At 37.3% G+C, this 72,089-nt stretch overlaps 6 protein-coding genes across 7 annotated transcripts; 4 read left to right on the top strand and 2 right to left on the bottom strand.

The window, feature by feature from the left end:
• Positions 1-2,655: 2,655 nt before the first annotated feature.
• Positions 2,656-3,367, bottom strand: LOC120426933 (uncharacterized). 2 transcript variants are annotated; one of them, XM_039591743.2, is made up of 2 exons: positions 3,209-3,367; positions 2,656-3,129 (listed from the first exon to the last, which is right to left on the bottom strand). In XM_039591743.2, exon 2 carries the CDS (start codon positions 3,123-3,125, stop codon positions 2,694-2,696), a length of 432 nt encoding a protein of 143 aa, XP_039447677.1. In that variant the 5' UTR covers positions 3,126-3,129; positions 3,209-3,367; the 3' UTR covers positions 2,656-2,693. The 2 variants fall into 2 exon arrangements, with proteins under 2 accessions (XP_039447677.1, XP_039447678.1); XM_039591744.2 differs by having other exon boundaries at positions 3,205-3,363.
• A 1,964-nt stretch (positions 3,368-5,331) lies between these two features.
• LOC120426932 (uncharacterized) lies at positions 5,332-6,803 on the top strand. Its single transcript, XM_039591742.2, has 3 exons — positions 5,332-5,522; positions 5,584-6,016; positions 6,076-6,803. Exons 1-3 carry the CDS (start codon positions 5,520-5,522, stop codon positions 6,588-6,590), a joined length of 951 nt encoding a protein of 316 aa, XP_039447676.1. The 5' UTR covers positions 5,332-5,519; the 3' UTR covers positions 6,591-6,803.
• Positions 6,804-38,133: 31,330 nt separating this feature from the next.
• Positions 38,134-39,097, bottom strand: LOC120426928 (uncharacterized). Its single transcript, XM_039591736.2, has 2 exons — positions 38,969-39,097; positions 38,134-38,904 (listed from the first exon to the last, which is right to left on the bottom strand). The coding sequence occupies exon 2, from the start codon at positions 38,898-38,900 to the stop codon at positions 38,244-38,246; it is 657 nt and encodes a 218-aa protein (XP_039447670.1). The 5' UTR covers positions 38,901-38,904; positions 38,969-39,097; the 3' UTR covers positions 38,134-38,243.
• Positions 39,098-57,315: 18,218 nt separating this feature from the next.
• LOC120426926 (uncharacterized) lies at positions 57,316-58,262 on the top strand. Its single transcript, XM_039591734.2, has 2 exons — positions 57,316-57,448; positions 57,501-58,262. Exon 2 carries the CDS (start codon positions 57,510-57,512, stop codon positions 58,158-58,160), a length of 651 nt encoding a protein of 216 aa, XP_039447668.1. The 5' UTR covers positions 57,316-57,448; positions 57,501-57,509; the 3' UTR covers positions 58,161-58,262.
• Positions 58,263-58,852: 590 nt separating this feature from the next.
• On the top strand, positions 58,853-59,617 carry LOC120426927 (uncharacterized). The gene is made up of 2 exons (XM_039591735.2): positions 58,853-58,924; positions 59,057-59,617. Exon 2 carries the CDS (start codon positions 59,067-59,069, stop codon positions 59,511-59,513), a length of 447 nt encoding a protein of 148 aa, XP_039447669.1. The 5' UTR covers positions 58,853-58,924; positions 59,057-59,066; the 3' UTR covers positions 59,514-59,617.
• Positions 59,618-62,594: 2,977 nt separating this feature from the next.
• LOC120426930 (uncharacterized) lies at positions 62,595-63,951 on the top strand. The gene is made up of 2 exons (XM_039591740.2): positions 62,595-62,700; positions 63,100-63,951. Exon 2 carries the CDS (start codon positions 63,105-63,107, stop codon positions 63,855-63,857), a length of 753 nt encoding a protein of 250 aa, XP_039447674.1. The 5' UTR covers positions 62,595-62,700; positions 63,100-63,104; the 3' UTR covers positions 63,858-63,951.
• Positions 63,952-72,089: the final 8,138 nt, after the last annotated feature.

Here is a 72,089-nt window from a genome sequence, read left to right as displayed (position 1 = left end):
TTATACATTCTTTCTCAAATTTGTTGAAACAATATTGGAGGATATTCTGTTGAACTATTCTAAGCTGAAACTAAGAAGCACTTTGTTTATTTTTTTTTTGCTAAATCGTTCAATTAAGTGACATATATTCTTATATCGTTAGAAAAATGCTATAGATACATTGTTTCAAGTCAATTAATTTTGCCTTGAAGTGTATTAAATTATAAAAAAAATTCAATATTTTTTCAAATATTTGAAATTTTTCAACAACGCATGGTCTTGAAACGGTCAACTTACCTTACCAGCGAGAATCCAAACAGTCCTTCGGTGAAAGTATCGACCACTCGTTTCCCCGCCCGACTGTGCTTCGACAGATATATCTAAAGCGCTGTTCCTGTCTCGTTTTGGTCAGTTCAAGTCCTCCGTTCAACCTGAGCAGTATCCAATCAAACCGACATCCAACATGAAGCTGGCAACGACTCTGCTGGTCCTGATGGTGGCCACCGTTACCGTGACCTCGGCCCAAACCGTAAACCCTCTGCCGGAAAACTTTGTCGAACGGGTCGAGGCCATCCTGAAGTGGTTCGATCTGCGCATCTCGGTGTACCGGAAGGCCAACATGCTGCTCAAGCAGCTGATCCGGAAGGTCAACGCGTTGCAGCCGTACAACAGTGGCATGGACATCTACTACCGTAAGTGGATCGACTTCAACGGAAGTCCGATCCTGTTGCGCAGTGTGCCGGTCAACGGAACGGGAGCCACGCCGGTGTCCGAGCTGCTGCGAAAGAGTCTGGAGCAGAAGGATCTGCGAATTGTGCTGAGCATGATGCCTGAGGTTCAGGCTGCTTTTCAAAAGTTAGTTTGAATGTTATGATTTGAGATGGTTATGAAATAAACTGATTGAATGAAAACTATGGCATTTTAACTAATAGCAATATCACAGCGTCTATTAGGATTGAACTGTTTGCTTTTAACACCAAAACCATTTTTAAAAATTTCCTAAATTTAGATTCTTGTAAACCACATTATTCTCTGCGCAACTTTGTCGAAGGGTAAAGAACGTTAAGAGTTGACATTTAAAAAAAAAAAATGTTATTACATTGTTCATTGTTCATTGTTAAGCAGGATAAACTCGGATCATTTCTTTACAAAATCTCACTTTTGGAGCTAATTGAGAAGGAATTGAGCCTACGAAATATAGAATTGAATGTTTTTTTAAAAATAAAGAAACAAAAAACCTTACTTTATCTAGCTTTAGGTGGTTGGTGCCTTCCCCACATTGATATAGTGAACACAAATGCTTATAACTTTTGATAGGATTGTCAGATCTTCAATTTTAAAGAAGCGTTGGAAAAGTTTTTTGATTATCCACCATCCACTAATTATTATCAAAAGTTATGACAACCATATATAAATAAACCGAAAATAAAGAGAAACGCAAAAAGTAACTTTTTCAAAACTTTTTTTCGAAACATCGCGATAACTCGTGATGTTACAAGCAAACCCTTATGTTTATACATCAAAGTTTTTGTAATTGTCTGCTCTACAACTTTATAGAACATTATTACACACTAAAAAATAACCCTGCAGAGTTAGAAAAAACACGAAATTTTAAAATGAAAAAAAAAATTCTAAATGAAAAAATGACCCAATGGTCAATGTAGATTCGAAAAGTATATTAAATTTCCCTAAAAATGACATGTTTCAATTCAATTCGGTTTTATTGGTAAATAATCAAGATACAATAAGTTCTTTTGCAATTCATAACAGAGTTTTGGAGTTTCTTTCAGCTGTGTGTTGCTTCATAATCTATTTTGGAACAATTATTTCTACAACTAGGGCACTAACAAGAGCAAGAAAAATAAAAAAAACTTGCAAAAATTGCAAAAATTACATGTTTCAAAAAAAAATACGGTCGAGTAACGGAAAATGGGAGGGTTCTTAAAACTTTTTTCGTGTTTTTTTCGATGAAAAACACGTTTTTTCGGAATTCTGAGTACGCCATAAAATCGGGCGTCTAACTTTACATAAAATCTTTTTGACACCAAATTTCTATCTCATCACCATTTCAGGCTGCAAATAATTGAAAAAAAAACTCTTTTTTCGCATGTTTAAAAATGAAAGGGGTCGTACCGCCCCTTCGTCACGAGATATAAAAAAAAATGGACCTCGGATTCGTGATCAGAGACAAAAATTACCCCTTTGGACAAAGTTTCACGCAAATCGAAGAGGGGTCGAAGCAACTGCTGTGTGAGTTTGCGGAGAATAATCCATATTCAATTTCCCTTTTTATTATATATCACAATTTTTTTCTTCAATTAAGTAACTAAAAACATTATAGATTTTTAACCATATTGACCATCCAATTATACATGAAAGCTCTTTTAGTAATTCATATTTCTATCCCTTCAAGTTTTAGAGTTTAAATTATTGAAAAACGTGTCTTAGTGAAATTCCATAAAAATTTCAAGGTTTTCAACACACTTCCTTCAAGACCAAAATTACTGTTAAGAGCAGAGTTTTGCGAGAATTTGAGCTCAACTTTTTCTAATTTCGTCTGAGTTGGCGGAGGAAAATCCGTATCCTTTTTTAAAGTTTACAAAGATTTAATGGTTAATGCAGATGAATTTAAACAAAAAAGATATTTCTTTCAAGTGAAGAGTATAAACCGTATAATTGATCAACAATTACAAGTCCTTTATTCGACGGTATTTTCACTGTGCCACAATGACAAATTTATTGTTGGAGTTTTGAACCAGCTTGCTGAATGCGATCAACAGTTCCACCGCCGAGTATCCGGTCCGCTGGGCAATGTCCAAGAACTGATCGCTCCGGATCTGCAGCTTCAGCAGCAAACTGCGGATCTTCTCGGCCTCGGGATTGACATCAATGCTCGTTTGCCGATATCCGTACTTTTCCAAAGACGACGAGATGCTATTGGACTTGCCTTGGCCCTGGGACCGGGGTTTCAGCGATTGGAAAAAATCAAAGTCCTCGTCGGCGTCCGACAGGATAACGTCCCGTTGCTGCCGGGCGGATCCAGGCTGCAGCAGAGGAAGCACCGACTTGGTCATGTCGAAGGATGCCACGGCCAGGGCAAGGCCGGAAACGACCAGCAGTCCAAACAGGAAGATTCGCGATGTCATGATGCTGGAAGGTTGGAGGAAGAAAGTATCAGCTCAAGTGGGATCCTTGATGCTTTATAGAATGAGAGTGAGCACCGACCTACCTTTCACGATGAGGTCCAACAACTTTCTGACGAAGGAGTGGCTACAGACTTGGCGAATGGGCTGGAAAGGAATGAAACGTTTGATCAAGTCATACGGTTGCTTTATACATTCAAAGTGAATGAACAACAATCTTTTCTGGGGCTGCCACGGTTCTGTACTACCGAACTTTCAATTTGGAGATGCGTCACGAACGGTGTGTCCGATTGACGATTTTGGTTGTGGCTTCAGTTTTCACATCATAGTGTTTCATGCCTTAATTTGATTGAAAAAATGGATGGATTCAAATTAGCTAAATGAATCTTTTCAAGATTAGTGTCCCCCGTTTTGTCTTTAAGTTCCTATTTAATATGATTAAATTTGGTCAACTAGGGTGAATCGGAACTACAGTCTGAATAAAGACAGTGAGTTCTAGAGCAGTTGAATGCTTCAAATTTGGAAATGTATGAATCTAGTCTAACCGAGACCACGCAAAAATATCAAATTGTTAGAATGCAACAATTTTAAAACATCTTTCCCGGAAAAAATGGAATCGACGTAACACCTTATAATGTGGCCCTCTTAAACCTTGCGGTTTCGTCAACGGATCCACAGGCATGTATCGTTCTTTTTGCGACAAGACTCCGCCTCCCGGGTCTCCTAAGTGTGAAGGTATGGGCACGGGGAGAGGGCACCGAATACCTATATTTTACACTTAGAATTTTCTGCGTCCGCCTCGGGATTCGAACCGGCGACCTCTGTGAGTCCAGTGCGCGGTCCGATTGATCCACAAAGGCAGACGACATCTTTCCCTATCTTTCCCAATTCGCTCTCATTTTTTATTCTAGAGTTTCCTTTTTGAAAAGGTCCAATTGGACATTATCAAAAAAAACTTCAGTTTTGTGATTCATGGGCGTCAAGATAAAATGATAAAACGAATTAAAATTAAGGTGTAAAATATATATGGTACGTTTGAGTGTAATAAATTAATCAACGGCTTCGAAATTCAGTAATTTTTAAATTACAAAATACAAAAATATTTAAACAACTTACGCCCTTCTCAAATGTTATTTTCGAGTAAAATTGACTCCATATACACACAAATGGCTTATATAGGCCTAGGATAACATGTGTACAAAGTTTCATTGAAATCGGAGAGGGTCTGGTACAAAAATACCAGAAAAATTCCCGATTTGAGCTGGAATTGCTCTATTATAATTAATATTTGTCATTGTTAATCTAGCTTTGATTGATGATTTGACCAAAAGATAACCAAATAAATATTTAAAATATTCGACCAATCATTCCAAACGTGTCGTTTTGAAAGGAGAAAAAAAATTGTCCTGGAAATCTGAAAAAAAAAACATTTTTTTCGCAAAAACTTAACACGTAGCCTCATAAGTGGGACAAACATTTCTTGAATTTTTCTCAGTTTGCTGATTTTGCATATGGGACATTTTTTACGAACATGGACAGTGCTCTACTGTAAAAACGAATATGCTAAATGATTGAATGTATGAAAATATGTTTAATGAAATTCAAAATAAGCAACTTTTGAAGTCCTTTAAAGCTCATGTTCACATAAACGTCTTATGTGCAAATTCAGAAGTCAGTAATGTAGTCCGGTTCTAGATCATGCAAAAATTCACAAAATCGACAAATATTCATGAATTTGTTCTAGCAATCTTAATAAAACTACACTTTTTCACGTAAATATACCGTCAGAATCTGATCAGCACAAAAAATCAGCAAAAAAGTCCAATGAACAACATTTAATCACTTATTTGCTCACCATACAATCAGACATTTTAAAGATGGGGTTTTTGTATGAAGCGTGGAGAATCGCTGACACACCCTCCCCCCAGGTGTCCACGTGGTTTATGGATGGTCCCTTTGATTCGTTTTAGATAAAAACAAAATCTTTAGATAAGCGTTTTCAAATCTTTAAAACCAAACGTTTAATATTAAACATTTTATTATAATTTTGAGGCAAGTTTTTTTGAAAATACTCGGTGGGGTTGGGTTGCAAAAGGTTAATGCACTCTTGTTTGTTTAATAGCACTGTTTTACACAGAATTTATTGCATTTTCAGCACAACAACAAAAAATGTCAAAATGTACGCTCACAAAAGTCACGATTGGGACACATCGCGTTAACCCAAGGCATTCTCACCGATCGCCAAAATACTTGCCTTTCCTTCTCGCCATCGCCCATACTTTCACTCGTCTTGACTAACGTACTGTCAAATTGTCCAGACGCCTCGCGTACAGTTTCAGCGGATCTTTGGAGGGAGAAAAACGTGATAAATTTCCGGTCCTACGAGCATTTAGAACTATGGTTTGTGCTAGGCTAGAACCCCCCAAATTCTTTAGGAATGACAATGATTTATCACCTCCAGGGTACGGTGAGCAACTTCTTGGCCAGCTGGTCCCTGTTGGCGGTGGTCCTCCCACTCACCTTGGCGCACGACGTCCGACCGGTGGACCAGGACCAAACGCGGTTCGCGGCACTCGAGGAGCAGGATCCCCAGAAGGTCGAGGAAGCTCTGCTGAAGCTGCACTTCGCCCTGCTGGAGGATTCGCGCCAAAAGGAGACGGGCCGCCAGAACTACCCCGTCATGAACATGACCGCGGACATTAGCCGCAACGAGTTTGACTATCTGGTGGGACGGATTAACGAGGAGGTTGCCGTTCTGCGCCGACAGGCTCTTATCCTGTCCAAGGCGTACCAATCGCTGCTGGTCAAACACAAGGAAACGACGGCAAAGTTGGACTCAGTCAGCAGTGACCCGCTGGGTATTTGTGCCAACGCGACCTGCAAGGCACCCCAAGGTATAGATTGGACTTGATTTAGGTTGGATAAACTAGTCTGATATAATCTCTTTTTTCAGCATCCCCTCCAGACGCCGACAAATCAACGTCTCTGTTCGCCCAAAAAGCAGTAAAAACCACCCATGCCGCCCCCACCACGTGCAACTGTAACTGCCAATTCCCGACTATCCCCACCGCAAGCAAGCAACTTCCAACCAACTCCGAGTCCAGCGTGGTAGGCAACAAGTACTACTACTTCAACTACGTCCAGTACCCCAAGTACACCGCAAGCCAGCAACCCGCGGTGGAGTCCAACACGTACCTCGGACAATCGGGCGACCCCACCGGGCGTCCCTCCTGGTACGATCAGACTCCCCAGAGGCCCAAGGGAGTCCGGCCTCTGGTTACGGCATCCACGCTGGATAAGCGAATCGGCTCGCTGCACGATTTGGAGCAGCGGTTAGACTATAAGATTAACAAGGTTAAGCAGTCGTACTATGACAAGTACGCGCGTAGGAACGCGGAAAAACTTTACACCTCAGGTGAAGTGGAGGCGATGCTTGATCATTGGCTGAAGGATCATCGACGAGATTGAAAGGGTGTAGGAGGTTAGGGTTAAATTAAATTATTTATTATAGGTTTAGGCGTTACAACAAATTTCTTCAGACTCTTCCTACCTCAGTCGATGTGCGTTCTCTCGCAAGTTTTATAGCTTTAATTCTACTACACTTCAATCTACCTGCAGCTGTCACATACCATGAAACTTTTTTCAATCTGGTATTTTTTTAAATAAATAGTTTGAATTGTTTACCTGGTTTTTTATTCTTCTAGTTCATTACAGATAACAAATCAATTAAATTAATTCCATCAATTCTATGAATTGAAAAACACTTTTGAGATTCAAATTCATGGTTTAATATTATTGTTCTTATAATGTATTTTATTCTAGGTTTTGAGCCTATGATCGGTCGCGCTGAAAGGATTTTGGATTCCGGAGTTCCGAGTAAGAATTAAATATACAGACAGTAGTCAGGCATTCACGTGTAACAAAACACCCTTGACTCAAATTCCCTTGAGCAAGTTGCCGCACCTGCAGGGTGTGACAAAATAGCACGTTCAGACCGAAACTACTTCCACATAAAGAGTGCCAACATTGCACTGAGTTTTTACAGTTTTTGTTGGAAATCTCAGGATAGAAATCGAATTTTGGGGGTCTTTGGAGGTCAAAAGTTGAGGCAACTCTATTTGGCACATTTTTGAAGTGTAACAACCCGCATAAAAAAGTACCATATAAAAACTTTTTTTCATATGGTAATTGAACTTTAAACTATATTGTTACTACCATTTCCAAAAATGTTTGACTACTATTTTAAAAATGGTATTTATATGGTTGGCATGAATTTTTACTATCTCACAAATGGTTTAACCATCTGGCATAAGGGTGGTTAGCAATGGTAACCTTAAAAAACTCAGTACTATTTTCGTCAAAAAACTGTTTGTTGTATGGTAAATAAATGGTTTAAGTACTATTTGGCAAAAAGTAACCTTAAATCAAACAGTTCACAAATAGTTTAATATAGTTAAATTTTAATTTTGGGAAATTGAAAAAACGATTTCACAAATAGTTACCATTTCTCAAAGTGTCATTGTATGATCCAATATGGTAATCAAATGGTAATTTTTTATCCGGGAAGATAGCATGATCACTAGGGTGGTCCAAATCCGGGCTTACTCTGGGCTACCCCTGACATCAAAGACCGCCCCATCACTAGACTAAATTTCAAATTTTGAGCTCATTCTGACCACGGGAACCCTTCCCTCTAATCGCTTGAAGTTTGTATGGGAAAAATCGACAACATATCGTCAGCTGTGTGCTATCTTGTGACATAGACCATTTTGGTCGAAAATGAGTTAATGATGACGTTTTGCTATACTTAACAAACACTACAAGATGCTTTAACCCGATTTTGGAAACTCGCTTCCGTTTCCCGGATATCGCGATACACACTTGTGACATAGACCAATTTATCATCAAAATGATCGTGCACACTTGTGACACGTCATACATGTTGTTGGAAAATGTGGAAAAATTTTCTTGTTTTTCACAAATTTATGTTGATACACATTTTCTGAAGGCAATGCAATCTTTTGTTTTTGAAAATATACTGATTAAGTCGGTTAAACTATTGATTTAAGTCTATTTTAGTTTGTATGGAAATTTTGTGTACACTTGTGACACGTAGTACAATTTTACTTTCGAAACACACTTGTGACACGTGCTTTTCAGATTTTTGATTACATAATTTACTGTATCTTTTAACTGGTGTAACCAAATTAGTTGAAACATGGAGCATTTGTTAAGCGATAGTATACGAACCGATTGCTTCAAAAAGTTTGGCTCTACCATTCATAGTTTTGCAAATATTTATCATCAAACTTTAAAAATCGATTTTCTCGAAAAGTACTAAATGGTCGTTGTCACAAGATAGCACACAACTGACGATATATGGAGAATAGCAACTGTTTCAGTTGTTTACTTGTGGAAGGCGCAATAACTATCCAATTTTTCCCAATTCTTAGAATTAAGGTTTTCATTAAATTTGGTAAAACTTTCCCGAAGAAAACTTATTTTTAGGATTTTTTGCAAAAAAGTTATTAGCCTCCAAAAATGAACTTTTCCATTCGGACGGCTCTAAGGGCTTACAAAGAAACAATTATTTTAAGCACACGTGTGTGCTAGCTATGCCTGCTTGCCTGCCTGGCATTGCACCTTTTATGTTGTCCCTTTGAACCGACCGGTGTCTTCGGGAAAGTTTTTTCCAAATTTAATGAAGGTCTTAGTTCTAACAATTGATAAGAATTGGACAGTTATTGCGCCTTCCTCAGGTTTGGGTTTCTCCATACATTTTGGCGATTTTTCCCATACAAACTTCAAGCGATTAGAGGGAAGGGTTCCCGTGGTCAGAATGAGCTCAAATTTGGAATTTAGCCTAGTGATGTGTAAATCTTTGATTTCAGGGGCAGCCCCAAGTAAGCCCGGATTTGGACGACCCTAATGATTACCAACGAAGTGCATTAATTTCACCTTGCATGACATGTTAAAGTTTTGAGGAATGATGGTTAAAATTCTGTAACATTCTTCTTCAGAGTGAACGAATTTATTAAATGTCTTCGACAAAATTGTTCCCTGGAATACACAGTAGAAAAAAGTATTTTGGACCTGATTGTTTACCCTCTACAACCCAACCCTGTCTTTAGACGGGCTTCGATCTAAAAAATTGCCAACAATCAAATTAAAATACTAAAAATAAAACAAGAAAACCATAAAACAAGAGAAGTAAAGTTTTTCGTAGAGCAACCTCGGGATCTAAACACAGGGGGGAAAAAAATTGGGCGGTAGAGGGTTAAGCTATTTCAATGAAAATTTTATCGGTTTAAGATTTGTAATCACACTTTTTTTTTGTAATACCGGTTTATGATTTGAAATTACACTTTTTTTGTTACAGAAATTCATGACAGATTTTGTGTAAAAAAATGTAATTGTACATTAGCAACTGGTGCTATAATTTTTTTTTCTATGTAATCAATCTTTTTAGACTTTAATTTAGGTATAAATGCAGGAAAATAAGAACGCCCCAGCAGCTGGACACCGAGTTGCGGCTGAGGACCAAACGCAAAGGCCAGCAGAGCCAACCAAGACCCCTACACAATCCCCCTTCCCTTCCCACGCCTTGTCTTTAACATCAATCCCTTCCCTACTAACCCCGAGTAGGCCGCGGGTAATCGGCTCCCCTTCCACTAACATTTACACACAAGATCCTCTGTAATTATTAAGTCAAATGTAATTACAAAAGCCGACTCGGTCCTAACCAGGTCCCAGTACCGAAAAGGACCTAATAAAAATAATTTTTTGAAAAAAAAAAAAAATAAATGCAGGAAAAATTAAAAAAATTAAATAAAACATTATCAAATTTATATTTAGCAAATTGATTTAAAAATAACAAAAAAACATATTAAAAGCATCGCACTTGAATAATTTTAATCCTTGATAACGAAAATGTTCTATCCTTTATTTATAGTTCACATATGGCGGTACGACCTCTTCTTTTTGGTTATGTCTGCCAAGATTTTTTTTATAAAAAAAAAGAATTTAAAATGGAATGTTAAAAAGCTTTGTCTAAAAACCGAAAAAAGCCTGTTTAATAAAACTTCTGCCATTTTCCGTTTAATAACTTTAATCAATCTATAGACAGTTTTACAAATCGTTGCATCAACTACTATTTTCAAATTTATTTTATATGTAAACCAAATTTTGCAATCAACGGAAAATCATCAGTATGAAATTATGAAACTATCCAAAAACGAATACCTAATTAAAACAATTCAACAGTTTAAGAATGTTTTAATTTTTATTTGCTTTTTCGAGCTTGGATCCTGTTTATAAGTTGTAAATTTTTTTTTCTTTCATGGTTTCAATAAGATTTATATCAAATCAATTAAACAGCAATTCCTCACGGAAACAGCACGATTCGAAAAAAAGTTCGATTTTTGTTTGACCGTTAGGGTGACCTAGGCCGTGTTCCTGTGGTCCGAAAAATTGCGATTTTCGATGATTTTCTGAAGCCATTTTTTTCAAAAAACCATAACTTCGCGTCATTTCAACCGATTATAGCTGTCTACGACGCAAATAATAGGAGATTGTTGCATGTTTCAATTACGATAATTTTAGTCCCATTTTTGAAGTGTCACAAGAAATAAGTAAACGCATAGATTTCGGTAAATTTTGCCGAATTTTTAACTGCAGAACAATTAGGTAAACTGAAAGTAGTTTTGGTCTCGATAAATAAAATTACATTCAATTGGATATAGTACAATTTACGGGCTGGTTTGGTTTGTTCTTGTGATTCGAATGGAAAACAAGTGGATTTTGCATGTGTGGATTTTCGAAGGCGGCTGAGTTTGTTTGAAGAAAAGTGAAATTCAACGCCTCCCCATAGGGGGAGGGCGGTTTTCTACTTTTAAAGCACCGACACAGGGTTGAAGTGCACCACGAAAGTCGACGTCGCTGTCATCTTCATCGCTGCAATTTGGTGAGTTCGTTTCATGCTTTTGTCTTTTTGTAATTTTTCGTTTCATTTTCGTTGTATCGCTGTTTATATTCGATTGTAAGAAGTGGGACCTCGCGGTTACTCTTCATCGTGTTTTTCGGGGCCTTTTAAATATGCTGATTAATCACATTACACTAAAAAATGTTAACTAAGTATGCTTTTTGAATCGATCGTTTTAATGAAACATCTAAATCCTACGTTCAAAATAAAACAAATGAGTGAATAATGAATGTTTCCTCCTTATCGCTGTAAGAGTTTAAAATCAATATAACAATTATGCGTTAAATCATTTACAACCTCGAATTTCGCTTAAACATATAATAATTTAAAGGAAGATATAAACATCTCTCTACTCTTACAGTTGATAGAATGAGTTTAACAACAGACATGTTAAAACTGTGATTAATCAGCATTGCTTTTACCTGAGAAAATGGTTGGTTTAGTAATACGACAGTCAATTTAATCATGAACGGCTTCGTCGCGTTGTTTCTGCCGTGGTTTAAAATATAAAAAATATAAATAATGCATCTTTAACACTATACAATCCCAAGTATAAGCTTAATAATAAAAAACTAACTCTACTTGATTCGCCCGCAATACCTTTCGGGGTATATCCTAGGGTTCTACCTCTCCTACTAACATTGAGTCCAAAACCTCCCTACAAACATCTATACCACTAAGGTGACGAAGGGGTCCCTGCGCACTTTAGATAGGTGTTTACTAACATTCCTTCATTTCCCCGAGGATAGCTTGGACCCGGCGTGGACCCCCTTATGCCCTGGGCTGTATTACACACTCATCAAAAGATGAAGACATGGTATCTCCCGTGTTGGATTATTGTTCCGGATGAGGGTCTAACACAACCAGACCAAACAGTGGGATAAGCGTTGTGGAGCCTTCCGGTGGTGGGGCGTCCTCCAAATGCTAATGCTAATGCTAATGCTAACAATTAGGTAAATTGAAAATTTCCGAATTCGGTAAAAAATTTCCGAATTCGGTAAAAAAAATACCGAAATTTGGTAATAAAATTCATTATTGTTCATCGTACAACCAAAATTCGGTTGTACTCGGTTTTACCAACGGACCACCGTGCAGCAGTGCATAATTTACCGCTACATTGCAAAAACATTTTCTCGCACCCAGAATGGTCCCTTCAAAAATGACATGTTCTTAATTGGAAGTTGATAAACGCATAATTGATCAAATAATCAAGACGCCGCACCTTTCTCTCGTGGTCACTCCATACACAAACACTGGTTAGTGGGCACTAATGAGCCTAATTATGGCCATCCTTATCATCAACGTTAATTTCGACCTGATGCTGCAGGTGAACGTGCATAATTAGCACCCAAAAAAAAACGGGTAATTTTCGTGTTCTCACGGGTGTAGTATGGGCCACGTGATAAAAGAACGCGGTAAAAGTGCGACCCCGCGATATCGAATGTTGTACATCAACCTGCGCAGACTTTTATTTTATTTTTGGCACTTGCCCAGAATTCCAGCCCCAAATTAAGGTTTTGTTTTACGCCTCAATTTGGAAAGGGAAAGAACCGAAATTTAACCTTTCCCTTGGGTGGTTTCAACGGGCGTTTGATTTATTGGGTTCGTAAAAAAAAGATTGCGCCGTAATAAATGGAAATTTTATACATTTTTGACAAGTAAAAGGACGGCGTATCAATTTCCCATTCGAGAAAGGGGTGAATGCCCTGCAATTTAGAATGTACCAAAGTCCTTAAAAATAAAACAATTGCGAACCAAAAACACAAAGGTGATTGCAAGAATCTTTCCACGGGAGAGGCTTCCTTTCACTTTGAACTTGACACTGCACAGTACACTGTGGGGCGATATCGAATAAAAATGTGTAACGAAATAACTTTATTCGATATAACGGGTTTGCAATTGAAAGGTTGAAAAACTTGTATTTTTTTGGCCTCTCTAGATAATTGTAATGATCATAAGAAATTGGAGATAAATGCAGCTAATGTGCGAGGTGAATAAAACACGCAATATTTCCTTTCTTTTTTAAAAGGTTATGGACAACTTTCAACAGGTTTCAACAACTTTAATATCACAAACGATAATGGAATCAATTTCACTGACTGGAATGACTGGAAAAAGCTTACGTTTAAAAAGGAATTCCGCAGCTCGACTTCATTTTAACGGAACTTTTTCTTCACTGTTTTTATCATCCAAAATTGAAATTATGTTTGGTCGATAAACGTTTTCATTCAATTTGGCAAAATGAATGCGTGAAATGGGCAATTTTGACTTAAGTCCGGATGATTGTAAAAAGAGTTTTTTTTTAGATTACCTGTAATGCTATTGTCGTTAAAAGACTTTTCTTATTAGCCCTAAGACTGCAGATCTGGCAAAATAGACGAATGTTATGTATTTTTAAATATTAATTATACAATATTCTTCTAAGATCTATCATCCAGAACTAGCAGTGAAGCAATAATATGGTCGGATTACTGAATGAACGCAGTCACAAAAAAGAAAATAAAGCCTAAATAAGGCTGGTTCAAATTTTATTTAAATTTTTGTAATCCCCCCCCCTCCCCCCATCAAAGTCAGCACGAAAAATCAAAGGGCAAAAAAATGTTTATTTAAAAAACACTATAAAATTTCAATGGAAATTTAAGTGCAATTAGCTGAAATAAATTTGAAATGCATTCCCCTGCGTTTAGAATTATTTTAAGCATGTTTTGGTTAATTAAACAATCTTTTTAATTTATGAAAGTTTTCGATGTTTAGTAAGGCAAAAAAAATATTTTTCATAAAAATTGTGAGGATTTGGCTATTTTTTTGATTTTTTTTTATATTTTTTTATTACAAATCGGAGGTTCGTTTGTCAATTTCTCTTGACAGAGGGGCGATACGAACCCTTCCATTTTTGAACATGCGAAGAAAAAGGTTTATTTTTTTCAATAATTTGCAACCTGAAATGGTGACGATCTGGAAATTTGATCTCAGAAGGACTTTTATGTAAAATAGGACGCTCGGCATAATCAAAATTCTTTAAAAAAAACGTTTTTTTCATCAAACAATAAAAAAAGAAAAATAGTTTTAATAACTCTGTTTTTTTTCGTTACTTCACTGTAAAAATATTTAGAACAGGTAGTTTCAAAAAAAAAAATGATGCACTCTTTGAACCTCCATTAACCCAGAAGGGTAATTTTTTTTTTTCATTTAGAACAAAATTTTTCTTAATGGAATTTCGTGTTTTTTTGTAACTTTACATGATTATTTTTTAAAGTGTTACAATGTTCGACAAAGTTGTAGACCAGACAATCACAAAAATTTTGATACATAGACATAAGGAGTTTGCTTGGAACCATCACGAGTAATCGCGATTTTTGGAAAAATAGTTTTGAAAAAGTTGGTCGTCGTTGATCATAGCCGTTCATGGTCACCCACGACTTACACGAACGGCAAAACGAAGAAAATCCAAAAAGTAACGTAAAATCGTGATAATTCGTGATGGTTACAAGCAAACCCTTTATGTTTAAACTTCTTTTTTTGTGATTGTTCGCTCTACAACTCACTTAAACATTATTACACTCTTAAAAAATAACCTTGCAAAATTAGAAAAACACGAAATTTTAAAATGAAAAATAATATTAAAAATTAAAAGTACCCTTCTGAGTTTATGCAAATTCGAAAGGTACATTATAGTTGCATTCAAATGATATTTAAAAAAATAATACAGATAAACTTTTTTTTGTATTTTTTAACTCCATCAAATCGGGGGTCCAATTTTACATAATAGTCCCTCTGACACCAAATTTCCAACTCATCAACATTTCAGGCTGCAAACTATTGAAAAATAAGTATTTTTTTCACATGTTCAAAAATGAAAGGAGTTGTACTGCTCCTCCGTCAAGAGATAACGAATAACTAACTTAATCCACCTATGTGCCTGGGGCCTTCCTCACTTTTTTCAAATAGATACAGTTAAACCTCTTTTTACGCGGTGGCATTACGCTTTTTATTTCGTCGATTTCTCTTAAACCGTATAGTATTTTTGCAAGCTTCAAAAAGCGTTTAGCAGATCTGAACAAAACCTACAAAATTCATTCAAAATATTGCAAAAATGTTGCGTCATTCCAGGGAAATCGACAAATTAGTAAAACGTAACGCATCGCGTAAAAAGAGGTTTCTCTGTATTCGCAAATATGCAATCTCTTATAATGGCTGAAAAGTTTCAAAGATTACCTAAGTAACGATGGGTCGGATGATGGATCCGGACATAGTTTACAAACGAGTAAGTGAGATCCAGCTTCTGAAAAGTACATAAGTATCATAACTTGAGACAGGGTTGCCAGATCTTCAATGTTTTGGACTCGATTGAAAGGTCTTTCAATCACCTAACTAACGATGTAACAGGTTCCAACCGGAAACGATGAACTGAGCTGATGTCAATTGTTGGCCAATTGGAACCGGCTTCGTTGCCCCGTAGAAGTTAACCATGACAATTATTTTTTCAGGATGATGATGATGATGCCTTGTAGTTTTGTATAATGTCCGGCATTGTTCTGTGGAAAAGTTTTTGTTATATTGACCAAAAACCCACAAAGGAGGGCTGAGGTGCCCCGCCGCAATTCGGAACATATCCGGTAAAAATGGACATTTTTTTTCCCCCAGCTGAATGTTGAAAATATAGACAAATCTGGATCTTTTACAACCAGAAGCATCGAACTTTGTCAAGTCTACCAAATGTTATAAGATTATTAAGAAAAAATAGGGGTCAAATGACTACCCGAGCGTTTGAATGTTAAAAATCAAAAACATATTTTGATAATGTGAAGCTTGAATATTGTTCAAGTGAATAATCTGAATCCATGAAAAAGTAAATTTATTTTATTCGACTTAACTTGGCTTTTTAGCTAATTGAATTAATGCAGTAAAAAGTATTTATCCCCAATTTATTTTATTTTTCAAGCGTAAATAAATTAAAAGCTGCAGCACTTGAGATAATTATCTCACAAAAAAAATCGCACAATCCACCGCCCAGCAGCACGCGCCTCTTACTTAATGAAACCAGTTGGACTCGAAATAACGGATTCCGCACTTCAAGTTCAAGACGATCGTTACTTTCCATGCAAGAAGCCACAGGCCAGCTGTGCCGCAAAGCAATGAAAAAGATTCCGCAAATAATGTGATAATCGTTCCGACGAAAATAAGAGACATCAGTGAAATGCTAAACGATAAATGATACCAATCTCTGATCTCGTTTCGCGAGACGGACTTTTGATTGAAGAAAAGGAATCGTTTCGATGCACTTGAAAGTGGGTTTTCTGAATCGCCAAATCCAATTTCCTTTCATATTTTATTCCCGTTAGTGGGGATACATTTTGACGATTCCTTTTCAAGGGACCCCTTGCGGGAAAGTTGTCCTGGCCGGAATTGTCCTGCCGGTTATGCTAATTGGGGCGCAACTGGCAACTTGATAGTTAATTATTATTTTCAAAGGGGCTCCCCTTAATGTTGAATGATCGAAAGAGTCATTTGTTTCACGATGTGATAAGTGCAGGCCGGGCATCGGGTTCACACGAGGGCACATTTTCGGGGGCTAAGAATTTCGGTGAAAGGCGGCCTTTCACCTTGGGCAGAACAACAGGAGAGTGGCATCTTCTGCTTGGTGCGCTCCTGTGGAAAGTCTGGGAAAGTAACCGGGAACGTGGTTTCAACGGGATATTCGATAACCCCTCCGGGCGTGACCCGAAATGTGTTTTATTTCGACACGGATGAATTTGCGGGATTGTTACTTTTGAAAAATTATCTGCAGAGGAAAAGTTCTCAAGAGAAACAACTTTTACCGCGAATATTTTTTCTGTGGATGGTTTAACAGTAAATTTCAAAAAAAAAAATTATGAACGTGTAAGTGCTTGCTGACTTTTTAACATTAATTTGGATTAAAAAACAGAAAATATTGATACTAATTGACATAATTTCTAGAATACTTAACATTTCAATCTTATTGGAAATGACTTTTAAATAAGCGATGTATAATAAAATATGACTTTCTTTGAGCAATTGCTATCAATGCTCCAGTCCTAAAAGTGTTTTTTTGTTTTAATTCTAGTTAGGTTGCAAATATTTTTCAAAATTTATGGTTTCTTCAAATTTTATATTTTTTCAAATCTCAAACTGAGGTGGAATATTGAAAGTTTTAGAAAACATTAAAATCGAATTGCATTGTCGGATTTACTGATCAATTTGTTTAGCCTGAGTAAATTAAAAAAAAGATTTTAAATTACAGAAATACTTGAAGTGTATTCATATTTATGTATTTTTTTCTTTTAAAAAATGTTGAGTTCAGCTAACTTGGAATCAGCTCAACAAAAATAAACTAACAAATAACATTGAACAGAAAAAAATATTTGATGCATCTGGTTTTTGTTCTATTTTGAATACTTCATCTAACGAATAATATTACAGCACTGGAAACTTTCAAAAAACTTCCATCATTTATGGATTTACTGTTTATAACGGTACTTTGAAGAATTTCCAGTGAAATTTCTAAAATTATTAAATCAGCATTTGCACCCTAATATGTACCCAATTCAAAACATTGTACCCTAATTTTTTTAAAGCAATTCCAATTTATGCTTAATTCATAATGTTTACATTTAGGCTTCCCGCAAAAAAAAAATCAAAAATAACTAAAATACTGTTTTGTTAAAGTTTTTTTTCAGTCTTTGTTCGATTTGATTTATTTTTCTTAAAAAAATCCCAAAACCAAACCAAAAAAAATAATATTACAAAAATTCTTCAAAATTGTTTAAAATTTATTGTACAATTTTTTTTCACTGACATTTTTGATTTTTGGTATTTTTTTATGTCATAGGGAAAAAATCAATAAAATCAGTATCGACATGATAATGATATATTTACCCCTTTAACAATTTCACAAACTTCATTATCTACTGGAATGCCCAGTTGCCAGTGCCAATCACACATTTTTTTGAGAAAAGGATTTTCTTTTTATATTTGAAAAAGTTTAGTTTTAAAGTATGAGATATTGCTTTTTTACAACACAAATTGAAATTTTCAAACTCAATTTTTTTACATAATTTTCACGTTTCACCCCTTCTCATTTGTCATTTTTGCATTTCTGCTAGCAAGTCGGCAATTGGCGCGTTTTTTTTAAATTTTGACCTGGATTATGCTTTATTTACTGAAAAAAAAAATGCTTCTTTCATTTTATATAATTTATATTTTTTTATATTTGGTTTATTTCAAATTTAAAAAAAAAAAACTGAAATTCATCGCTTTGCACGTTTCTGGAGAACGGGTTTTTTGTTTTTTTCATAATGAGGAAATAATTAAATTGCCTGCAATCGCCTTCATGGTGGCAAGTAGTAATTTGACGTAATAACATTAATTTTTATTTAACCGCTTCCTCAGCTCCTCTACAGATTGGTGAATGTGCTCCACTTGCTCTCGAAAGTGATTTATTTTCTGTGCACTTTTGACCTTATCCCTTAATTCTGCTCCCAAATCGCCATACTTTTGTCGAATTTGTTCCGCCTGCCTGTCATATTTTTGTACCGTTTCTTCCTGAAAAAATGACGAGGCGCAAATTTCTTCCTTTTTAATGATATGGCTCGACACTTGATGCAACGTTTCACGATCAATGAAGGCAAATTTTTCATCACTCCCCATCACAATAACGATCAAACTGAAAACTATAATCAAATCTCTCAAAAACCACATCCTAATCGCTAATCCCACCCCTAATAACAGCCCGTTGCTCGTTCAGTAGCTCCCGGATCAGATCCACGTTGAAGCGCCCTGTTGCCCTGTCCACCAGGTGGCTCCGGATGTACTGCTGGACCACCCGGGACCGGTTGGAGATGATCAGCGGACGCAGGTTCAAGCGCTGCAACGTCGGAACATCTTTGGAGTTGCTGCGACCCAGCGGATTCTGGGGGGATGCTGTGCGTTCGCGAACTTTTATCTGGACCGACTCTTGAATTAATGCTCCGGAAGTGATTTGGATGCTGACGCTGATGATTACAGTCAGGATAAATAGTGCAAGTGGGCCTTTTGGAGCCATTTTGGGACAAAGGATGATAGGTAAATTTATTGGAACCAGCTTTTTATATCGATGAGACGTTAAGCATCGATCAATGACTTTCACTAATAAGATGTTTTCATAATTTCTCGAGAATACAAAAATGAAGCTGTAAATAATTCGAGTGTACTTTTAAAATGGTCATATTAAATGTTTTATCGATGATCTTTGAAAAAATCAATGCAACAATAAAGATGTTAAATTTCTTGCCGATTTATTGATAGGCCTGAGCCTTATTCTGAACAGTTTTAAACATATTTCTTAATCGGTAGTTTTGAAGCTGTAAAACATATAAATAACACAATCTTATTGTTGACTGTTATTCTGGAGTCAAATATAAATTATGAAAATAATTGCCTTGAATGTTCAATTATTTTCAACAGTTAAAACTGATTTTAAACTATACACACTTAAAAAAATCACATAACATAAAACGAATGATTTTTTTTAATGCCCAGGGTTTTTCTCTTTTATAGAAATGAAAACAAACTCGAAAATATTTATACTCTCCAGTTAGGACGATGCAAACATTCTTAAAGTTTATATCTAGGGTATCGGGACTCAGCGGAAGAATCGGGACAGCTAAGTTTGCAGATGAAAATTTTTAACACTGGACTTTTGGAAATATTTTGAGGGGAGCAAAACAATTAAAAATAATTGTTGCAGGGAAAAAAAGGACAATTTATGATTTTTTTTTTAAGCAAGGCAGGAATTAACGTACAGGTTTTGAAAAGAATAATCTTTAAACTGAAAAGTTTAGAGGAATAAGACTAGTGAAATGAAGAAAATAGAAAACTTTCCAGCTTTATAAAACAAATACTTTGAAAAATAAGAACAAAATTTGCATGTATTAAAATTCATTTTTTAATTAATTGAGGCCGTTAATATCATTTTTCAAAATTTAAGTCTCCTTCAAAATTGGTCCGAAAAATCAGATGGCAATTTTTTCGTAAATTTAGAAATTTTCGATGGCAATAGACCTGAAAACAATTTGAAATAAATTTTCTTGCGTATAAAATCTTATTTTACAAGTCTGGAATACAATGAATAGTCATTAAAAACCATCTTAGAATAAAATTAAATACCATTGGACCCATCGGAACCGGTTCCACTGATCTCCGGTGACCACATCCGGAACCACAATAGGAAACAGCGTAAAATAGTCATGCGACGTATCAAACTTCTTGATTTTGGATGGAGAGTATCTTTAAAATGTATTTTTGCCTCCTTGACCCAGGTTCTCCGGCGGCCACATCCAAAGACCATATTTGGCAAACATCTGCAACCACTCTTGCGACATATCAAACTTCATGTATTTAAAAGAAGAGTGTACATCTTATGTCCCCATGCAAAATCTGAAAGTTTGATACGTTGCCTGAATAGTAGCCTGTCCCATTTTGAGGTCATGTCGAGGAATTTCAGGTGCTCACTTCTTAAATGATAGATTATGATGTTAGGAACAATGTTTTCTTAGACAAGAAAAAATAATAAAATACTTTCTCGCACCCCCTAGTCGATTTACTAAAAAAAGTCACTTTTTTGAACAAATTTTCTAAAATCGCTTGGAATCAATACAAAAACTGCTTCGATCAGGTGTGTATTATCTTCAAACGATAGGTTTTTGTCCATAGATTAAGATGCACTATCAATATTGGACCAAAATTTAAGTTTTTGGACTCTCCCAGGCGGATTTGTGTCGAAAAAATCGCATTTTTTCGAAACTTTTTTCAGAAATGTTCATTTAATTTAGGGTAGCCTATTTTTCCCAGTGAAACCAATGCATGCAGCTTGTAGAAAATTTCATGGCGAACATTTTTCCTTCTGAGAAAATCCAATTTCGACACTCCAGAGCCGAGATATTTGTGTTTTAGTGAGGAAAAAAGAGGCAATTTTCAAAATTTCTCAAAATTCAGAAGCAAGGCCTACTAATTACACGATGTAGCAAGCATATGTCTCAAAGGTCAGGGTATGCTTTTTTATAGTAATTTTGGCCGCTGAATCCGAATCTGAAATCAAATTTCGTGTAAACAGTGATGTTTTGGAGCTACACCCTTTCGGAATGTTATTTGCGTGTTTGAGAGGCAGTTTTTGTAAATATTGCTCGGTTTGTTCTAGAGCTCGTATCGAGGTGCTCCGATTTGGATGAAACTTTCAGCGTTTGTTTGTCTATACATGAGATGAACTCATGCCAAATATGAGCCTCTACGACAAAGGGAAGTGGGGTAAAACGGCATTGAAGTTCGAGGTCCAAAAAACATAAAAAATCTTAAAATTGCTCGCATTTTAGTAAAACTTCATCAATTCCAACTCTCTTTGATGCATTCGAAAGGTCTTTTGAAGCACTTCAAAATGAATGAGCCATAGACATCCAGGATTGGTTTAACATTTTCTCATAGCTTTTGCAAATTACTGTTAGAAATGGTTTTTTTTAAACCTCAATATCTTTTTGCAACAGTCAGCAACACCCATACTCTTTTAGTTCAAAAGTTAGGGAATTTCATGGACTATAAGCCTACGGTAATAACTTTTTGGCCAATCGCAGTTTTCCTCATAGTTTTTCGATTTTTCTAGAACAAACATTTTACAACGTTAGTTATTGTCCCATAGCGGCTGTTTTTAGTCTAACTTTTGTCATATTCGAAATCCTCGGAAAATTCAAACTTCAATGCCCGTTTTTACCCCACTTCCCTTTGTCGTAGAGGCTCATATTTGGCATGAGTTCATCTCATGTATAGACAAACAAACGCTGAAAGTTTCATCCAAATCGGAGCACCTCGATACGACCTCTAGAACAAACCGAGCAATATTTACAAAAACTGCCTCTTAAACACGCAAATAACATTCCAAAAGGGTGTAGCTCCAAAACATCACTGTTTACACGAAATTTGATTTCAGATTCGGATTCAGCGGCCAAAATTACTATAAAAAAGCATACCCTGACCTTTGAGACATATGCTTGCTACATCGTGTAATTAGTAGGCCTTGCTTCTGAATTTTGAGAAATTTTGAAAATTGCCACTTTTTTCCTCACTAAAACTCAAATATCTCGGCTCTGGAGTGTCGAAATTGGATTTTCTCAGAGGGAAAAATGTTCGCCATGAAATTTCCTACAAGCTGCATGTATTGGTTTTACTGGGAAAAATAGGCTACCCTAAATTAAATGAACATTTCTGAAAAAAGTTTCGAAAAAATGCGATTTTTTCGACACAAATCCGCCTGGGAGAGTCCAAAAACTTAAATTTTGGTCCAATATTGATAGTGCATCTTAATCTATGGACAAAAACCTATCGTTTGAAGATAATACACACCTGATCGAAGCAGTTTTTGTATTGATTCCAAGCGATTTTAGAAAATTTGTTCAAAAAAGTGACTTTTTTTAGTAAATTGACTAGGGGGTGCGAGAAAGTATTTTATTATTTTTTCTTGTCTAAGAAAACATTTTTCCTAACATCATAATCTATCATTTAAGAAGTGAGCACCTGAAATTCCTCGACATGACCTCAAAATGGGACAGGCTACTGAATAGTTTACGCTGTTTCCTAACGTGGTTCTGGATGTGGCCACTTAAGATCAGTGGAACCGGTTCCGATGAGTCCAATGGCATTTAATATTATTCTAGGTTGTTTTGCATAACTTTCCATGGTAGAAGAAAGCGAATCAGTTTACTATTCTAGAGTTTTTTTTATTAGGTCCTATAAACATATGAAAGACAATAGATTATTGGTCCTTTTTTAAAAAAAACTCTGGAATTGGAAAAATGTGATACTAATTCCAAAATCCGGATCTTCCGGTGGTCTGTACTCCGGCCACCTGTCTGTGCAGTGCGATTTTTCATCAGATTATTGTTCCTCGTGCAAAAATGAAGCTTTTGATGCAAAAAGAATTGATGGTTTGCGCGAAACCATGTTGCGGTGAGTTTTTGGGCCATTTTTTGCATTGATTAATCACAATTTCCAAAACTTTACAAGTCACCAATAAATATCATGACTTGCTGGGAACTATTTTTAGCTAGGGGAAATATACCCATTTTAATCACTCTAAGCCGTTCGACCAATTCCCATCACTTTTGCCGTTTTCCGCTATTAAATCAACATTTTCAGAGGTATCAACTATGGAGAGTTGCTTGCTCACTTTTATTTGAGCTATTTATTGCTTTGAAACAGTCAAAAACACTTTATGAAAGCTGTAATTCATGATCAAAGTGCTGATAGGCCGATAACAGAAATAGGCTGAGAAAGGGTATAGTTCCCCTACATTCAGCCAAAATTAATAGCTTGGAGGGAAAAATCATGCCACTCTGAAATAAAAAAAAAGTACAAAACTGCTATAATCCAGGAATTTTGTCTCCATTCCTTAATAAGTAATTCGCAAAACCCAATTACTGAATAAGGAAAGGATGCAAAATTCCTAGACTAAAGAAATTTTGTACTTACAAAGATGCACGGCGTAGCTGGAGCAAAATATTATTTTGTTTCACCGGCATAAATCAGAAACTGTATAAATCAAAATAATCTATTGGTGACAACATCGTTTTTTTTTTATAGGGTTTTTGATTTTCGGTACGGAGTTATAACTGACTTGGCCTTATAAGTGGATTGATCTAAAACAAATATTTTTGTTAGTACATTTGTAGAGAAATCTTCTACCTTTAAAACTCTTTTTTTTAAATTTTGTTAATCTAGATGAAGAGCGAACCATCAAGGTGAAGTTTATTTATTCTTTTGAAAACTTTGTTGTGTGAAATTGTAATAATCGACCACATTTCTAGAGTTTTTAATTTTTATTGTTTTAAGATTTCTTTCGTAGTTGGGAAAATCGGAAAACACAGTGTTATGGTACAAAAACGCCAAAAATCTCAAAAAGGCTGTAACTTTGGCAAAATCAAATTAAATTTCAAAATGCATCTGAAGGGGCTTAAAAATGCAACAAAATGCCGGGTTAAGAATACCAATTAGTTAAATCTAAAGGCATTTATAGGCGTTTTAGTCAAAAAATACCACAATATTCAAACTCAATTAAAAAACTGAGATGGGTATTAGGATGTAACAAAAATGACTTTTTGGCGGGCATTCAAGGGTTTGTTCTGGTGGGCATACTAAGCCCAAATCCAAAATATGAGCTTGATTGGACGTAACAGGAGCTGGCGCTCCACCCTTCAATTTTAAATGGGATTTAACCCGTAAAAAAAGATTTTTTCAAAATTGTCACTTTTTGAGGCATTTTGGCCACTGAAGCGTTTATTTTCAACATCATTGGCGTGTAGGCCAGATCCTTACGCATCTTTTGATATATATAACATTGAAATTTGGAGCACCCTGGAGCTCGGTACAGACCTTCAAAGTTTGGCAATTTTTCCAAAAATCGGTCCCGGCAAAATCAAATGGCGTCTAGGGCGTCGCGAGGCGCGACGCATATCTTTTTTGCCGGGGACGATTTTTCGAAAAATGCCTAACTTTGAAGGCCTGTACCGAGCTCTAGATTGCTCCAAATTTCAATGTTATATACACCAAAAGATGCGCAAGGATCTGGCCTACACGCCAATGATGTTGAAAATAAACGCTTCAGTGGCCAAAATGCCTCAAAAAGTGACATTTTTGAAAAAATCTTTTTTTAACGGGTTAAATCCCATTTAAAATTGAAGGGCGGAGCGCCAGCTCCTGTTACGTCCAATCAAGCTCATATTTTGGATTTGGGCTTAGTATGCCCACCGGAACAAACCCTTGAATGCCCGCCAAAAAGTCATTTTTGTTCCATCCTAATGGGTATGCTTTGCTCGTGGACTCGCTCTTAAGATTAATTAGCAGGGATTTTCAAAAGTCCCAGGTCAAATTCTGCTGTAATTCCCTCTTCTAGGACTTCCTAAAAGAGACTCCAAGTATCAGCTACAATGAGTTGAGATTAATTTTTGTACAACCATCACAGTTCATTTTTAGATTGTTCTTCAAGAACATTGCACATGAAAAAAATCGATTTATAGAGAGTGTAATTGAAAGTCAATAAAATACAGATCGACGACTATAGTATTTCGGGGAAATGGAACCATGTAAAGTAAAAAAAAGTCATTTTTTGTCACTTTTGCTTAAATTTTGTAATAACTAAATGTTTTTGTTTTTGCTACAAGGCTCCGCCATCTAGACTTCTGTATTTAGATTTTTGTGTCCACCACGGGACTCGATCTAGTGACATCTGGATTGTTAGTCCATAAGCATAACTTCGGATAGTCTCAAATTACTAAAATCAATGATTACTTGGGATTTGTCAGATTTGTCAATTAAGGTTAATGATTAAACAAAACGCAATTAAAACACAGCTCCAACAAAAGTAAAATCCAAAACACAGTTTATTTGACCACATTTACAACGTAATCGAATCGATCATTCCAAAGAAGGTATTATTTTCGTATCAAGCCTTAATCAAATTTGAACTTCCTTACAGCTTCTTGAGACTCTGCAGCGCCTGGTACGCACCACTGTGGACCAACGGGCTCTCACTGCGCTGCTGATCCTTCTTCCGGTAGCTGCTGCTTCCCGAGGTCTGCTGCTGGGGTCGCACGTACTCATCGGTTTGCTTCAGCAGATCGGCGTACGACTTGGTGTTACCAACCTGGACTCCTGCCTGCAGGGCCTCGATGGCGGCCCGCTGCTCCGCCAGCAGCTTCTTGGCGTAGTACATGTTGTACTGCTCCTGGCCGCGCATATCCAGCTTTTTGACCTTCTCGTTCAGATCCTTCAGGCTCTGCTCGATGCCGTCGGCATTGTCGCTCAGCACCTTCAGGTAGTTCTCAATGTCTCGGACGACATTGCGGTACGAGTCACGTGGTGGTTCGGGGCCACTTTGACGGGCCTCCACGTCCTCATCATCCAGGCCGGCAATCGACGGCGACCGGATGCTGCGGTAGAACTCATCTTCGATGGAACCGGCCAGGCACAGCCCGGAAAGGGTGGCCACCAGCAGCACGGACAGGGCAAAACGAGAGCTCATGGTTGAAAGTTTGGACGCAACCGGTCAGATGTGTTCGATTACAGGTATGAAAAGGCTTTAAATGTGGTGACAAGCTGGTTCTTGAGTTTTATATCGTCTTTCACCGTGGGTCGTACTTTTTTCTCCTCTTTTGGTAGAGAATACATTCACTTCTGGAATTCTTCCTCAACCACGGAAGAATACATCGAATGATTTGATAGGCCATCCTTTAGGAGTGAGAGAAGAGAGGTGTGTGTGAGTTGATAACAGAGAAGAAAAGAAGGTAAATTATATTTTGAAAGACTCTCTTCGTCTTAGACGTGCTTTCTTGTCGCACGTGAATTTTTATCCTGAGATTTCCATCAAAACCTAAATATTTTGCACAATGTTGACACTCTACATATGAAATGTAGTGGTGATTAAATTGGGCTATTTTGTTACATTCTGCAATTGCAACAATTGAACAAGCTAATTTTAGTCAAGTCCGTCCACTGTTTGATTTTTTAATGGAACAGATTTCTGTGTAATTTAAAATTTTCCTCTATAATTATGGTAATTTAACATCCTAAACCTTTTAATTGTACTCCTTCCAAACTGGCACAATTTTTTTCCATGTATTTCAAGACAAATGTTTTTGTGTTTGTTTGCATTACGTGCTCTGTTTTTTTTATTTATTCCATATAAAACAATAAAACGCGTTTTTCTTGAAACGTCGTAAAGGACTTGCGACAAGATAGCTTGTTCACGTCAATTTGCAAAATGTGGTGAAGATTTGTAAACTACAGTCCAGACTCAATTATCCGAAGTCCTTGGATTTCACTTCGGATAATCAAATCACAAACAATAATTTGTTGTATTTTTGGTTGTCAACCTTAAGTATCACTCCTTAAGATGAAACGGGACGCCAGTTCTTAGACAACTTATTTTCAACTAAATAGAATTTCTGAACTTGACAAATTGCTTGCTATCGGTTAATTTATCGTCTGCAACACAAATACATTATTTGAGTTAAGGCATTTTCCAGATGCATATATTTTGACGTCTTCCCGTTTCACCTTAACGAGACTAATTGATTGAGAATTTTAAAATCCATGATGGTGGCCAGAAAACGGTGATGAAATTTTGAAAAATGCAATATGTATTTTAATTGGCAATCCAATTTCAATTTGACTAAAATTTTGTCGCTAAACTCAATTTGTAAAAAATACGAAAAAAGCGTGAATGATTTGATTATCTAAAGTCCCATACAAACCTTTCAGATAATCGATCTTCGGATTTTTTTTGGATTTTGATAGTGCATTGATGCATTGATTTATCTTTATAAATGAAATACGACATGTTCTAATAAAGGCAGTACCAACTTGTTAATACCGAGTTGTTTTCCTGACATTGTAATTCTTAAAAATTTTTTTTTATTGTATCCATTGGTATTGAAGCAGTAGCCATAGGATTAGACCCTTATCATTTTTTTTTTTTTTTGATAAACTACAGTAACAAAGCCTATGAAAATATTATACACACATAATTTTTTTTTTAGCGAACTCGGTAATTGAAAAGAGGTAAGCCATCTGTCAAAATGAACAAAATTTTACCGAAAATCGGTAGTAAGATGAACAATAATGAACTTCATTACCGAATTTCGGTAAGATTTTACCAAATTCGGTAGTTTTCAGTTTACGCAACTGTTCAGCAATTGAAAAATCGGTAATATTTACCGAATTCGTTTTTTTTATAAATAGGACCATTGATTGTAATCTGTATTGAATACACTAAATGACGTATATTTCCAGAGTTTTTTTAAGTCCTATAAGCATAAGGAGATGCCATAGCATATCGGACCTTTTTTAAATCCAAATAAATTCTAGATTTTTGCATTTTTGTTCAATCGGAACAGAAGAAGTTAGAATTTGTGGACTACCGATCTGCAAATTTTTTTTAAACAATGTAATGCACGGGTCCCCCACACCCGAGCAGGGGTAAATAACACGGGAATACCAAATTTTGGTATTACTTGGGCAAATAACAGCGACCAAAATGTGCCCTTGGTTGCCCAGTAATAGATGGTAAAATACCATGAAATCATACCAAAAGCTTGTATGTGGAAGGGCACAACAATACCAAACCATGTTATTCCAAAGGTAAAATAATACCACAAAATAAAATCATTTCAATACCAAGTTGAGGTCTTCTGGATTTTTGAACATTGCTTGAATACCAAAACTTGGTATTGTCATGGTTTTAATTTTAGGTATTCCCGCGCCCTAGGAAAATCATATTTTGGTATTCCTGTGGTCTTCCACAAACATGATATTGGTATGATTTCATGGTATTTTACCATCTATTACTGGGCAACCAAGAGCACATTTTGGTCGCTGGTATTTGCACAAGTAATACCAAAATTTGCTATTTTCATACCATTTTTAGTGCAGCAGTTGCAGTTAGTGAAAAAAACGTAAATGATCCTTATGCAACACCCAAATCTACTCACCTGATGATTCCATGTTGTTTTTAGTGATATTCTTCACCACACCGAATGCATTTGTCATTGATGAACGGCTGTACTTGAAGTTCTTGAAGCTTCTGAAAAATAACAAGATTGAAAAATAAGTATTATTAAAATGAAACTGGATTGAAATTCACCAAAATTCAATAATCTGTTGATTGACTCATTTTTCAAAGTATTTGGTTATCCCAACTTAGAGAAATTTCAACGTTTTTGAAAAAAATATTAGTGGGTATATCACAAAAAAAATTAAATCAGCTTTAACATTTTTGGGTTTCAAGTCATTTTAGCGCAAAATTAATTATCTCGTGAAAAATTTTAAAAAAAATCCATAGTTTCAGAGAAAACTGATGAAACCTTTCAATACCAAAATAATACCAAAATGTGGCATCCTGACTTAGAAATTTTTCCACAATGTCAAGTCATTTCTGTAGGGGGTATATCAAAAATGTTTAAAATCAAGTTTGAAATTTCCGGTTTTCAATGAAAGCATTCGCTTTGAGACATCATTTTAGCGCAAAATTAATTATTTTGTCAAAATTGGTCAAAATTTTTCCATAGTTTCAGAGGAAATTGATAAAACACCTTAATACCAAAATAATACCAAAATGTGCCATCCTGACTTAGAAAATTTTCCACAATTTCAAGTCATTTCTGTAGGGGGTATATCAAAAATGTTTAAAATCAAGTTTGAAATTTCCGGTTTTCAATGAAAGAATTCGCTTTGAGACATCATTTTAGCGCAAAATTAATTATTTTGTCAAAATTGGTCAAAATTTTCCCATAGTTTCAGAGGAATTCGATAAAACACTTTAATACCAAAATAATACCAAAATGTGCCATCCTGACTTAGAAAATTTTCCACAATTTCAAGTAATTTCTGTAGGGGGTATATCAAAAATGTTTAAAATCAAGTTTGAAATTTCCGGTTTTCAATAAAAGCATTCGCTTTGAGACATCATTTTAGCGCAAAATTAATTATTTTGTCAAAATTGGTCAAAATTTTTCCATAGTTTCAGAGGAAATTGATAAAACACCTTAATACCAAAATAATACCAAAATGTGCCATCCTGACTTAGAAAATTTTCCACAATTTCAAGTCATTTCTGTAGGGGGTATATCAAAAATGTTTAAAATCAAGTTTGAAATTTCCGGTTTTCAATGAAAGCATTCGCTTTGAGACATCATTTTAGCGCAAAATTAATTATTTTGTCAAAATTGGTCAAAATTTTCCCATAGTTTCAGAGGAATTTGGTAAAACACTTTAATACCAAAATAATACCAAAATGTGGTGTCGACCATTGACAAATTCTGCAATTTTGCAATATCAAAACAATACCTTAAATTGGTATAATACCACATTTTGCTCTTGCATAATCCTTAAGACAAATTTTTAAGGATCCAGGAATACCAAAATTTGGTATTGATACCAGAGAAAGGTATTATTACGCATTTCCCTTGTTATTTACCCATGCTCGGGCAGACCGTTATTATGACAAAAAAATTTCCACCCAAACCAATGATTGGACATGGTTCCTGGGACCATTCTGCACCTCTGGGCCGAGTTTCAAAATATTTGCCGGCAGAAATTTCGAATACGGTCAGTTTTAGTGTTTTGAGTAGAAATTAAGGAGAAATCACATGTAAAATGCGTAGGAAAAGATCAAAGTTTCAATGTTTTATCTCCAAAACATTACTGGTCATGGTTTTAAATTGTATTAACATGTAGCAGAATGATATAAAAACGATTTACAGCACTGACTTAGCCGGATTAAGCCTAAGTGAAGTGACTTAAGTATATTATTTACAAGTTTATACCTTGATATTTAAAAAAAGCTCCTACATCAAGGAATTTTAAGTCAAAGAAAACGAGATTGCACAAAAATAACTTAAAATGGGGTGACTTTGAGCCAAGGGGTGACATTGTACCAATAAACGCAAAAAGATTGCTTTGATATGCTTATTTATTTATTTGTAGACGGATTAATTTGGTCTATTTATGTTCCCACAAAGCAATTTGATGATATTGCTACGCAAATTGGCTGATTCTGTTTGAATAAAGCATGTTGATTTAAAATTAAATTATTTAAAATAAATTTAAAATCTCCTGGAATCCTCCAATTTTGAAAATGATGCTCACATTTTTCAGTTCTGAATCAATTCCTACTGAAATCAAATAAAACAATCAAAATATTAGGGAAACAAATTTTGTGACGTGGTAAGATTGAGACGTTGCAATTAGAATAAAATTGTTCTTTTTAGTTTTAAATCGTTTACAAATTTCAACCTTACGAATGAAATCCGGAGAGTACTCCAGCTATCATTTAGCTCAAATATATTTGTTGTCCTGTGTAACGATTATAATTAGCAAAAGTTTAATGACACAACTTTCCACAGGATTAATATTTCAAACCAACCAATTATTTTCCAACATTGCAGTTATCGTCATAAAATAAAATAACATTTCATAACTGAATAAAATAATGTTAATACTCTCATAGTTAGGATTCAATAAAACATATTATTGATCATCAAGAACGTTCACTAATAATGTATTAATCAAAACAAATCCTACTTCTGCCCAATGTGAAAACACAATCAAGCTTGGCATACCTTATGAAAACATGAAAATAGTACAGTTAAATATCAAATCAAATTGTTCGCTCTACAACATTACCAGCCAAACTGGGGTGAGAGGCAACCACCTTTAACACTCTACCACCGAACCCGGTTTAGTCAAGTATGTACAGGCGTTGTAAGTTTTCAATGTGACTTGTGTCCTAAAACTCTTGTCGGGGTCAAACGGTAAGGCTTATGAAACTAAAGCTTTATCTATTTTTTTAGTGTTTCGTACTTATTGAACTTTTTATGGCAGAGGACAACATAATCTAAGAACAATATTTGCAACGATTATACTTTGCAATTCAAGCTTATCGAGCTTGTTGTTAAGCTACCTGGCTATTATAAAATCGTAAAATTTGGTACAATGTCACCCCTTGGCTCAAAGTCACCCCATTTTAAGTTATTTTTGTGCAATCTAGTTTTCTTTGACTTAAAATTCCTTGATGCAGGAGCTTTTTTTAAATATTAAGGTATAAACTTGTAAATAATATACTTAAGTCACTTCACTTAGGCTTAATCCGGCTAAGTCAGTGCTGTAAATCGTTTTTATATCATTCTGTTACATGTTAAACCATGACCAGTAATGTTTTGGAGATAAAACATTGAAACTTTGATCTTTTCCTACGCATTTTACATGTGATTTCTCCTTAATTTCTACTCGAAACACTAAAACTGACCGTATTCGAAATTTCTGCCGGCAAATATTTTGAAACTCGGCCCAGAGGTGCAGAATGGTCCCAGGAACCATCTCCAATCATTGGTTTGGGTGGATTTTTTTTCATAATAACGGTCTGTGGGGGACCCGTGTAATGGCTATTTCAAAAGTTTACATCAATTTGTTTCATATTGATCGTAATAACACAGAGAACAGATGTACATCTTGGTTCTAACTTGTGTGTAAACCGTGTAAACTAAAAAAAATGCGTTGCATACAATCTTGCATCAAAGAAATTAGAGTGTGCAGGATACGCTTGGCGGCGCCACCGTCGCGGCTGAGAATACTTGACTTAACAATGAAAAAGGCTCAATAATTTCGAAAGCAAATAAATGTTAACCTCGTTTAAATATAAAATTCACTTCTGTATAATTTCAGTTGACTAAAAATAATGCAAAAATGCATTAACATTAACGAAAACATAACAGAAAATTCATTCAAAAATGGGTTTTCAAGCGTCAACTTAAAATAGTCCCTTTACACATGTTATGTCAGATTTCGTTTTGTTTACCTTCTTTGGCGCGTAAAATTGCAGTGATTAGATGGTCCAACGTTCTGCAACTGTAGGCCATCATGATTTTGGAAGTGGCGCTATCTAGGCGGTTGGTGCACACCCTAGCTCTTTTCAACGTATTTTGGTTTGAATTTTTACACACGTTTTTCAATGCTGTTTGTTCAATGATATACATCTGTTCTCTGTGGTAATAACAAACCGATACACTTTGATTACGAAAAAGTCATACGATTGTGCAATGCTGAAAGTGTTTATGAATTGATTAAGTTTTTATAACATAAATTTCGTTGCTCTTTTTGTTAGTGCGGCTTACTTAGCTAAAGAAGGCTTTAATCGTTCAAAACAGGGCATAAAATCAATGACCGATTCTTCCATTACCAGAAGCTTTAAGATAATTTGACTGCATAATTTGCCAATAAATATAATACTTTCCGTTTGCCAAACCAAACAGAAAAGCAATAATCTCAGCGCAGTTTGAACTTCCCATCAATTTGCGTTAAAAATGGTCGTAAAATGACACCAAATTGAATAAGGCGCATTTTTTGCGTTTATCGCTTCCAGGTAGAATCAGAACAACAAAAGATAATTGGGTGGTAAAAGGTGAATTTTCTGGGCCGGTGCCTCGAACCTGCCCGGAACGGATTGGAAAGTAGTTCGTGACTTTGCGGTTCAATGGCTGCTGCCGCCGCCACTGTCAAGGTTTCCTGATTATTTTCGGCGGATGTCCCAAAAGAGCAGCCTTTCTCTTATTTTTCGGGAGAAATGCTGTTTTTTTGGGGTGTTTGAACTTTTCCTGTGAAGGTGATTGTTATCTCGGCAGGATGAACTTGACAGCGAAACAAAGAAAAAGTTTGTGAGGGCTGCCAAAAAAGGCGATTCGGGACAAACAGTTCGAATATTTGAAAGTAGTTTTTAGCAATTTGGGGTAAAAAGAATGGTTCCTGGAAATCGGTGTTAAAGGGTCTTCGAACGGGAACGGAAAGTCAGATAACCGTTTCTGGCTTGTAACGGTCCAATTTCAAAATTGATTATATATTTTCAGAGCTTGAACTTGAGAGCCTTAAACTGTTCAACGTTTTATTAAATGACAAAATAGATTTTCATATTTAAAATGCAAAAAAAACTGAAATTTATTCGAAATAATTTCAGTTGGAAAATGGTTAACTTTGCATATACTACCAGATTTATTTTCCATAGCATATTTGTTTACACAATATAAATTATCCTGGATTACCATAACGGGATGGTTAACCATAATGGGGTACGGCCTCTCAATAACCATTCTAGAATCGGTAACCTACCTTTCTCCGGAGGTAGGCAACCGCTCTATGGATTCCTAGCTTGTTACTTTAAAAATCGACAGCTGACAAAAAAAATTATCCCTTCTTTAAAGTACGTAAAACTCTCCTTACTGACTCAAGTCGAATTTTACCTTCACTAAAGAAGATAAAACTATATTAACTTGTTATAATTGCTAACACAAGTTGAATTTTTTCCCGGGTATTTCGAAAAAAATGTGTAAGTAGTCACGAGATTTTTTCCCTTAAAAATGGATAATTAAAAAAAATAATCTATAAAAAGGGAAAACTCTTTTGACTTGTGATAACTATTGTTAGAATATCAATTTGATTGGTTTTTTTAACTTTTTAACTCATCTTCTAGAAAGCTTTCTTTAATTTCCTCGCCTTAGAGATGTCTTATAGGTTTTGATCCGGGGAACAACGTAAATTTTATGAGCAAGTTTGAAATTTCCCGAAAAAAGTAAACTTCAAAAAACTTCCTGTATCTTTTCAGGATCAATTCCTAACGCTTTGCAATGTTCAATGTTCCATGTAGTTTAGAGTAATTATAATTAGATCCCAATAAAGTGTCCGTTGAAGAAGATCGTTTCGTGTACGAGTAGAGCAAATAAAGTTCGTTTTGTTTCTACGCTCGCGTTTTCAATTTGTCCGGAACTCTCCAGAGCGATCCGGCCCCATCCGGTTCTGTACATCCGGTTCTGTACATTACGTTGTAGTTAGTACCAAATGCGATTCCTTGAAGCTGATACAGTTACAGGCCTATTAACTAGTAATCTACGAAAGTAAACTGTAATGACGGAGTTTATTGAAATGCTAATTTATATTTGCTTTAAAAATCAGGTCGTTTTTTTTGCAATACTGATTTAAATGTTCAAATATGTTCATAACGATAACTCGTCTAGCTCAAACCTTTGTAGGGGTAAGAGGTGGGACCATCATCATCATCAAAAAAGTTGTTCTTAGGATCAAAACCGATGAGAAACCTAAGTATCGGAAAACAATGATAGGTTTTTGGAAAATTTCATCAAAGAAGAAGTAGAAAGTTAGAATTCTCCATAATAATAAAAAAAAATAAAGTTCCATGCTAACTTCAGATCACAACTGAAGCAACTGAATCTTAGCCAAATGACCTCAGATTTTCAGGCTAGCTTCTCGGGTTAAAGTATTTAAAAATTCCTGTTGATGCGCTCGAAATTAAATACTATTTTCTTTTTCATATATCCGTGAACCACGCTAAGGTGCACCTTACATATACAGTACAGACTTGATTATCCAAAGTCCTTGCATAAAATCCGATTCGGATAATATGGGGTGAATTTGATGATGAAATAGAAAAAAAAGTGATTCGATTACTAATGTTCCTTAAAAAACTGTAGCTCTAACGTCCGGCCCACGGGCCATTTATCCGGCCCGTGACGGCTTTTTCAAAATAGTTAAATGACCGGCTTTTTGCAATAAAATGTTGCCAATTTAAGGGATTTAATGAGTTTTTTTTTGTAAATGTTTTTTTTTTTTTTTCAATTATTATTTATGCATAAATTTTGTCATTATCATTTTTATATTGATATTTTCAGAATCAATAATATAAACTGAAAAATGGCACAAGGAAACAAAAATATCGATTGGGACCATCCATAATCCATCCATAATCCATAATCCATGTTTCAAAATGAGTCACGAAATCAGGGAAATATTTTTTTGTAAACTTCATAGTTTAAAGAAATTTGAAGAATAACGAATTGAAAACTAATCAATATTTATTTTTCAATACTTTTAAAATGTTGTTTGTGTTAAAAATTATTTGGAAATATTTTGTTAAAATATTTGAATAAAGATGCACAACAACTCAAAAAGTGTATTTTCTGCAAAGATGATTCGAATCCAATTTTCGTTTCAATAAATTTTATCATGCCTCATTGATTTTGTTTTATATATTATTGCTTCGATGAAAACATTCAAAAAACTTACAACGACTAGTGAAATTTTAATGTGTTTTTTAAGTTAAAAATCTAGTGCTGCAAATTAGATTCATATATGATGAATTTAAGAATGAAAAACATTGATAACTTTCGAAAATGTGTTTATTTGGTAAATTTTTATTTTGCATTTTGTTTTGTTTAAAATTGTATTGTGATTGTTTTTGTCGATTGCATTTGAATACCCTTATATCGGGTGTGGGACATTTCGCCGAATGGACATTTCGCCTAATGGACATTTCGCAGAATTAAAACAACGGTTTGAGAATACTTCTGTGAGTTTTTGCATTCTTTCAAACATGAATCGTTCTTTGTTTTAGCTTTTGGTAATTTTGGTGTTTTTATACTTAATTTTAATCTTTTTTTTTTAATTCGGCGAAATGTCCATTCGGCGAAACGTACCAGATATCCGAATGTTTGTATCGGACTTAGGATAATCAAATCACGAACAAAAAAATATCTTTTTTTTCTTCTTTTTTATTTTCTTGTTTTTAACATCAAATTCGAGTTGTGAAATCCCATTTGAGTCAAAATTGAATAGTTGATTGCCAATTAAATTACAAAATTCTTTTCTTCAATATTTCATTGCCATTATTTTGACCACCATCTTGGGTTTACAATTTCTAATCACTTTAGCGTAAAATCAAACGTTTTTTCAGTAAAATCGCTGTTTCTCACCAATAATTCATTTTAGTTTGAGGTTTATATTGATAATTATGTAAAATTGCCCGGGGAACACGATGGTGATAACAAAGACAAATAAAAATATAAGAAACAAGCCTTACCCGACAAACTTCGTTCTGTCTTTTTTCGTTTGTTGACGATTTTAATTTTTTAGCTTTTTCAGCCTCCTGTGATCAAAATTTGATTTTCCGCAGTTTTTCCCATACAATCGGCAGATTTTCTTGAATCGGTTCCAGAGTGGCCAAAGTTGTCACTTTTTGGCGTAAGAACCTTCCTTGAGCTTATACGAACCCAACGCAACAAAGAGCACTTCGATCCGACGCTCCGTATTGAACTGATTCGCGTTCGAACAAAACCGTCGAAATTTTTTATATATATAGATTGGTCATAACTGAATTTTAATACTTAGAACGTTAAAATCTAATACAAGGGGGCATTTGAGGGTTAAAATTTATTTTTTATCGAATCTTGAACAATTTTCTATAAAATGCAACCTGTAGAAAGTCTTTTGCTCAAATAGTTGCAAAGTTATGAATAAAAGAAAAAAAGTTTTTTTTGCAATTCCGTCGTGAAACTACTTACTTTTCCTGTCATTCTTGAACGACGAAATAGCCTACTTTTCTGAACCAAACATAACAGAATCGAATAGCAACACTTTTCAAAATAAATGCTGAAAAGTTCTACTTTTCAGCACTGAAATGGGTGCTGATTTATTGACGAAATACATGAAAATTTGACTTAAAATTTCACTCAATGGGCGTTTTTCGGAATTGCAAAAAATGTTGTATGGAACTCGTTGCAAAACTTGATTTTTTCAGCACTCGTCGTATTTATCCAACTCGGTGAACCTTGTTGGATAAATGTACGACTCGTGCTGAAAAAATCCTCTTTTTGCAACTTGTGCATAAACTACTATTCGAAAATCGTCAAAAAATAAAGTGGTGCCAAAAATAGAGGGATGGTTCAATCAGCATCAAACTTAGGATTTCTGTTAACTATCGATAGATGAACGTTCCCTCGAAGTTTGGTCCAAATCGGTGAAGTTCGAGTCCAAAAGTCTACCCAGTTGACATGGAATGACCCAAAAATGTAATTTAGGAAAATGATAAGTCGTTTTGCCGATTTTTTTTTTAATTTTCGATGATCGTCTTTTTTTATGAACGATAAGTTGCTGAAAGATCGAGCAAAAAAAGAATGTTCAACACTCTGGTGATACCAGGCTCTAACAGAAGCTGGGGGAGGGGGGCAGTCGTATGAAAAAAAATATTTCGGCATTTTTGAATGACCCGCGGCCAAATCCAGAAAAAAAATCGTCAAAAAGGGGCCCGTGCCACTCTGGTACTGCTAGTGGATAAACATTTGATCGAGCATTTGCTTGCTACCTTTTTATTGATTACCTATTTATTACCCGATTTCATCAGAGAACGCTTATCAGAAGCTTCAACTGAACGTTGAAGTGCTCATACGTCAATATTAGGGGCTCGATGGAGATACAAGCCGTTCCCTTTGAATAATAATTTAAATTTGTAACCATCTGAAGAGAAACAGGGTGATTAAGTTTGAAGGCAATATTCTCACCTGAGCTCAATTGAAATCGTGAGACATGAGGATTGCAAACTTCTTTTTTTCTGCCAGAAACACCATACTTTTTTTTTCTACATTAAAACCAGGATGATCAAATATTTAAAATAATTTATTTTCAAAGCCCCAAATTTTCAAAACTTGCTCCGAACGTTCATTTACATCCAAGAAAATGCCTTCAATTAAAAAATAATCCCAGCCAGTTTATTCAGTTCCTTTAACGGGCAAAGTTTGCACCACCTCCTCTCCGTCAATGGTCTTGACCTCTTCCTCCTGCTGCTCCTCAACCACGGGTTCCTCCTCAACAGCCAACTGCCGGCCTCCTCGTCGCGATGGGCGCTTCCGGTAGTTGAACTTCTCCTCGGATTCTTCGCTGCTGTGGTGGTGGTGCGGCTTGGGCTTCTTGTAGTACAGGTTGTAGTTGACATTGCCCTGCTGCGAGTTGAGCTGTTCCTCGACCTTACCGTCGATCTTCTCGATGTAGTCGGCCATGTCCAGGAAGTTGGACGCAATGCCCTTGACGTACATCTCAACGCGGGCACGCGACTCGGCAATCTTCTTGCGTTTCATCTCCTGCCACTTGTGCTCCTCGTCGGATTCGTCACTTCCGTCTGCTTCCTCGCTTCCGTAAGACCCATCGCCGGGCAGCGGTTGTCCATTGACCGGAACCGAGTCCTTCAGCATTCGCTTGAGCGCCCGCTGGATCTGCTCCTGGGCCTGGATCAGCTTGTTGATGATCATTTCCTGGCGGGCCTTGTCCAGCCGGTTGATGTCCTCTACCGGGCCGTTGTTGGTTTGGGCAACGGCGGTGCCGATCACCAGCAGCATACCACCGAGTGCGAGAAATGTCCTGCCGTTCATTGTTCTACAAGAGAGGAGAGAGCGTGAGTGTCGAGTCAGAAGTCAAGTCATCGGGAGCCTATACTAACCCTTCGTTACAGAGTGATGTCCAGAGCAACAGTAAAACGACGCGATCAAGGTTATGTGCGTTTTATACGGCGTATTCGAGGAACAGGGAGAAAGAATGAAGAGATGTGCCTTTCACCCGAAAAAAAAAGATTTTGTTCTGTAGTGTATCACTCGATAGCAATGTTCTGCTACACGGTTTATACAAAGACATAACTTGAAATGTGAACCAGGACTAATTCAGAGTATTACTTTAAAAACGTTACTTAATCCACCTTTAGGTGGTTGGTGCCTTCCTCTCGAATATAGAGTGATTACAACCCCCTTAAAGTGTCCACATGGTTTATGGGTCGCCCCTAACGTGATCGCAGCACCAAAGAAGGTCCTAATAAAAATAAGAAGTTTTTTAGCGTGTTTTAAACCGTTGTACATAAAAATTGACATAGAGCTTTAGGACCCTATTGTTGATATTATTGTTCACAACGATAAAGTTTATTGCGCTCTGCACACAAATTTCTCATCACTAATTTTATTTAATGTATGATTATTTTTCTCTTTATTACTGAAAAACCGTCTAACGCTATTTTACTCATTTTATTACGTAATACGCGTAACTCAATAGTCACCCAATAATGGGTAAGAATAGGTATGAATCAAAGAAATGATGTTTACAGTGTAAAAAATGCGATCCACAATGTTCCCTCAGGAACGGGCGGAAAGGGAACACAATCCAAACTGTTTTGTTGTCAGGTGTCATTCAACATAATTGGGTACTAAAGCCCTATGTCAATATTTATGTACAACGGTAAAAAACACGATCAAAACCCGCATAATCAAATACCAAAGGTGAAACTGTCGAAATCATAAGAAAATTATTTCTGGTATGGTTACCATTTGTGATATTGTTGATATAATGTCACGACCATATAACAAAATTAAAATGGTACTATTTCCCGAATGGTTACACTTTTCTTGACATATTCGAATGGTTGATTTTTTTTCCTACAATTTAATGAACGGTATCTATTCGTCATACGATTCGGATGGTTCAAAACAGCTATTGTTAGAACATAATAGTACTGGTAGCTGGTATGATAAAAGTTATGATACTCGGTATGATTTAGTCAAAGAAACCTAAGCGGAAAATTTCCTAAATTTCCTAAGTCCTAATAATTGAAACAATTGCACAACAATTAATGGGTACGATATAATTATTCCTCATATGTTTGGTATTATTTGAAACAGTTTTTTTGAGGCAAAAATTAATTTTGGCGAAAATTTTCTTAAGTCCCAATGATTCAAACAATTGTTCAACAATTAATGGAGAAATATAACTTTTCGCCATATGGTAAGGATTTTTCGGAACAGCTATTATTAAAACATAAGGGTACCATAGCCGACGTAGTATTTCCAACTTGAAGTTCAGCGAAAAACTCTTAAGTCCCAATAATCCAAACAATTGAACAACAATTCATGGAACGATATAACTGTTCACCAAACGCTTAGGATTATTTGAAACAGGTATTGTATGATTGAGCCAAATGAACTACAGCAAAAAAATTCTTAAGTCCGAATAATTCAAATAATACTTTAACAATTCATGGAACGATATACCTGAATTATGGCGAAAATTTTCCTAAGTCCCAACAATTCAAACCATTGTTCAACAATTCATGGAACGATATACCTGAATTATGGCGAAAATTTTCCTAAGTCCCAACAATTCAAACCATTGTTCAACATTTCATGGAACGATAAACCTGTTTGCCGTATAGTTTGTATGTAAAGCTAATTGATTTTCGTGATAATTTTTATAAGTCCAAATAAACTAAACAATTGATTGACCATTATCAGAACGATAACTGTTCGCCATGTGATTGGTCTATAATTTATTTGTATAGTTCTACCATACATGTTGAGATATGTTTACGATAAATTTTGAGGCCACATTTCATAATAAAATGCATTTTAAACCGCCAAACGTAATGTAACTGAAATAGCTCAATTAGATAAGGCGGCAGCACCACGGAAGAATCAACAGGAGACATCATCATCAAGCAGTAACAAATCCCGGACATTACAAAAAAAAAACGCTAACCATTAATAATCATATACTTACCATTCCCGTTAAATCCACAGTTCCCAGAACATTTGTAAAGTTTATTTTTTGGCTCCTCCCTTTTCAAATGGTGTCGGTAAGTGTCGGTAAAGCAGTTCACCATTTAAAATCATATTTTATTAATTTGTGGTACGGTTCACATAAAATGAGAATTGAACAGTTTGGGGTAGGGTACGACTATGATCCACGAAAAAAATCCCTTGTAAAAATGTATTGTAACATAACCTAACGACCTATTTAATAAATTGTAGGATTGTTTGGGCAATGGAAAATGTACGGTTGCACCCTATTTGGTGTATTATCAAGATCATTTAGGAAAAATCATTCGACAAATGGTGACTGTATGGTTGTTGACTATGCGGGAAACCATTTCTGATCACTTTTTTTCATTTTAATGCAAAAAAATAATAATGACAAGACAACATTTTTTCGATGGATCAACTATGGTCCCCTTGGAACGAGCTGTCAAGTAGGAACTTTTCTGTCAAGAAGGACCGCGAGGTTAATTTTTCAAAATTGATTTAAAAATCCATTTTAAACTCTTTGTGGTTGTACAAAAAGTCATTGTACTCAGAAAAATAAGCTTTATCGCTGTAAACAATAAGCTTCATTTTAGGACCCAATTATGTTTGTGCGCATGAACGAGGAAAATTTAAGGCTGGCCATTCTAGAAGTCAACGGTGAGCAATACATAGTAAATATTATGAATGATAATTATTATTTAATGAATTTCAGCTCTACCAATATTCAGCGAACTAGTCAAGAACCACCGATGCTGGTCAATTCACCGCCAGGATATACAAAAAAGTGCCGTGAAGGGCGGATGAGTCCGCCAAGCCACAGGAGCGAATGTTTGACATTGCTGAGCCCAGAAGCTGCAGTGAAACGTCAGCGGCGTCTTGTACCCAAACCGGCAACGGCAGCCGGAAAATGGCATCGATCAGCAGAAGATGCTGCTTAAACTTCAGCCTGTCGCCATCCGGAACTACATCCATCGCCGGAACGACATCCGTATGGCTGGATTACCTAAAAGCGCTGCAGGAGGTGGCCTGCGAGGAACCGACGACGGCTATGTTGAAAATGGCCCAGTTGGTGCACTTTTTGTACGAGAATGATAGGAGAAACCGGAAGAGGACATTTGTAATTGTAGGAATGAATGAATAATAAGATGTTGAGAAAAAAATCTTCATTGAAATAAAGTTGAATAATGTAAATTGGAAAAAAAAAACTGTTTTACTGTGTCGCTTATTGGCGTATTACTATCGATAGGGTTATCAGATCTTCGATCTAGAAAGGTCTTTCAATTATCCAACTAACGCTTGTTCGGACGAATGATCCGGACATCATTTTCATCAAAATATCAGAGATCTGGCCTCCAAGAAGTGTATACACAACACTAAAGTGCTCATAACTTTTGATAGGGTTATCAGATCACTGACGTTTTAGGCTCATTTGAGAGGTCTTTCAGTTATCTAACTAATGATGGATCACATGTTGGACCCGGACACTATTTTCATCGTAATATCTGAGATCCGACCATAAAAGTGCATAAATAACACTTAAGTGCTAATAACTTTTGATAGGGTTATCAGATCTTTGATGTTTTAGGCTCATTTGAAAGGCCTTTCAGTTATCTAACTAATGATGGGTCACATGCCAGATCCGGACACCGTTATCATTGAAATATCTGAGATCCGGCCTCCAAAAAGTGCATAAATAACACTTAAGTGCTAATAACTTTTGATATGGTTATCAGATCTTCAATGTTTTAGGCTCATTTTAAAGGTCTTTCAAATACCTTTCTAAAAATATATAGCATGACCAGTTTTCTTACAAAAACCACCCTTTTTACAATCTTCAGAACTTTAACTAAAATCGTTTTTTTAGCATAACTTTTGAAGTACTTAACTAAACTTAATGATATTCAAAAAAGACTCAGGGGACCTGGAAACGGATCTAACGACACAGATCCGGACAAAATCGGTTAAGCCAGTTCCGAGAAAAGTGAGTGAGAAAAAAAATTCTACGTCCTTCCACACGCACAGACATTTGCTCAGAATTTGATTCTGAGTCGATATGTATACGTGAAGGTGGGTCTACGAGGCCTATTTAAGAAGTTCGTTTTTCGAGTGATTTTATAGCCTTTCCTCAGTAAGGTGAGGAAGGCAAAAAGTAAACAAAACTTGAATTGTTCAGGCTACATTAAATTTCGACTAGCTAAAACTAGCACGTTCATGACCACCAACTGATCATAGCCACATGGTTTAACTGATTTCGGTAGATCGGTGGTAGATTTTCTTGAAATAATTTGTTAGCATCGAACTTGTAAAAATCTACCATATCGTCGTTTTCGTGCTTTATTGTCGCAAGTGCATTTTGGGACAAATTGAGTCAAGAACGCCATTTTGTGCAGCTCACAATGCCTCAACTTTTGACCTTCACAGATTCCTAAAATTCGACTTCAATCCTGGGATATTCATTAAAAACCGGAGAAACTCCGTGCATTGTTGTCACTTTTTATATGAAAGAAGTTTCAATCTTGTCGTGCTATCTTGACACACTCTGAAAATTGTTGTATGTGCGACAACTTGCCAAAGGGTTTTCAGGTCAGAACACGTTTGCCACACGTACAAGCCCGACATCCGTATTTTTCTAAATTATAACTCGGGACTCCGGCCACCAAATTCAAGTAAACTTTAACAAAATGGTCAGTCAAACAAAACGTGTTTGTTATTGTATACATAGCGTGCTATGATTTTTGTTCATTTAAGGTCAAACATTAAAATGCGTTTTCTCGGAACATCAAAAAGTGACGTGAGGCAAGATAGCACGACAACGTCGATATCATACACATTTTATTGGTAGAAAAGCATTAACCGTGATTAACTTTTGACAGTTCGACGTTAATTAATTCTTTAAAAAATCTACATCAATTGATGAAAATCTGTTCAACAATTCCAACTTTAATGTTCTAATTGAATTTTGTCAAAAAGAAAGTTTTTTACATTAACAAATTGCAAAAATTGATTACTTATCGTCATCAGGGGCGAATCCGGACTACAGTCTGAATAGGGACAGCACGTTTTCAGCATTTAAAAGCTTCAAATTTGGAAACGAATTTACACATTTTGTTGCTCTGTATCTGGTCTACCCGAAACCATAAAAAAATATCCAAATATTAGGCTGCAACATTGTTCAAACAGCTGTCCATGCATCCTGATTCTCCCCAGATGACGGTATTTGTTTTACGTTGGTGCGTTATCTTAACCCGGGCATGGTCTTCGGGTCTATAGGACCCAGTAGCACTATAAAAGTAATTGTAACTTTTGACCAAAAACACCTAGAGATCTGAAATTTTGTGACTTTGTGTATCTTACTAAGACACACATTCTGGCCAAAAATGAACTTCCGGAGGCCACCGGAAGTGCCCACCAAAAAAAAACTGACACCAATGGTATTCCGGGTCTATAGGACCCAGAAATGTTTTCGGCTGCCAAAATTCGAGATTGTAACCGATTTTGGATGTCTTGGCCGCAAATGAAAGGCTAGGATATCTACTTTCTGAATCCGACCGGCAGAACCGGTTTTGGACACCGTGGCCACCGGGAACCTGCTATAACCGAAAAAAGTCCTTTTTGAGGCCCCTACTTTGAGGACCTGTATCTCCGAAACGATTGCACATAGCAGGTTGCTTCCGGTTGCATTCGACAGATAATAACCTGAATTTTAAGCCCCAGAAAAAATAATTGGTCCTTAGTGGCCACCGGTTCCGGTAACCCGGAACTTCCGGAAAACTTGATTTTTGCAGTTTTTGACATAAAACCGTCACACGGACCAGTCTTTTGAAACGGATTATTTTGCAAACCATTGCAGAAGGATACTACATACTACCCCTGACTGTTTGGTATCGGTTCTGGCCAACTGTGTCCAATCCGGAACCGGTTCCAGGGTACCACTAAAACGGTTCCAATAATTGTCACGCTAGAAACCCGTCATGTTGCATATCAAACTTCATGAAATTGCATGTTATGACCATCTGAGGTCATGCCGATGTCCTCTGACCCATCCTGGTCACTCCGGAACCGGTTACCGGTGGCCACTGGGGGACACTATCGGAATATGCAATGAACCCTATCATCCGACGTATCAAACTTCATGAAATTGAAAGTTATGACCATCTGAGGTCATGCCGATGTCCCCTGACCCAACCTGGTCACTCCGGAACCGGTTACCGGTGGCCACTGGGGGACACTATCGGAATATGCAATGAAACCTATCATACGACGTATCAAACTTCATGAAATTGAAAGTTATGACTATCTGAGGTCATGCCGATGTCTCCTGACCCAACCTGGTCACTCCGGAACCGGTTACCGGTGGCCACTGGGGGACACTATCGGAATATGCAATGAATCCTATCATCCGACGTATCAAACTTCATGAAATTGAAAGTTATGATCATCTGAGATCATGCCGATGTCCTCTGACCCATCCTGGTCACTCCGGAACCGGTTACCGGTGGCCACTGGGGGACACTATCGGAATATGCAATGAATCCTATCATCCGACGTATCAAACTTCATAAAATTGAAAGTTATGACCATCTGAGGTCATGCCGATGTCCTCTGACCCATCCTGGTCACTCCGGAACCGGTTACCGGTGGCCACTGGGGGACACTATCGGAATATGCAATGAATCCTATCATCCGACGTATCAAACTTCATAAAATTGAAAGTTATGACCATCTGAGGTCATGCCGATGTCCTCTGACCCATCCTGGTCACTCCGGAACCGGTTACTGGTGGCCACTGAGGGACACTATCGGAATATGCAATGAACCCTATCATCCGACGTATCAAACTTCATGAAATTGCAAGTTATGACCATCTGAGGTCATGCCGATGTCTTATAACCTAACCTGATCACTCCGGAACCGGTCACCGGTGGCCACTGGGGGACACTATCGGAATATGCAATGAACCCTATCATCCGACGTATCAAACTTCATGAAATTGAACATTCTTACCATCTGAGGTCATGCTAACGTCCTTTGAACTTATCTGGTCACTCCAGAATCGGTTACCGGTGGCCACTTGGTGACACTCTCTGAGTATGTAATAAACCCTATCATCCAACGTATCAAACTTCATGAAATTGAAAGTTATGACCATCTGAGGTCATGCTAACGTTCTTTGAACTTATCTGGTCACTTCGGAGTCGGTTTCCGATGGCCACTTGGGGACATTTGTGGAATATGTTAGGAACCCTATCATCAGAAATATCAAACTTCATAGAATTGAAAATTATTACTATCCATGGTTATGCCGTCTTCAACTAACCTTACCTGATCAATTTGGAACCGGTTACCTATGGCCACTGAGGGCCACTCCGGGACCGGTTACCAGTGGGTTTTTGGGGAACATTATCGTAATATGCAATGACGGCATATCGAACAACATGAAATTAAACAATATTACATCTAAGGTAATTACGCTAACATCCCCTAACTCTATCTGGCTTTTGGAATCGGTTACCGGTGGCCACTGGTGTACACTTGTGGAATATGCGGAATAGAAACTCTATCGTCCGACATATCAAACTTCATGCGGCCGTCTTTCTCTCAAACCGAGTGTTGCCGAGATTTGGGTGCAGAAACTCTTTCATCTAACCTTTGATTTTGATATTTTAGATATTATAGACACGCAAAAATCGGTTTTTTCTCGGATAGCTAAATTGCACTATTGGCGAAAATCCTCTAAATGCAAATCCAAACATGTTTGGAACTTGCTACTCGGCATAACAGAGTGATGTTGTTTTGGGTACCAGGGCACTGCGGCATTGAAGGCATTGAAATGGCTGATGAACTTGCCAGACAAGGCTTATCAAACATATTCGTGGATCCCGAGCCGTTCCTTGGAATCTCAAAAAGTGCCGTGAAGCAAGAAATAACTATTTCGTCGCTTGTGTGCTATCTATCTCCTATCTTTTTACAGCAGACGTATCACAAGATAGCACACAAGTGACGAATTGAGGACAATCGCAAATCGCTTAAATCTGGGGCGAGATGCGTGGATTGAGACAAGCGTGAACTTTTATCACTCCAAGTCCTTCAATTACCAAGAAACTTCTTGGCTTAAACCATAGGGAACTACGAATACTCGCAGGGCTTCTAACAGGACATTGTCCTGATAGATATCACCTGCACAAAATCGGCATGGGGCCTAACAACTTCTGTCGTTTTTGTTTAACTGAGCTAGAAAGCTCGGCACATTTACTCTGCCGGATAAATGGATAAACCATATCTGCAAAATAACCCCTCGTCTACCGATCCCATGGATACGAGTAATTTGTAGTATGGACAGAATCCAGGGTACATTACAAAAGATAGCCTTCTTAGGTGGTCGCAGTGAGCTTAACACAATTGCCCATTGTGAAAAAAAAAATTGATATTGATAGCCAGATTACAAACTATAGTAATCAGAAAATGGTGAAAGATTTTGTGTCAAAAATATGTGTAATATTACATGAGGAATTGGAGATTTTACATCAGTTTCTGGTGAATTTTCATTAGGTTCACATTTTTACACATTTTTTCGGTAAAATTACTCAAACAAGTGGTTATCCGAATTTTCAACATTCCAAAATTCACCTATTTTTTGCTGTGTATCAGAACCTACATGTAAACTGTCCTCAAGCATTTTATTGCGATATAGAAGAATACAGATGTTGGCATAGCCTGGGATAGCAATAGTTTTCAATTTTATGAAGTTTGATATATCGGATGATAGGGTTTCTAGTATATTCCACAAGTGTCCCCAAGTGGTCATCGGAAACCGATTCCGAAGTGACCAGATAAGTTCAAAGGACGTTAGCATGACCTCAGATGGTAAGAATGTTCAATTTCATGATGTTTGATACGTCGGATGAAAGGGTTTATTACATAATCAGAGAGTGTCACCAAGTGGCCACGGGTAACCGGTTCCGGAGTGACCAGGTTGGGTCAGAGGACATTGTCTTGATCCCAGATGATCATAACTTTCAATTTCATGAAGTTTGACACGTTGCACAGTGGGAAAAAAGGACCCAAAAAATTACCGCAACACGATTTCGCGCAAACCATCGATTGCTATACACCAAAAGCTTCGTTTTTGCACCAGGAACAATAATCCGATGAAAAATCGCACTGCACGGACCGGTGGCCGGAGTACAGGCCACCGGAAGATCCGGATTTTTGGAAAAAGTGTTAGATTTATCCAATTGTGAACTGATAAGCTTTCTTCTGCCATGAATAGTCATGCAGAACAATCCTAGAATAGTATTAAATACCATATGACCCATCGGAACCGGTTCCACCGATCTCCGGTGGCCACAACCGGAACCGCATTAGGAAACAGCGTAAACTAGCCATGCGACGTATCAAACTTCTTGAATTCGGATGGAGAGTATCCTTAAAATGTATTTTTGCCTCCGGTGACCGGTTCCCAGGTTCTCCGGTGGCCACATCCGAAGATCATATTTGGCAAATTCCTTAAACCACTCTTGCGACATATCAAACTTCATGTTTTTGAAAGAGGGGTGTATAACTCATGTCCCCATCCAAAATCAAGAAGTTTGATACGTCGCATGACTAGTTTACGCTGTTTCCTAATGCGGTTCCGGATGTGGCCACCGGAGATCGGTGGAACCGGTTCCGATGGGTCATATGGTATTTAACCCTTTAAGTACCACGTGGAAATTTAATATTCAAAAAATCATATCTTGGCTCAAACACAACCAATTTTCGATGTTTTGGGCTTGTTCGCTCAGGATTTTAATAAGGAACACGATGCAATCGGAAAAATCCGGATTCCGGTTCCCTGGCCGGAGATATTTCGGATTTCCCAGGGCCAGATTGGGGCTACGCAAGCCTGGTCATTTTTCTGATTACAAAAACCATCCAAAAAAGATGAAAACGAGTGAAATACTATGGAATTTTATCATCTGCAATCAAACGAAGGCCATTTTATTGAACTAGAACAATGTTGGACACGGGAAACCCGGTCAGTAACCTGGGACCGGTTCCAGGGTCCCGGTCATAATCCGAATATATGGCCAATACACTTTTCTTGTCCAAAGTGGGCATGCGACATGTCTATGTTCATGAAATTGTGTAACAAGTTCGGAAAAACTAATGCAACACCAATCGGACCGACTGTGGCCACCCGGAACCGGTTCCAGGTTCCCGGCCATAATCCGAATATATGGCCAATACACTTTTCTTGTCCAAAGTGGGCATGCGACATTTCTATGTTCATGAAATTGTATCACAAGTTCAAAAAGACTAACCCATTGCCAATCGAACCGACTGTGGCCACCCGGAACCGGTTCCAGGGTCCCAGCCATAATCCGAATATATGGCCAATACACTTTTCTTGTCCAAAGTGGGCATGCGACATGTCTATGTTCATGAAATTGTATCACAAGTTCAAAAAGACTAACCCATTGCCAATCGGACCGACTGTGGCCACCCGGAACCGGTTCCAGGTTCCCGGCCATAATCCGAATATATGGCCAATACACTTTTCTTGTCCAAAGTGGGCATGCGACATGCTATGTTCATGAAATTGTGTAACAAGTTCAAAAAGACTAACCCATTGCCAATCGGACCGACTGTGGCCACCCGGAACCGGTTCCATGGTTCCGGCCAAAATCCGAATATATGGCCAATACACTTTTCTTGTCTAAAGTGGGCATGCGACATGTCTATGTTCATGAAATTGTATCACAAGTTCAAAAAGACTAACCCATTGCCAATAGGACCGACTGTGGCCACCCGGAACCGGTTCCAGGTTCCCGGCCATAATCCGAATATATGGCCAATACACTTTTCTTGTCCAAAGTGGGCATGCGACATGTCTATGTTCATGAAATTGTATCACAAGTTCAAAAAGACTAACCCATTGCCAATCGAACCGACTGTGGCCACCCGGAACCGGTTCCAGGGTTCCGGCCAAAATCCGAATATATGGCCAATACACTTTTCTTGTCCAAAGTCTGCATGTGACATGTCTATGTTCATGAAATTGTGTAACAAGTTCAAAAAGACTAACCCATTGCCAATCGGACCGACTGTGGCCACCCGGAACCGGTTCCAGGGTCCCGGCCATAATCCGAATATATGGCCAATACACTCTTCTTGTCCAAAGTGGGCATGCGACATGTCTATGTTCATGAAATTGTATCACAAGTTCAAAAAGACTAACCCATTGCCAATCGGACCGACTGTGGCCACCCGGAACCGGTTCCAGGGTTTTATAGTTTTATAATTTTATAATTTTATAATTTTATAATTTTATAATTTTATAATTTTATAATTTTATAATTTTATAATTTTATAATTTTATAATTTTATAATTTTATTATTTTATAATTTTATAATTTTATAATTTTATAATTTTATAATTTTATAATTTTATAATTTTATAATTTTATAATTTTATAATTTTATAATTTTATAATTTTATAATTTTATAATTTTATAATTTTATAATTTTATAATTTTATAATTTTATAATTTTATAATTTTATAATTTCATAATTTTATAATTTTATAATTTTATAATTTTATAATTTTATAATTTTATAATTTTATAATTTTATAATTTTATAATTTTATAATTTTATAATTTTATAATTTTATAACTTTATAATTTTATAATTTATTATTTTAAAATTTTATAATTTTATTTATTGCTGAAAGTTATAGCTAATTTGAACTTGTTTCAAAATTTCATGAACATTGACATGTCGCATATTTTATCTTGTGATGCAATGTCATGAACATTTTCAGAAAAAACGATTCCGGGTGGCCACAGTCGGTCCGATTGGCAATAGGTTAGTCTTTTTGAACTTGTTACACAATTTCATGAACATAGATGTCGCATGCCCACTTTGGACAAGAAAAGTGTATTGGCCATATATTCGGATTATGGCCGTGACCCTAGAACCGGTTCCGGGTGGTCACAGTCGGTCCGATTGGCAATGGGTTAGTTTTTTTGAACTTGTGATACAATTTCATGAACATAGAAATGTCGCATGCCCACTTTGGACAAGAAAAGTGTATTGGCCATATATTCGGATTATGGCCGGGAACCATGGAACCGGTTCCGGGTGGCTACAGTCGGTTCGATTGGCAATGGGTTAGTCTTTTTGAACTTGTGATACAATTTCATGAAAATAGACATGTCGCATGCCCACTTTGGACAAAAAAAGTGTATTGGCCATATATTCGGATTATGGCCGGGACCCTGGAACCGGTTCCGGGTGGCCACAGTCGGTCCGATTGGCAATGGGTTAGTTTTTTTGAACTTGTGATACAATTTCATGAACATAGAAATGTCGCATGCCCACTTTGGACAAGAAAAGTGTATTGGCCATATATTCGAATTATGGCCGGAACCCTGGAACCGGTTCCGGGTGGCCACAGTCGGTCCGATTGGCAATGGGTTAGTCTTTTTGAACTTGTGATACAATTTCATGAACATAAAAATGTCGCATGCCCACTTTGGACAAGAAAAGTGTATTGGCCATATATTCGGATTATGGCCGGAACCCTGGAACCGGTTCCGGGTGGCCACAGTCGGTCCGATTGGCAATGGGTTAGTTTTTTTGAACTTGTTACACAATTTTATGAACATAGCATGTCGCATGCCCACTTTGGACAAGAAAAGTGTATTGGCCATATATTCGGATTATGGCCGTGACCCTAGAACCGGTTCCGGGTGGTCACAGTCGGTCCGATTGGCAATGGGTTAGTTTTTTTGAACTTGTGATACAATTTCATGAACATAGACATGTCGCATGCCCACTTTGGACAAGAAAAGTGTATTGGCCATATATTCGGATTATGGCCGTGACCCTAGAACCGGTTCCGGGTGGTCACAGTCGGTCCGATTGGCAATGGGTTAGTTTTTTTGAACTTGTGATACAATTTCATGAACATAGAAATGTCGCATGCCCACTTTGGACAAGAAAAGTGTATTGGCCATATATTCGGATTATGGCCGGGAACCATGGAACCGGTTCCGGGTGGCTACAGTCGGTTCGATTGGCAATGGGTTAGTCTTTTTGAACTTGTGATACAATTTCATGAAAATAGACATGTCGCATGCCCACTTTGGACAAAAAAAGTGTATTGGCCATATATTCGAATTATGGCCGGAACCCTGGAACCGGTTCCGGGTGGCCACAGTCGGTCCGATTGGCAATGGGTTAGTTTTTTTGAACTTGTGATACAATTTCATGAACATAGAAATGTCGCATGCCCACTTTGGACAAGAAAAGTGTATTGGCCATATATTCGGATTATGGCCGGGACCCTGGAACCGGTTCCGGGTGGCCACAGTCGGTCCGATTGGCAATGGGTTAGTTTTTTTGAACTTGTGATACAATTTCATGAACATAGAAATGTCGCATGCCCACTTTGGACAAGAAAAGTGTATTGGCCATATATTCGAATTATGGCCGGAACCCTGGAACCGGTTCCGGGTGGCCACAGTCGGTCCGATTGGCAATGGGTTAGTCTTTTTGAACTTGTGATACAATTTCATGAACATAGAAATGTCGCATGCCCACTTTGGACAAGAAAAGTGTATTGGCCATATATTCGGATTATGGCCGGAACCCTGGAACCGGTTCCGGGTGGCCACAGTCGGTCCGATTGGCAATGGGTTAGTTTTTTTGAACTTGTTACACAATTTCATGAACATAGCATGTCGCATGCCCACTTTGGACAAGAAAAGTGTATTGGCCATATATTCGGATTATGGCCGTGACCCTAGAACCGGTTCCGGGTGGTCACAGTCGGTCCGATTGGCAATGGGTTAGTTTTTTTGAACTTGTGATACAATTTCATGAACATAGACATGTCGCATGCCCACTTTGGACAAGAAAAGTGTATTGGCCATATATTCGGATTATGGCCGGAACCCTGGAACCGGTTCCGGGTGGCCACAGTCGGTCCGATTGGCAATGGGTTAGTCTTTTTGAACTTGTTACACAATTTCATGAACATAGCATGTCGCATGCCCACTTCGGACAAGAAAAGTGTATTGGCCATATATTCGGATTATGGCCGGGACCCTGGAACCGGTTCCGGGTGGCCACAGTCGGTTCGATTGGCAATTGGTTAGTCTTTTTGAACTTGTGATACAATTTCATGAACATAGAAATGTCGCATGCCCACTTTGGACAAGAAAAGTGTATTGGCCATATATTCGGATTATGGCCGGGAACCTGGAACCGGTCCCAGGTTACTGACCGGGTTCCCCGTGTCCAACATGGTTCTAGTTCAATAAAATGGCCTTCGTTTGATTGCAGATGATAAAATTCCATAGTATTTCACTAGTTTTCATCTTTTTTGGATGGTTTTTGTAATCAGAAAAATGACCAGGCTAGCGTAGCCCCAATCTGGCCCTGGGAAATCCGAAATATCTCCGGCCAGGGAACCGGAATCCGGATTTTTCCGATTGCATCGTGTTCCTTATTAAAATCCTGAGCGAACAAGCCCAAAACATCGAAAATTGGTTGTGTTTGAGCCAAGATATGATTTTTTGAATATTAAATTTCCACGTGGTACTTAAAGGGTTAATATTATTCTAGGATTGTTCTGCATGACTATTCATGGCAGAAGAAAGCTTATCAGTTCACAATTGGATAAATCTGACACTTTTTCCAAAAATCCGGATCTTCCGGTGGCCTGTACTCCGGCCACCGGTTCGTGCAGTGCGATTTTTCATCGGATTATTGTTCCTGGTGCAAAAACGAAGCTTTTGGTGTATAGCAATCGATGGTTTGCGCGAAATCGTGTTGCGGTAATTTTTTGGGTCCTTTTTTCCCACTGTGCGTTGGATGATAGGGTTCATTGCATATTCCGATAGTGTCCCCAAGTGGCCACCGGTAACCGGTTCCATCGAAAACCGATTCCGGACCAGGTTAGGTCAGAAGACATCGGCATCACCTCAGATGGTCATAACTTTCAATTTCATGAAGTTTGATACGTCGGATGATAGGGTTCGTTGCATATTCCGATAGTGTCCCCCAGTGGCCACCGGTAACCGGTTCCGGAGTGATCAGGATGGGTCAGAGGACATCGGCATGGCCTCAGATGGTCATAACTTTCAATTTCATGAAGTTTGATACGTCGTATGATAGGTTTCATTGCATATTCCGATAGTGTCCCCCTGTGGCCACCGGTAACCGGTTCCGGAGTGACCAGGTTGGGTCAGAGGACATCGGTATGACCTCAGATGGTCATAACTTTCAATTTCATGAAGTTTGATACGTCGGATGATATGATTCATTGCATATTCCGATAGTGTCCCCCAGTGGCCACCGGTACCGGTTCCGGAGTGACCAGGTTGGGTCAGAGGACATCGGCATGACCTCAGATGGTCATAACTTTCAATTTCATGAACTTTGATACGTCGGATGATAGGATTCATTGCATATTCCGATAGTGTCCCCCAGTGGCCACCGGTAACCGGTTCCGGAGTGACCAGGTTGGGTCAGGGGACATCGGCATGAGCTCAGATGGTCATAACTTTCAATTTCATGAAATTTGATACGTCGGATGATAGGTTTCATTGCATATTCCGATAGTGTCCCCCAGTGGCCACCGGTACCGGTTCCGGAGTGACCAGGTTGGGTCAGAGGACATCGGCATGACCTCAGATGGTCATAACTTTCAATTTCATGAAGTTTGACACGTTGGATGATAGGGTTCATTGCATATCCCGATAGTGTCCCCAAGTGGCCACCGGTAACCGGTTCCATCGAAAACCGATTCCGGACCAGGTTAGGTCAGAAGACATCGGCATCACCTCAGATGGTCATAACTTTCAATTTCATGAAGTTTGATACGTCGGATGATAGGGTTCGTTGCATATTCCGATAGTGTCCCCCAGTGGCCACCGGTAACCGGTTCCGGAGTGACCAGGTTGGGTCAGGGGACATCGGCATGACCTCAGATGGTCATAACTTTCAATTTCATGCAGTTTGATACGTCGGATGATAGGGTTCGTTGCATATTCCGATAGTGTCCCCCAGTGGCCACCGGTAACCGGTTCCGGAGTGACCAGGTTGGGTCAGGGGACATCGGCATGACCTCAGATGGTCATAACTTTCAATTTCATGCAGTTTGATACGTCGGATGATAGGATTCATTGCATATTCCGATAGTGTCCCCCAGTGGCCACCGGTAACCGGTTCCGGAGTGACCAGGATGGGTCAGAGGACATCGGCATGACCTCAGATGGTCATAACATGCAATTTCATGAAGTTTGATTTGCAACGTGACGGGTTTCTAGCGTGACAATTATTGGAACCGTTTTAGTGGTACCCTGGAACCGGTTCCGGATTGGCCACAGTTGGCCAGAACCGATACCAAACAGTCAGGGGTAGTATGTAGTATCCTTCTGCAATGGTTTGCAAAATAATCCGTTTCAAAAGACTGGTCCGTGTGACGGTTTTATGTCAAAAACTGCAAAAATCAAGTTTTCCGGAAGTTCCGGGTTACCGGAACCGGTGGCCACTAAGGACCAATTATTTTTTCTGGGGCTTAAAATTCAGGTTATTATCTGTCGAATGCAACCGGAAGCAACCTGCTATGTGCAATCGTTTCGGAGATACAGGTCCTCAAAGTAGGGGCCTCAAAAAGGACTTTTTTCGGTTATAGCAGGTTCCCGGTGGCCACGGTGTCCAAAACCGGTTCTGCCGGTCGGATTCAGAAAGTAGATATCCTAGCCTTTCATTTGCGGCCAAGACATCCAAAATCGGTTACAATCTCGAATTTTGGCAGCCGAAAACATTTCTGGGTCCTATAGACCCGGAATACCATTCGTGTATGTAGAAAACGAAGACCATGGCCAGGTTAACGCATGTCTTTTTTTAACGTTTTGAAAAAAATACCTTTGTGGTCGAAATCTGGGGTTTTTTGGGGCTTTTTTAAAGGTCATAAAAACATATGAAAGACAAGAGCTTGTAGGACCTTTTTAAACAAAAACTCTAGAAATGTTCAACCTTGACTAGAGCACGCAATGTAACCAATGACAAACACGTTTTGTTTGGCAGACCGTTCCATGCATTGTCCTGAAACTTGGTTGAATTTGGTTGCCGGAGTCCCAATTATAATCAAAAATTTAAACAGCAGATTGCAATCGAGTCTTAGATACCTGTAAAGGTTTAAAGGTGAAGAATTGAAAGCTCAAAACAATGACGACTTGAACTCAATATGGACTAAAATTGACATGCGACAAGAAAGCACGATCACGACGAAATGCTGTCTCAAGTAGGCGAGCACCCATTTAACCATTCTATATACCAAACCACACAGTAAAAAATGTGTGTAATTTTGCATGGATGAATATTACCTCTTTAATGATGTAATTTTACCCCAATTCAGATTGAAAAAGTGACACTACCCCAGAAAAGTTGTAAAATTACACGTTTTCAGAGGTTAAATTACACATTTTTTCTTACATAAATGATGTACCCCTTCCCTGATGTAATATTACCATGATTTTTTTACTGTGCGTATAAAAAATGTAGATCGTTCAAAACGACAGTTTAATCAAAGAAATTTAAATTCTTTTTCATCAAGCTTATTTGCAAATGACGTAGCGTTTTTGATGCTGTTTGTATCCTTTCTTCTATAGCATTTTTTCTGTTAGAAATTTAATCTTTTATATGGATCGTAACCTTGACTCAAAATTCAATGTCAAAAGATTGATTTACAAATCTGGAACAAACCAAGAAAAGGAAGCATTTTGACAATCTGATCTATTTTGCTTGTTTTCAAGTGAACTATAACTTTTTCATGATATTCGAAGTGTTACAATAGCTGACCTCCCCAGTTATCTTTCAACACTACGGGTTTTGTTAAAAAGTTACATGTTGTCTGAAGATTTGCAAAATAGTTCCAGCTGTCAACATGCTTGTGCACCCTTCTCAAATGTTTATTCAGAAATAGAAAATTGCAGTTCCCAATCAGACTTTTGTTCCAATTCTCCATAGTTTCCGGTAGTCCAATTTAATCTGAAAAATTTAAATCAATACAATTTATGAAAAAAATATTAGCTTAAAGTTTATGATCTCATTTCCGTGATCGTGAAAAATTTCCACGTGGTATGTTGGAACCATTTCCAAACCCATACTTGGTGGTGACAACTTTTTCCCGGTTTTCAGACTACCTTCTCTTTTCATCCCAGGTTCTACTCCCAAACCATTGGCAAACTGGGCGTGCCATTTCCGGAGCAGAACCGGTGAAAGTTGATTTTAAATACATCAAGAACTTCTTGCCAATTCGTTAGTGTTGTTCTCGTTGCAGTCGAGCGAAGACGTCACCGGGTAAGTTTTGAGAACATTGATTTTAATTTTATTAATTTTGATTAATTTTCAGAATTAAACAATGATTGGTACAAAAGCATTGCTCCTGCTGTTTGGGGCACTTTTGCTCGTTAGCTACGCCACAGGTGAAGATGGGCAACTTGACCCGAAGGAACGGTACAAGATCATCAAAAGGATGCTCAAGTCTCAAAAGGACATTCACAGAGCCTTGTTGAGGATCCGTCAGCAGATTATCAACGACGGGCAGGTTCCCGAAGGCGAACAGGACAATGAAGACGAAAAATACGACGAATCCAGCGAGGAAAGTGAGGAAAGCTACCGCGAAAGGCAGAGGGAAATTCGCGAGGCTCGTGAAAGAATAAACGAACACGTCAGGGAAATCGCGGAGAATTTTGAAGAAATTCACGAGTTGATTGCGAAAATCGAACGCAAAGTTGATGAAGAAATCGTGAACATGGGTAAACGCGACGTGAGCTTCAACCTGCACTACCGACCAGGTCGTCGTCCAAAACCTAAGCCATCTTCCGAAGAAAGTACTGAAATGCCCACCGGAGGTCCGGATCCACCCATGTCTACTACGGAAGTGCCACCAACGGAGCCTCCAATGCCGGAACAAAACAATGGTCGCCGCAGGAAAAGGCCCTTCCGGAACAACTACCGTGCAAGTAGAGCCTGGGAAGCACTTGGTGCTGCAGAAGAAGTGGTTCAGTGAGGAGAATCATTTTGAAACTGCTCAATCATATGATAAAACTATGCTTTAAACATTAAGATTAAAAAAACTGATTTAAAACGATACACAAAGGGAGAATAAATTTACAAAAAAATTGAAAGTCACAAATTATACACCTACAAACTTTTCATCTTTTTGGTCTCTTTTATGATTGATGACAATACCCTTATGATTGTTTACGACCCGATATATTTTTAACACTTTTCGGTTATTTTTTTAATACCGTCTGTGGGGGTGGCATCGGGTCCAAGGGGTTGAAATTGGGTCAAATTTTTTTACATAAACTAAAATGGCTCAATCTCAACTCCCAGACCCGATGTCACCTCTACTGACGGTAGTTTAGAACTTTAGCAAGCAATCCTGACATTCTAACCTTTATTGTTTTTTTTCTTCTTTTCAATATTGACACAAAGCTTTCATACTATTATTGCTTTAAATTTTGGATCAAGTAAGGTAAAAAAATAATAATTTTTGATGTTTTTTTTTTACAGGAAAGTTTTGATAATTTTCCAACGCTGATTCTGACCATCAAACAGGCTACAACTAATTTTTTTTTATATCATTTTTCTAAACTCAGCAAAGATTCCCTCACCTGTTTTATTCTTGATTCATTTGGATTTTTTTTCTGGTGAAAGCCAAGTAATTACTTGCTATCAATGTGTGCAGATGAAAGGTATAAAATCCAAGAATTTTCACAGGCAAATAAGAGTTTGGGTTTTTAGCTCGAGGAAGAGAGGCACGCATAGGTAAGTTCTAAAGCTGATATTTATGATTGATTTTGGTTCAAATCATTGGATTTCCAGTGAATATTGCTATGAAATCATTATCAGTTAAGAATCCTTTCCCAGATTGTTCTCAAATTTCTTTCATTTTAACAGATTTTCAACAATGATCACTTCCAAACTGCTGCTCGTCTTCTTCGGTGTGGTACTGCTGGTCAACTTTTCAAATGGTGAAGAAAATCACCTGGATCCCGAGAAAAAGCATCAAATCATCAAGCATTTGCTTAAATCTCAAAAGGACATCCGAAAGGCCCTGCTGAGGATTCGTCAGCATATCGTCAACGATGGACGACCCCCCACAGACGGTGGTGGAGACGACTCCGAAGAGGAAAGCGCAGAATACCACCAGGAGGAGCAGTGGGAAATTCAGCATGTTAGGAGGAAAATGGCCAAACGCGTGAATGAAATCGCTGAAAGCTTTGTTGAAATCGCGGCGTTGATTGAACAAATCAATCGAAAAGTTGAGGAGGAAATTCAGAAGTCAGGAGGTAGTGGTCCATCGCCACCGGGAAATCCAGAACCGAGTGAAATAATTTTGCGTCCATGTTGTTAAAAAATACAAACGAATAATCGATGCAAGCATTTTAAAATTAGACAAATAAACTTAATTGGATTGAAAACAATACATAAAATAATCAAATTCCTATTCAAGAATTACGATTCAAAAGTGTCATGTTAATTTTCCTTAAAGACTTCAATTCCTCTCTGATGGTAATTGTACTATTCTTTCAAAATAAAAAAAAGAGATTCAACATCTTTTATAGCATTTAATCAAACACTCTAAAAATTCATTGAAATTTCTTTGAAGCGTTTGCATAACTTTTTATAGTAAATATTTGATGATGATGATGGAGATGTTGTGAAGAAGTTATGAGTTACGTATGCAAACAAAAAATATTTTCCAAAAAATGCAAAACGTTCATTTTTTTAAACTTAAACCAAACAAAGTAAAAAATTATGTTAATTTGGAAGATGTTTGGAAGGATTCATATTCTCTTTTTTTTTATTCAGATTCTTTTTTCCATATACATTAGTGTGTCCCAAAAAAGGCAATGTGGCGGAAACCTTCGGGCTTTCCCGGATTTCAACAGATTTTTTCATACTTTAACAAATTCTCAAAAATCGCGATTTGCGATTTTCTGAAACATGGTCTGTTTTCATAAAAAATATCATCTATATATATAAAAAATTTCAACGGTTTTGTTCGAACGCGAATCAATTCAACACGGAACGTCGGATCGAGGTGCTCTTTGTTGCGTTGGGTTCGTATAAGCCCAAGGAAGGTTCTTACGCTAAAGAGTTACAACTTTGGCCACTCTGGAACCGATTCCGGAAGATCTGCAGTTTGTATGTTAAAAGTTGCGTAAAATCAAATTTTGATCACAGGAGGCTGAATAAGCAAACAAGCTAAAAACGTCAAGAAGCGAAAAAATGACAAGACGAAATTTGTCGGGGTTAGCTTGTATCTTATATATATATAAAAAAAATCGACGTTTTCGTTCGAACGCGAATCAGTTCAATACGGAGCGTCGGATCGAGGTGCTCTTTGTTGCGTTGGGTTCGTATAAGCCCAAGGAAGGTTCTTACGCCAAAAAGTGACAACTTTGGCAACTCTGGAACCGATTCCGGAAAGTCTGCAGATTATATGGGAAAAGTTACGTAAAATCAAATTTTGATCACAGGAGGCTGAATTAGCAAACAAGCATTAAACGTCAGGAAAATTAAAAAGGGCAGGACGAAGTTTGCCGGGAGGAGCTTGTTTTGTTCTAAAACATTCGAAAAATGCGTTCAAATCGCCCCGTGTTCCAAAGATTAATCATAGTAAGGGGTCCAACCAATAATGTTCTGTATTCATATTGATCCAGGAAATCATAATTTTTCGTTCGTAAATTAAATATTTTGCTTGAAATTTTTACGAATTTCTCTCAACAAAACCAGCTCAGAAAAATTTGCCCAAAAAAACCTATATCATCATCTTGTACTGCCCATAATTGAAAATTCGACTATTATGCCAAATCAAGTATTCCGAGAAAAACGCGTTTTAGTGTTTGTCACAAAATCTCCGTCAAGGCAATTTCCCATAAGAGTGGCATATTAGCCGTTTGGTTTTTCGCATCGGCAGCCAAGTCTAAACACTATTTCAGTAAAATTCAAGTTCCAGAAGATGCGTTGGAACATCCTCTACCACCTAGTGCTAATATCTCGTTTTTGCCAAAATTGGATATTAGCCGTTTTTTCAATGGTGGGCAGTGTAGGCAACTTCTTTCTCTACAATGCTTTTGTTTTTGATTTATGAACAACTTGTTTTTGTCACTTCAGTGCCAAGATACAGTAATTTTAGTAAAATAAAAAAGGGCAAATTTTCAAAATCTCTGTGAAAACTCAATTTTTTCACTTACATGGCTGTTTTAGCTACCGCCAGAATTTTATATCTAGAGTTTTTTTAAAGGTCCTATAAACTATTGTCTTTCATATGTTTATAGGACCTATTCAAAAAAAAAAACTCTGGATATGTTTCCAAACCTTTTGCATAGTTTTGTAACAGCACAAGCAGAATCATAATTGTCATTGATTTGACTATGTGACGTAAGCGACATTACGAAGAAAACCATTTTGAACTAACTGGCTTCAGTATATCAAAATCACATCTTTAAAAAAAAATCACCCGTTTTTATTTTAAAACAATAAATTATTGCATTCTTTTCTGAATTCATGTATTATTGTAAATAAGTGAGTGATTTTTCAGCTCAAATCTTCATGCAATTCTGGCAGCATTTATTCAACTAAGTTTCGAAAGATTGTTTCATGAGAACGGATTTTCTGATAAAAATATTTTAAAAAATTTTAATCAGCGTTTACATTTGAAATGGTTCCAAACACTCATGTGACATTTTTTCAAATGTTAGAATTGACTTAAAATTTTTCTTTTAAAGATTGCAAATATACGACGAACAAATTATGCAAAATGGCCTCTTAAATCATTATAAAAGTACTCACAAATTTTCAGCCGAATCAAAGATGCTAAAGATAACTCTAAATTAATTTTCAGCATTTTTTTTATTATCATAGGAAACTTACGGAGGACAGGACAATTCGAAAAAAAAAATACTTTAACTATTGTTGATTTGAGAAATATTTAATTATTTTTAAATAACTTTGTTGTATTTTTAATAAGATCTTGATAAATAAATCGTTGGAATGTTATAATAAAACAGTCTCACACAGCCAAAGGGAATGTAATCCAGCTGCGTTTAAAAAACCTTGATTGTAAAAAAAATGTGCATTTTTTATGAAATTTTATCACAAATTTGTAGCCAACCTTCTTGACCGAGATATTGCATATTTTTGTGTAGAAAAACTGTACGCACAATGGTGCCGCGAGGTTTGTTTGTTTCTAATTCACCGATATCAACCGAAATTTTATTACTATACAAATTCAGTCATTATCGAATATACAATGCTTGGAAGACTATTTAGTTTAGTTTTCTTCTCTACATCTTTTCGAAAGATTTCCTCTTTCGAAGAGATGGACAAACGAAAACCATTTCGCAAAAAAAAAATTCAGCCCAACCCAACCACGCTTTCGGTGAAAGGCACTGCTGACTTCCTTTCCCAAAAGCTGCGCCGGGTCCCACCGATTTTGAAATGTAATGTATAAAACAGAACCATCCCAACCAGCAGCGCGTCATTACTGGTTCTCTGTTCTGGAAGGAAAGGGTAAAAGCTTGAGTTGAAAGGAGGTAAGTGATGGTTTAGGATGCAGTTTCTTAGCAGTGGTCTCTTTATATGATCGAACAATATTTTCGAATTTCAAAGGTTATGCAATTATTTATGTTAAAGCACAACTTTAGAAGTTTATTAAAAAAAACATTTTTCTGCCGAATGTTACATAAAAGTAATCAAATAAGTTTTATTCATTTTCATTTAATTTCAAAATTGCAAGTAAAAATTTATAGGTATTAAAATGATGTCAAATCTGCAATTTTGATAACATTTTAAAATACCAGCTGATAAAATCACTCTAAAATTTTCCAATCTGATCTTTAACATTAAAAATACATAGGAAAGAAAAATATATTTTCAAGATATTGAAGGTGTACTAATAATTAAAATAACAAACTAATTTGTGCCCTTTTTAGTGACAATGTTAAACGTAAAAGGCTTTCTGCTCCTGTTGGGGGCCCTGATGCTGATCAGCTCCTTCTGCGATGCCCAAGTGGCCGGCCAGCTCAGCCCGGAGGACAAGCGCCGAATCGTGAAAAGCATGCTGCAATCCCAGAAGGACATCCGGAAGGCGCTGCTGAAGATCCGCGCCCAGATCCAGTCCGGTGGAGTTGACAACGGCCCCCCAAACGGTGGCGACGACGATGATGACGAGGACGAGGACGATGACGATTGGGTCGGTGGCGATGATGGCTTGGGAGGGCCAGAAAACGAAGAGTACTACCGGGAACAGCAGCTGCAAATTAAAGCTGCCCGCGAAAGGCTGGAAATCTACGTGAAGAACATCGCGTCCAAATTCATCGAAATCCACGACTTGATCGTGAAAATGAACGACAAGGTCGATGAGCAGCTGCTGATTGCACACAGTCAGGTCAACTACAACCTGCACTACAATCCGCACCGTCCCAAGCCAACTCGCCCAACTCGTCCGACTCGACCAACCATCAACCCAACCGGAACCACTCCACCACCACCGGAGCACGGATACTACCGCTCGTACCAGGAAAATCCCTTCCGATACAAGCGTGGAAGCCGCTCCCTCGAAGGAACCATCCCCACAACGGTGGACACGGAACAGCTAGCCAGCCCGGACGTGCCCAGTGTGGCGGCGTATGACGATCCCACCCAGAAGGTAGTGCAGTACCAGCTGAACCAGCAGCAGGTGCAGACGTAATTGTTTGCTGTTTTTGGAACGAAACAAAAGGCGAAATTATTGGCGAAATAAAAACTTTGAGCATCTTTTTAATTGAATAAATTTTGTGAATTGGTTTGGGTTTTTACTTTAAAGATTTATCACAAGGCCATAAATATCACAAAACATGTTCATGTTAAAAAAAGTAAAGGTCAGAAAATATACAGACAGACAAGTAAAGTTGTATCCAAGCAGTTTAAACCTAAAGAAAGCGTCAAACACAGATTGTGCTTAAAATATATAAATCAATGCGGTGTGAGTTGCTTGACAACCATATCTTTAAAAAATATTATTTCTTTTCTTAAAATCTTCAAGCTCAAAACCTGTTTGATAACTGTCCACTAGGGTGCCTAGAATATGGGACTTTTTTTCAAAACCTCGCTCCACAAGCTGATTGTTGTTCCTTGAGCTATTTTAGGACTCTGGGCCAAATTTGAGCAAAATCGGTCAACATTTACCCATTGATACTCCAGGGTAAAGTTTGTAAGGGAAAAATCGGAAAAAATGTATGGAAAAACCCAACTTTCTTACAGTTTGGTCCGCACGGTACGCTACTTCCATCCAAATATTCTCAAAAGTGAGATTCTAATTAAAAATTCAATGCTCTACAATTTTGAAGAACATATCAAAGCTTTAAAACTTGAACCTGAAAAGTTATTAGCGATTTAAAAAAAGTAATTTTTGCATGAAAAACATTTTTTTCACCGAATTTAGGCTCGGGTATCAATGGGTTAATCTCAACCAATTTCACTCAAAATTGGCACAGATGCTTAAAATAACCCAAAAAACCGGTTTTCGCTTGTGGAGCACGGGGTCATTTTTACTGTCCACACATCAATTGAATTAACAGCAGTCATTTTTTTTATTCTTATTTTGGCTTGTTGATTGAAATTGTGAGGCGTAAGACATTTATTTCCTTCCTACTCTCTTCAAGGGGAACACGAATTTTGGTGTCTTCAAAAGCACGTGCACTTAGAATTATTCAAAAATATTTAGTGGTGTATCTTAAAAAATTGTATAAGAGAATAAGGGCGGTATTAATTATTTATTTTGTTTATAATCTTAAAACAGCATAGCATATCTTACATCTGAAAAAATAATAAATAAATTTTCAGAATAAAATATTGAAATGAAATCCTTCAGTTAAACAACAAGTAACTTTTTGATGTGGAAAAGGTTAGATAATACGTTGTTGTACCGTAAAACGGGGTGACTTTGATAGCCGGGGTGACTTTGATAGGTTTGCGATTTTTCCGCATAATGAAGAGTACAATTAAAAAACGTAAGGAATGGTTCAGAAACATACTGACCGTGGTAGAGAAGTGTTCAAAGTACCTCAAGAAGAAGTTTTCATAAAATTTTGAACTAACAAACTATATCAGCTACTTTAGTGATGGTACATTTAAAGTACAAATAAAGTTAGAACATCTTAAATATGATTTTTACAAGAAAAACTATGACTATCAAAGTCACCCCGGAATTAAAACTAAGAATTTTTAACGTAACTATTTTTCTTAACACTATTGAAAAAACTTTTTTTCCAAAATAGTGCATGGACTTTGTGTGGCCTACCCCAGTACATGTTTTAAAATTAATAATCTTGAGAAAAACCTTACCTGTTGGAAAATATTCTAAAAACGAATTGAAATCCTATCAAAGTCACCCCGGTTTACTGTACCTAAAAAGGAAAATATATATTTTTAATTGTTTGAAGTTGCCATACATGTGAAATATGGCAGTTTGAATATTTTCTATATGTCACCACTTGGCATTAAATTTCAACTTCAAAGGATAGCTCAAAATGGTCACAATTCTGACCTACGCCTTTTTGGAACATTGAGCAATATTCTGAAGTTTGTCAGTTTACATGAAATGCTTGACATTGTTTAGACATTTTTCTTCACATGACTGATTTTCAAAGCATAAAAAATGCTGAAGTAGGGGAAATAAACCCATTTCAATCACTCTAAGCCGTTCGACCAATTCTCATCACTTTTGCCGTTTTCCGATATTAAATCAACATTTTCAGCTGTATCAACAATGGAGAGTTGCTTGCTCACTTTTATTTGAGCTATTTATTACTTTGAAACAGTTGCTTAACACTTTATGAAAGCTATAATTCATGTTCAAAGTGCTGATAGGCCGATAATAGAAAAAGGCTGAAAAAGAGTATAGTTCCCCTATAGAGGAAACAGAACGCTAAATTTTTGAAAACATAAAAATAACACCTACAAAAACGTCGTAATAAAAAAAATTATTAAGTGTCTTTAATTTTCTTAAAAATGGATGACAAACAAACAAAGCAAAAAATTAAGCTCACCATTTTTTACTAAATATTCAGAAGTTATTTAAGAAAAGGAATTCAAGCAATGAGAAATCATTTGAAAATCGATTCACCATTCTGTGTACTGTTTAACTGTCAAATTTATTTAAGTATTTCCCGTATTTTGTAACTTTTCGATGCTGGCCAAAGTTGATGCTTTCTTCACTGCTAAGACCTTGATAAGGTCAAAATGGTTGACAATTCTAGATTACCTTTTCAAAAGGTCCTATAATCATAGGAACCATAGGTTAACCACATAGGTTAAAGTCCATTTTGATAAAGTACTCTAGAATTGCAATAGGGGAGAGTGGGGAGACTTGATCCCCGGGGACACTTGATCCCAAGCCTGTATCTCTTCAGCATGTGGGTAAAACAATTAGCTTTGTTCTAGAAAGTTGTGCGAAATTAACTAAAACTCATTGTAGAAAACAAAGAAAAAAAATAAAAAATGTTTAGATTGAGTTACACACATTTTTCTAAAACGAGCTGCAAAAAACTTCCAAGAGATCATTTTTTCGTTGTTTTGATATGTTTAGAAAACACTCAAAAATGATTCAAAAAAATATTTTTTATACATGAATTGTTTGATAAACTTATCAACTCCAAAACCCTTACGCATTTGATGTTAAATTTATTGTCATACTATTTTTACAATCAATTGTTAAAATAAGTGCGTTTAGAGAGACTTGATCCCTGCATTTTTACAGTCACTAAAATCAGCCTCAAGAATAATTAATTGTGTTGGGTTTTCATACATAGTTTCCTTTAGTATAGTTGTACATAACTTACTGCAGTTTGAACCTTTTTTCAAAAGTTTTGTAAACAAAAATTTCCAGCTTTTGTAAACATGCTTAATTTTGGTCTAAAAAATAATATTTTAAGTTTTTAAATATTTTACATACTAAACTTATTATATTTTGAACACAAACGTACAGGTTTAATGTGAAATTGCTGTAACTTATAGAAAATTAATAGTTTGGATGAATAAGAAACATTTTGCTTAAGATTTCTTCAAAATGTTGAAAGGGGGATCAAGTTACCCCTAACATTTTTAAAATGCCGGTTTAAAATATTTTTTTAAAACGCTTGGCATGATCCGAAAAGTTCATCTGATGAAATACCCTTATCAGTCAAACATAGTTGAATGTTTAAGCTTTCAATCATGCAAAAAGTTTATAGCTTTGTGAGAAATTGACAGAGTTATGTGCGATACAAAAAAAGGGGATCAAGTCTCCCCACTCTCCCCTAAGCATACTGCGTTTTTTAATATCAAATTTTAAAGTCTATTATTTTAAAAACACTTATACTTGATAAACATTTTTTAATAAATTTTGAAAAACATGCTTCTTGACAGAAATAATCCTTTTCATTCAAATCAAAGTTGATTCATCGCAAAATATTTAATTGCCATATTGGATTTTATGCATTCAAAATAAGAAAACTGATCAGAAATTAGTGTTAAACTTGCTTTGTACAGAATAACTTAAAAATAAACATAAGATTTAGGAGTCGTCGTCCTGGGTCCTCGGTGGAGTCGCTGGTAGGCAGTTGGACTCACAATCCAAAGGTCGCCAGATCGAATCACGGGGTGGATGGAAGCTAAGGTGTAAAAAGAGGTTTTAAATTGCCTCAACAATCAAGCCTTCGGACATCTAGTTTCGAGTAGGAATCTCGCAATCGAGAACGCCAAGGCAATGCTGTAGAGAGAACTTTTTTTTGTGATTATTATATTTTGTCATTAGTTTTAATAAACATAAACATAGTATAACTTACATTTTTAAGCAAGTGAAAAATATGATATACTTTGTTTACATGAGTGCCATTAAAAAAACATTTATTTTACAATCCAGTTCAACTATATTTCTCAATTATAAGTTCAAGGAATGATAAACTGAAGACGTAGTACCGTTATCTGGGGCGAATAGGGACACAGCCTAACATTTTGGTGTTTTGAAATGGTTTCGGTTAGACCAGATTCAGAGCAACAAAATGTGTTCAATCATTCCAAAATTTTAAGCTTTAAGTGCTCTGAAACGTACTGCCCCTATTCAGACTGTAGTCCCGATACGCCCCAGTTGACGGTTTACCTTTAGAATATAAAATGCCCAAATTGCTAAATTTATTAAGCAGAGAGTATATTTATGATGCCTTAAATACTAGTTTAAAGCAAACACCGGAATAGCGATCTCTTTGTTGTACTGCCTAATCTTAAGTAGCAACTGCTGCAATCTCAGGAAGAACTCAATCGGGATAGCTTGCTTAACTGATCCATCCTCCAGTGACCTTCCAGTGCTGGTGGTCGTCGTAGTCTGGGTCGTCGTCGGAACTGCCGTCGTCGTCGTCGTTGTCGTTGGCACCTCCGTCACCGGAACCATCTTCGGCGTGACGGTCACCACGTTAACGACCGAGCTGCTCCTCACAGCCGACGCTACCTTCCTCGGCGTACTCTGCGGTGGTACGATCCTCGTTGTTCCGACGGTCGTCACTGGCGTTGCTTTATGTTTGCCCTTGGACGGCCTCACCGTGGCCGTCACAACCTTGGTAGGCTTCACCACCGGAACTGGTTTTGCGGGACGATCCGACCCTGCCAGGGACGTCCACAGCCCGGAGATGGCATCCAGCGCAGGTTGAATCACCGGAATCTGCTTGACCTCACCGGCTTCCGAGATCTCCAGCACGTAATTGTTTCGGTCCGGTTTGCGCTTCTGCTCCGACGGTGCAACCTGGCTGGCCACTACCAAAATGAAGATCCAACAAAACGATCGCGAAAAAGTCGCCATCACTGATTACCTCCAAGTGCATGGAAGAAGTGACTCAAAGTTGCATCTTGCCCGAAAACAAGCCGGTCGAGAAGTGAATGTCAAGCACCTTCCATGAGCATGAGCATGAGCATGAGCATGAGAGACCACCCATGGTTGTCCTTCTCCGTTGCTGAACAGGACCGTAATATCCCATCAGCACAACCGGTCACACGCTTCAACGATCAAATGATGTTTCCCTTATCAACAGCATGCATGAATGCGCTGAAAAGATAAAACATCACGATCATCAAAACTAGAGTTGGTGCGAACAGGAAACAGTCGTTGGCCACCAACGGCGCCCGCCATGTCAGTTTGTAGATCTCGAGGGGATGGGACGGGAATGTTAGTTAGCACAGGCTGCTACCAAGGGTGGGTTCTATACGATATCCACACCCCCGCGTGTGCCGGAAAACTACTTCTACTTGGGATTTTGTTAGTGGGAAAGGGTAATGGCCAGGATTCATCATAGAGGATGATGATGTGGCCCAATAATCAATGAATTTCGTTAAATAAGGTGATGTATTATGTATTCTCAAGGCAAACAATGCGGATGAGACCATTCCCGGTTATTTGGTGTTGAGTTTAGCATAAATGATTCAATCTTAGACAGCCGGCTGTGGAAAGATAGAATCAAATTTATGTGTGTTTAAAAGGTGAAATATTAAACTCAGCGTTACATATTTACGTAGAGTTGACCTGAGACTATTTATACTTTTAAATTATTATAATATGAGCGACCAATAAATGAATGATAAGTTATGATGTTATCTGAAGGACTTGAACAATCACGTTGAAACAAGATTTGTCGCCACGATTCGCGAAAAACGAATAGTCGAATTGAATGATAATTTATATTTGGCTAACGCAATTTAAAACGAATCTTCCCGTAAAACAATTACAAATCATAGAACAAAGAAACCCGGCTCTGATGTGTATCAAATACATCACTAACGAGAAAAACACACTGACGACGATCGACGAAAACGAAACGCGAAAAAAAAAATGCGTCCCGACGGACAGGCACCGGGAAACGGACTGGCTCAGCTCTGCTGTCATCGTGACAACCATAGAGCTATCTAAGCCCGATCTCACGCTCACTAGCTTACCATTTGTTTTTGCTGGCGGGTACAAATTTTAACCTAAAAACCCTTCGTGTACAAACACGCAATACATGCGCACGTAGATAACTCTATAGCTAGCCGCACTTACACACACACGCGCACGCACTCACCCGAAATACACACCGACGACGATCGACGAAACCGGAACGCGAAAAAAAAATGCGTCCCGACGGACAGGCACCGGGAAACGGACTCAGTGAATGTCAAGCACCTTCCAAAACCGAAAAACTGGTTCCTTTTTTTCGGAGTTCTCTTTTGCGAGAGTCTTTCTCGATGCGAAAAAGTGCATTCACCTGTGCTGGACGCTGATGCTGCAGCTGTTGACCTGCATTCGGGCTGGAGCTGAAATGGAAATGATGCGGAACCGGTTCTCGGGCTTGCACAGTTGCATAACCTTGACCACGAATATTTTGCACAGTGAATGTTACTGAACTTTTATTGGATTTGAAATATTTAGTTAGATTAACTGAAAACAGCAATGTCCTAGCCTTGGTGAAGGAAAAAGTTGCTCCGACCCCTCTTCGATTTGCCTAAAACTTAATCCTAAGCGGTAATTTTTGTGCCTGAACACTAATCCGAGGTCCATTTTTCGATATCTCGTGACGAAGGGGTGGTACAACCCCTTCCATTTTTGAACATTCGAAAAAATACGTGTTTTCAACCATTTGCAGCCTAAAATGGAGATTATTTGGAAATTTTGTGTCAAAGAAACTATTATGTAAAATTGGACGCCTGATTTGATGGCGTACTCAGAATTCCAAACAGTTCGAAAAATCGGCCATTTTTCGTTATTCAGCAGCTAAAAAAATTGGGACGTTTAATTTTATGGGTAATTAAATGTACTTTTCGAAAAGGGTTATTTTTTCAGTCAGAACAATTTTTTTCATTTTAAATGTTCGCGTAAAATTGCGATAACTCGTTGTGGTTACTAGCAAACCCCTGATGTTAATATATCCTTTGTTTTGCAATTGCCTAGGTACTCTTCAGCTTTATACCACATCGTTACACTTTAGAAAATAACTCTCCCAAGTAACATTTTTTCCAGGAGTTCTACAAGAGCTCTTCAAGATAGCTACAGCATAGCAGTTTGGACCGTGGTAGGATAAAACTCTCTTCAAGTACTCTTCCAAACTCCTGAAGAAGTTTTGAAGAGAATTTTATCCTACAGCGGTCCAAACTACTATGCTGTAGCTATCTTGAAGAGCTCTTTTAGTACTCCAGGAAAAAAATGTTACTTGGGCTGCAAAGTTACAAACAACACGAAATGTTCAAAAATTGAAGGGGTCTTACCGTTACCCCGTACTATTTTAAGTGTTGTTAATTGAGGACCTCTTAAAAATGTTGATTTGGCCTCAAATTTCTTGATGAATAATACCAATGATGTAACAGTTCGACACTGTCGTGCTAACTTGTTACACGTTGCTTTTTGACGTTCCGAGAAAAACGCGTTTTAATGTTTGACCTTGAATAAACAAAACAATACGCAATGCAAACAATAACAAAAAAGTTTGGTTTGATTGACTATTTTGGCCATTGTCTCGAAGTTTGGTTGAATTTGGTTGCCGATGTCCCGAGTTATTATAGAAAAATGTTTATAGTAGTCGGGCAAGTACGTGTGTCAAACGCGTTCTGGCATAAAATTCCTTTGGCCAGTTGTCGCACTTACAGCAATTTTCAGGGTGTGTCAAGATAGCATGATGATCGGTTTTATTGAATATCTCAGGAGTGAAAACGAGTTTTGGGGATCTGTGAAAGTCACAAAGGTGAGACATTGTGAGCTGCACAAAATGGTGTTCTTACCCCAAACGTGCGACAGTATAGCAAGACAGCGACGAGTTGTGCACCATGGATTAACTGATGGTTTGATTCATATTTTGTATTTAAAAACAATGAATAATGTTAGTTATCGAACTCTCATTCTTGGTCTACCTAAGCTGAAAATTGAAAAAAATGTTTTAATGCAAATTTT

The sequence above is a fragment of the Culex pipiens genome, chromosome 3 (genome assembly GCF_016801865.2).
Source record: "Culex pipiens pallens isolate TS chromosome 3, TS_CPP_V2, whole genome shotgun sequence".
NCBI lineage: Eukaryota > Metazoa > Arthropoda > Insecta > Diptera > Culicidae > Culex > Culex pipiens.
The sequence above is the reverse complement of the archived record's forward strand: the minus strand, read 5'-3'. Positions and strand labels throughout refer to the sequence as shown.

Bases quoted from the DNA above. Each gene is read 5' to 3' on its own strand.
- LOC120426932 (XM_039591742.2), top strand. The intron at 6,017-6,075 runs GTATAGATTGGA...CTCTTTTTTCAG, and splicing joins GACCTGCAAGGCACCCCAAG to CATCCCCTCCAGACGCCGAC.
- LOC120426926 (XM_039591734.2), top strand. From the start codon at position 57,510: ATGATTGGTACAAAAGCATTGCTCCTGCTGTTTGGGGCACTTTTGCTC.
- LOC120426927 (XM_039591735.2), top strand. From the start codon at position 59,067: ATGATCACTTCCAAACTGCTGCTCGTCTTCTTCGGTGTGGTACTGCTG.
- LOC120426928 (XM_039591736.2), bottom strand. From the start codon at position 38,900: ATGAACGGCAGGACATTTCTCGCACTCGGTGGTATGCTGCTGGTGATC.
- LOC120426930 (XM_039591740.2), top strand. From the start codon at position 63,105: ATGTTAAACGTAAAAGGCTTTCTGCTCCTGTTGGGGGCCCTGATGCTG.
- LOC120426933 (XM_039591743.2), bottom strand. From the start codon at position 3,125: ATGACATCGCGAATCTTCCTGTTTGGACTGCTGGTCGTTTCCGGCCTT.